General features: G+C 37.9%; 1 protein-coding gene across 3 annotated transcripts; it reads right to left on the bottom strand.

Annotated features, from left to right (window-relative positions):
- Positions 1-33143: 33143 nt before the first annotated feature.
- On the bottom strand, positions 33144-56765 carry SLC35B3 (solute carrier family 35 member B3). 3 transcript variants are annotated; one of them, XM_063160906.1, is made up of 10 exons: positions 56725-56765; positions 53097-53375; positions 51725-51846; positions 49754-49908; positions 48205-48312; positions 46070-46167; positions 43291-43383; positions 42773-42884; positions 39807-39876; positions 33144-38814 (listed from the first exon to the last, which is right to left on the bottom strand). In XM_063160906.1, exons 2-10 carry the CDS (start codon positions 53295-53297, stop codon positions 38664-38666), a joined length of 1110 nt encoding a protein of 369 aa, XP_063016976.1. In that variant the 5' UTR covers positions 53298-53375; positions 56725-56765; the 3' UTR covers positions 33144-38663. The 3 variants fall into 3 exon arrangements, with proteins under 3 accessions (XP_063016976.1, XP_063016967.1, XP_063016987.1); XM_063160897.1 differs by lacking the exon at positions 56725-56765 and adding an exon at positions 56587-56683; XM_063160917.1 differs by lacking the exon at positions 56725-56765 and adding an exon at positions 56167-56337.
- Positions 56766-72089: the final 15324 nt, after the last annotated feature.

Below are 72089 nucleotides of genomic sequence, written 5' to 3'. Positions count from 1 at the left end.
CTCTTCCTCACAGCCACCACCGTGCTCTGCCTCTCACAAACAGGTATGGGGACATGGTCAGGCTCTCTGATGAAGGGAGCTTCATTGCATCACCTCCTCATAGCTTTCACCATCACAGCCACGCAGGCCTTTTGTTATACTTTTCCTTGTGAACCTGAGTAAAAATTTGTGAGTGTGGCTGTGAGGAAAGGAATGGACTAACTGTCCCTTTATTGCAGTCTTAGTTTATGCAAATTTCTGAGGTTTTTTTCCCCCTCTCACATTTCTTTCCAAAGCCCATGAGATAGAAGGACCATTGTTAAAGGACTATAGTGATTTTTTTAATATGCACTTTGTTTTGTTTAACAAAATAAGGAGGCAGCGTCCTACCTGGCGTGATCCAGCCTCTTCAGTCACACAGATGCAGATCTAATGAAATCCAGAGCAGCAAAGGCCTTCGCTTTGTCTAATTAGTTATTGCTGGGTGATGCTGCTGGTAAGTATTAATCTACACTGCCTATGAAAGGAATAAAATCCATTTTGTGTCTGTATAAATGCATTCACCAGGTACTGTTTGACCTCAGGAGACAGTCACTCCATGTCCTTCCGTACTTCTTTTTCTTCTCAGTTCTTTTAAGGCATTCATAAATTAAAATTAAGAAAACCAAACAGTGCTTCTTCAGAGGCTTAAGTTTTAAAACAGAACAAAAGAGAAAAAAAACCTGGAAAAGAAAATATTGTTATTTTTGCAAAGAAAACTCAAAGTCAGCAGCCATTCCAGAAGGTTTATGGAAAAACACAACAATTCTAGACTGTGGGTCCAGAAGTAGTTTAACTCCCATTGAAAGGGTGTGGGACAAATTCTCCCCTTGGTATGAAGACAAAGAGGTTTAAGAAATGTATGCGAGTCAAGGAACACAGAAAATCAAAGTAATACAAAAAGAGAAAAAGGGCTGCTTGGTGTAATTCACTTTTGTCAAGTATAACCCTGACAAAAGGGGCAGCTTTTCAAGTGATGTAAACCACTGTCACTCTGCTGACCTCAGTAAACTTGCTCTGTCAGGGGATATGACCCTCTTGGTAGTTCTCAAGGCACAACAATAATAACTAAAAATGTAGAAAATTACCTATAGTTATTCACATTTTTAATATTGTGCTTCATAAATCCAAAATCCATGGAACTCTATAGGAGATTTTAATTTAATCTATCAGTTTTGGATTGCCATGTTCAAACTAAGCATGAGTCTACAGTCATGTTACAAACCCTAAAAAACCGGTGTTTGCAATGGAATTCCTGTCAGATCCTTAACCATAGTGGTGCTAGGGAGTCACTATAATATTGTAAATAAGGTGAATGGGTTCTTCTTATCTCATTTCACAGCTGAGCAGTGTATTGCCAGATAAATCAAATCAGGGTAAACGGTTTCATCTAATAAACTGGGTCAACATATAATGTATTTTTCAGGTTTGCACTTTCATTGATTCTCATTTGATTTAAGAAGAGATATTTCAGTTTGTGTTTACAACATTTTAAAGTATCTCTTTTGCCCCTTCTCTAGAGAACAAGCAAACAAGAGAGACACTATGCAAGCTGGTAGCATCACAACAATGTAAAGTTTTCTGTTTTCTGTAAGTTCTGCTTTCCATTTTTATGCATCTGGGAGAGAGTGGGGGTAGGGAATGAGGGAGTTACTATCTCATATCTGCATTTTCTCAATAATGTTTTAGTGATGTTTGCTAATGTATCATTCATTAACCATCAGCCACTATAAAAAACATAATCTATCTCACAAAGTGGACATTATTATCGCATTAAATCATTTCACAATATACCTGAACGGTTCCACATGAGGGGCCTGGCCTGACTGAGCTCAAATGCCTTGGGGGCAAACTCTTCAGTAGTAATGAGATACGAGGTCTGTCTGTGATGAATATGATATTACTCGTGTCAGTGGCTGTGGACTGCACCCAGAATATTTCTTCTTACAGGGTTCTTTTTTTTTTTCCCTATTGCAAAGGAACTCAGGCAAAGCACTATTAACCCAGTAAATGAAGCTCTAAAGATCACAGAGTGTGCCCATTAGTCGACAAGATTGTGACTAATCCAATTTTTCTTGCAGGGAGCAATTCTAATGCTTCTGTAACATCTGGGGATGGAAGGGCCTGCATTACTGATGAAGCTGGATATTTTTTCTTCTACCTTTTTCTTCATAGAAGAACAATTATTGCACTTACTTATTTCACTGCTTCTCCCCCCTCCCCCACATTTTCCCTCTGACTACTTCTGCCCTGATGACCTCTTTGAAGATGGTTAAAATAATATTCCAGGCTGACAGAAGAACCAGAAAGGGTGACTATGAATGAGGCTAAAAAAGATACTTCGTGTGTTTATTGGATTGTGGACAGAAAATGTGCTTGTTCAACGAAGAAAAAAAAGAATTAGGTTCCCTCAAAACAAGAAGAAAAAGGACCTAGAACACCGTTATCATTCACCACTAATGGCACACTATCTTAAATTTCAGAACTGAAAGAAAATGTCATCTGGCTTTTACTTACTCTGGTGAAAGCATTGACTATTTCTCTTTGTGTGACAGCGTTAAACATCAGGAACAGTAAAATCCTGCTTTTCTGATTTATTTATTGCCAGTTATGGAATTTCATTCTAATATGCAGTGCCACTGAGAACAGGCTGGGGCAATTTTGTTTAGATATAACTTCAAAAAATGTTTTACAATAATAAAAAAAAATCAAATTCTGATGGCTAACATATATAGATTTTAGAGGTTGATTTTTCTGTGTTCAGAAATCTTCACCTGATCAAAGATGGAAAATATGCTAAATACTAAAAGAAGCCTGTTCTTATGGGCAGGATGGAAGAGGAAGGATGGATTAAGGCCAGTTTGCTGTAGCTTCATTTGCAGATTTGCAACATAGGGAAGAAGTTCAGGGATAGAAAATAAGTCAGGGAATTCTGCACCTAACTGTTTTAGATCTTTGATTGAAGAAACTTATTGTTCTGTGATTGTAAAGATCAGCTGCAAGCATGTGAGTTTTAGTAGTGGTTATATTCAGTGTTTCAGGCTGAATACCTCTTGTGTATTTCCTCTGTAAAACTATTTTGTTGGGTTCCACACGAGAATTAAAGTTTGTCCAACATAGATCTCCACTTCTCTCATCAGCTGTTATTCCATTTTTATTATTTTATTACAGTGTCTCACACTGTGGCTGTATCTCTGCAGGAAATATTGTCTCTTCAACATATTACAGGTAGTCCAGACTCTGGAAGAAGAAATACATTTTTCACAAAAAATTTCTTCTTCTAACTGAAACCAGAATCCAGAATTGTACATGAACAAGAGAGAAAGATAAAAGGTTTCAGACTATGGCTTTTCTTCTCTTTTCTAGGCTCACAGGGTGTGATGAGGACTCTGTCAACTGTCAGTAACAATTCTGCTGTGGCTCACAGCATGAAATATCTGGAGAATATCACCAAATGATTTGAGCAAGAGTCCTTGAAGAGCCAGTGCTAATGAACATGAGGAGATTCATAAAGGAAGAGAGAGACTAAGCTCAGCATTTGCTAATATTTTTAATAGTGTAAATGTAGCAAATAGAAAAAGGTAGAAGATTTGAAGGTATGCTAACTACCTAGATGTCTGGGACATTAAATAGAATGACATGTTAATTTAGAGAAATAGAGTAGAGTTAGAGATGCAAAGAATCACAGAAAAAGTCAAAGAATCAGATGTGGGAGTATTTCGTATATAGAACAGTGAAGACAAAGGAAAGGTTCAAAGCATGAAATATCTTTGATGCTATCAGTCCAGCTGAAATACTAAAACCTGGCAATGCAGACAGTGGCTTTCATCAAGAGGAAATGGAGAGAAAAGCAACACAAAAAGGAAATGCTATTACTGTCTTTAGGAAGCTGTAGTTTAGTTTCACAGAGAAAAATGATGTTTAATTTGAGGAACTATTTATCATTCAACAAGAAAGCAAACCATGAAGTCTGCAGTGTTTTGTTATGCAGTTAAGTAAGAGTGCAGGAAAATAAGCATTTTGTTACAAATCCCCCTGTCAGGGCTTAGCCTAAGTAAATTACATATATTTTGAACTTTTCTTTAATTACCTGACTAGCCTGGAAAATCTGTTTCTCTGGTTTGAGATTACAGAGGAGGTTTAAGGTAGGTACTACTGACATGCATACATTATGTATAACCAATTCTGGTAGCTGAAGTTAGAGTGAAGCCCTCCAAGTCCACTCCAAGCCAGCAACAAAACTGCTCTTGGACCCACTGAGCCAAGATTTCACAGGCAGATTCATTTTGGCACTTGCCAATGTGTCCATCTAATTCTGTTGCTCTTGGGTGTTCTCTGAAACAACCAAAACAGAACCCACCCAGTGATGTGACAGGATGATACGCAGAATGAGGATACTGCCACGCCACTTTCCAGAACAGATTAGCCAGGAACTTGGCCAAATGTGTCTTACATGCCTTTCCTGACAGATGCATGCATGTTGTACTGAAAAGGAGTCTGCAAGACAGGGAACACTTGTGTTTGTGACTGAAGTGATTAAGTAGGCAGGTGTTTCTTGGATTAGGCCTTTAAAGCAGATCTTGCCTAATGGCCGTAACTGTTATGGATGTAACTCATGAATCAAATGGAATTAGTTGATGTATGATAATGTTACAACACTGGCAGAAGAGAGGTACTTATTTTGCCTTTGAAGCGATAACAAACACCATAAATTTTAATGTCAACTTTAGCTATTACTATCCCAGCAATTTAATTTTATTTAAATTGTTTAATCTTTTTTTTTTTTTTTTTTTGGTTGGTTATTTGTCAAAAGCTACCCTTGACTTTCTTTGGAATAGCTGAGTACTGCTGTTGACTTCAATGGTATCAGGTTTTCACTCACAGCTTCCAGCATGGTTTGAACTGACATGCAAATCCAAATTCAGCTATGAGATTACAGAAATAGGATTTTTTCAGCCTACAGATTGCTAAACTGCCCAAAGCATGCTGCTTTCTTACGTACATGTCTATAAAAACATTTTGAGAACCTTTGTTGTGCCTGGGTAATTCCAGCAGTGATAGAATCAGAGAACAGTCTCTGCAGACAGTGTTTATTACAATATATGTAATTGAAAATCAAAGCCATACATGCTGTTTTGGTGGTGGGTCATCAAAACTTGACCAATGGTACAATTTAATAATTCTGAAGTTTATTTTTTCCACTGGCATTTATGATCACACTTTATCATTGATACCTGGTACACTTTTGCTGTATCAAAACCTATTGAGTTTTCTTTCTTAAATTCCAAGAGAACTGTTGCAACTCACTTTAATATTGACTCCAAAGCATAATTTTACATTTTTCATGTCCAAGTCTTGAAATACTTTCTTGATAGTTAAATTGGGAGTAGCTGCAGCCACTGCAGGGTCCTGAACAGAACCTAAGGGTCACTGCACTACTAACTATGCTTAGACATTAAACTAGTAGTTATTGAATTGTACTGGTAACAATATTATTACTGCAGAACGTTTTCTAAAAACTCACAAGTATTTGGGGATAAACTGTGCCCCAGCTATTGAGGTACAAGAGTATTCCTAAAGATGGTTCTTAGGCAAACTTGGTAGCACAGAGCTGGGAATAAAAGCTGGGCTGCACTAAGGCGCCTCCGTCAGCCACCATGTGTCTCAAAAACATTTTTCAGGTGACCCTGTCAGGGTACCCATCCTAAATAAGAATAATAAGAATAAGAAATTTTCAGGCTTTTGGAATTGGCCTGGTAACAGTATAGCTACACTTATTTCTACAGGTAAGTGGATGTCTGGAATTGCTGTGCTTTAGCCTCAGCAGCATAAAGTAATCTATTTCAGAAACTACAGTTAAGAATAAGCACAAAACTAGGATATTTGCCACCTGACTTTAGTGGGAATCTTTTTCTTCTTCCCCTGAAAAAAAAAGACACTCTGTATTTTGTTACCTAATATTGAAGAAGGTTCTTCTCTTCTGTTCAAGGCATTGGAAGTTGGAACAGGAGTCATAGGACAGCAGGTGGAAGGGAATATTTAGGATCAGTGTTACCCAGAGTTACAGGCAAACAGCTTTTCAGATGTTATGGCCATCAGTGTAAAGCAACCCACTTAAAAATGACCAGAAAGGAATGATCACAACAAGTATGTAAGAGGAAAGCAGTCAAACTTATGGGATGCAGTTCTGCTAAACTAATGGGAGTGATAGTGGAACCCTGGAAAAAGTTAAAGATAGAATCTAAAATGTTAGGCTTTGTGCTTTCCCAGATCAACTGCACCTGCGTAAGCAGTATGATAAATTATATAATTGTTAGATGTGATGATTGTTTAGTAATTAAATGTAATTATTATATAACCATAAGAAGAATAGTGAGAAACTATGTTGGAAATTCAGAGAGGGGCTAAATTTATGTATACAATAGAACAATATAAGTTTAATTATTAAACATGAAAGTTATGTAACGATAGAGTATAAAACATGATCATTTCGGATGTGTGGTCGGAGTCAGATTTGGGTTGAATATACCCCGATTCCCAGAGCTCTTAATAAAAAGCACCGCATATAATCCCTCCGTGATTATGTGTTTCTGAACGCTAACAGGAGCTTCATCCCTTTGTTCAGGAATAACCACAGTTCTCTCAGTGTTATCTCAAAAAATGATTGAGTGAAGTTTGTGCCTGATTCTGACAGGGCTAATGGGAAAAGAGGCAAGCAACATATTTTTAAATGATAGTGCAGTAAACGGAAGTGGATCTGCTCATGTAGTAATACTCTATTAATTAAGATCATCAGGAGGCATGAGGAAGGAGAGGTAGAAGAGACGGAAATGTTTAAAAAAATTATTCAAGGTATTATTTATGAGCTCTATTTCTAGGAGGGCTGCTAGTGTGGTACCTCTCTCAAAAATAAATGATGGAGACCTGGTGCTGCATAATGGAACAATTTACAAATAGAAATGAAATAAATGTTTATAATTTTGACCTCAGCGACTCCAGTAAGATCAGTCCTTTGCTGGTTTAATATTGTTTCACAGTTTGTGCTGTTAAATCAAAAGGTTATCTATAATACATCTGGCACTATTAATGCAAAGGATCAGGGGTATTCAACAGACATTTATTCATTATTAATATAGATAATAAAGGATCATTTATGAGGTTACAGATGAGATTTTTATCATCAAAAGCTTAAAAAGGGAAATGTATTTTTGCTCTAGGACAGAGATGAAAAGAGTCAGTAATGGGAAATGTAAAAGTCAACATGAAACTGTCAAATTCATTCTTTTCCTGAAGACAGCTAGGACTTGATGGCAATGAATGAAAAACAAAATAAAATTAAATGTTTTTGCTGTAAAACTGCTTTATTGACAGGGAGGGTCTTTCAGTTTGCTCTGTTTTTATCCTTTAGCAAGACAGTTGTGATGCTTTTCCCTCATACAGCTGAGCTTTCGAATGCTTTTTAAGAAGACCTAGAGTGAGAAAACATATCTGTGTCTCAAGAACTTCTAGAAGCTGTTTGAAATTGAACTTGACAGAGTGAAGTCACAGCTCTAAGGCTCCTTCATTTTTAGGTATGGACATCCCACTCATATGTTTTGTGTTGTAGGTGTGTAAATCTGTGCCTTAAGGTGGTACAATTGCTGTTAGTGGCAGAAGGATATTCATATGTGAAACAGGAGTAACAACTAGAGAAAAATATTAAATTTTTTGCTGTCTTGTAGTTGCTGGTATTAAGGATGTAGAACAACCCCCCAGTACTACTGAGGTGGCATATGAAGTGACAGAACTTGATCCATTGAGCCAGTGGACATTTCTTAATATCACAGGACTCATAACATTAGTGGAGACTGCCCCCTGCATTCCCAAGGCTGTAGTTGCCTAGTGAAGTATTGCCCGTATGAATGGTGAATGCAGGGATATTCAGAGTTAAGGCTAAAATTCTCTCCTCGTTTCACCTATCAGGCTTATCTAGGGCAGTTGCTTGAATCAGCTTCTAGGGTTCTCAGAACATTCAATTATCTTGTTTCCCATATGATCTGCAATACCCAAGGGTGGATTTGGAATCTGATGAAGTTGTTTCTGATCTGAGGATATGGATTGACCAGTCTGCTTGATATGACCTCAAATCCTCACTAGGAACAGTGGTAGTAGTAAAATAGAAATAGTTGCATTGGAAAATTAATTTCATTACTTAGATACTTTGTGTCATCTAGAGTTTGGGTACAATTCTGAAAATCCTCATTTGCAATCCCCTTTTTCCTTGTTTGCTTAGGCATTTTTCATCCCAGAAAAAAAAAGTCTGCATTCACCTTACTATTTGTGAGATCTAACAGAAATTGTGTAGCCTTTTCTCAATCTTGGCAGGCATTATAGAAATTAACAAATAAGAGTTATGTGACCCAAAGTGTTTTGTTTGTTTGTTTTTAAATTTCTGCCTTTTTGCTCACAATTTCGTTGAAAAAATGTTTGAAGGATGTGGAAAACCAGCCCTTTTTGAAGCTTGATGCAATAGAGAAAAAACAGAATCATTATCTGGATGTGAAAACTGGATCCACTTTGCCCTTCCTCCAAACAAAATAAGGTTTGAATGTTTTACATTTGAAACTGTGAATAACACTTGAATATAAAATAAATATTTTATAAGCAAACAAATTAATTTTCCCTGAAGGTGAAGAAGGGAGAATAATTCCTGGATGAGCTGGAGAACTCAGATTCTTCATCACTTGTCAGAATTTGTTGCAATATGATGTATCACAGGGGGTCAATGAGAAATGGAGCAGAGCACAATGGGAATTTCCTTGTCAAACTTACTTTCTTTTAGTTGGCATTCCAGCCTCTAACTCAAACATGATGACAGGTAAGCCCTGACTAATCCAGCAGAGCCTTACAAGTTACCTCCCCAGCTTCATTTCAGCCTTCTATAGATATTACAGTTACCACAATGAGCTAGCAGGATTTAATTTGCACAGGTCTCACTCAGTTGCTCTCCTGGAAAGTCCACTGAACTGAGTTATTCATCTGAGTTACTGGAAAAGCAGCTGTAGGGTGACCACTCTTCAGGCTCTGATGTGGGATTTTTAATCCTTCCACAACTTGTAAGATCTTGTAAGATTGGTCTTCCTTGAATATATGACACAAAACAAAAATGTTTGTAAACAAACATTTGGCCACAAGACATCCTGGCATTGCTGATGAGTTTTAAATTTTGATTATCCATCAGTTTATATAGAAAATGGAGCATTTTGAATAAGTCAATTTAGACAGTTAATCGAGTTTTATAAGTTCCTTCTCCTTTCTCACCTCAAGTCTCTAACAGGAATAGATTAATGTATTACAGAAAGTCATTGTTAGTCCCAGGTGCAGCACATTCTGCCAGCTACTTAACTAATTAAAGAAAACACCTTAGCAACATCTGTAGTCACTCCTGGATGCTGATGGAGACCTGTGAACATGCACAATGACCTTCAAGCTGCAGGAGCCATGAGAGGGCATCAGAAAGACAAAGAAGCAAAACAGCTGGCAAATTTGAGAACAATGTGGGCTAATGTTTTAGCTGGGCAGTGCCCTGTATTTCAGTCACAAAACATTAAATCCTACATGATATGCCATCCTATCTGGCAGTACAGATGCCAAGGTCTTTTCTATCAAAGGAGCTTCTTAAAATTAATGAGAAGCAATCAGAAAGACTTTTTATGTGTAGAAAGTGAGGAGAAAGTGATTGATACATCAGGCAAATGCATACCTGCCCAAGTCATTAACATTAGGGAGGGAGAAAGGATACCATGGTTCACAGAGAAAATGCAGTTTATAGAAATATCTCTGAAAGCATTCAGCTAATTAAAGGCCTGACACAGGAAAGTATTACCCACATGAGTAGTCAAAATGGTAATCAAACCACCACTGTAAGGACAACTCATGAGTAAAGGTTTGCTGTCAAGACCTGAATGAAGCAAATGCGTGAAAAGCCTGCACTGATGATTAAATCCTGTGCTTGTTAGAATGTAATAATTTCAGTGACAGGGAAGAGATTTGATTAGTGTGCTTGGACAGGAAGGCATTATTATGGAGGAGTGATTTATAGTATAGAGAGACACAAAATTTGCAGATATTTTTGTACATATTCAAACACAATCCAAGGGTATTCTTTTTTACAAAGTAAGGTCTTGTGCAATTGAAAGCATTCTTTGATTTTACTGAAGTGGATAGAAATTTCTACAGGTTTCTAGTAAAAAAAATCTTTCTAGTTTGTAAATGTTGGCTTGGTGGTTTGATCTATTTATTTTCCATATTAAATAAAGTTCATAAGGACTTTGCTCTTGAATAATTGAGACTCTGTGTGGATAGGTGGCATATGATCTGTGCCAGAGTGAACTTCTTGTGCTGTGGTTTATGAGGAATAGTAGTACCTGATAATTGAGTGTAAATTTCATGAAAAAGTCAAATGTAGTCCACTTAAGCCTCTGGAAATCTTTCTGCTGCTGTGGTGGACTTTTCTCCAAGTCAGCAGATCTACTAGATCTTCAGACAGTATTTTCTTCTACATTTAAATGAAAATTAATAAGGATTTACTCTGTTATGTATCTTCCAATACAACAGCTATTGGGATATTAAAGGAATAGGAACAAATTCAAAGCAAAGGAAAGAGGGTTCTTCATAGCAATCCTTTCTGTACTATGAAAGCTTGAGGTTCACGTGGAGTCCAGGACTGGCCAGGCTCATTGAGGAGAAATCTTGTGATGATTTCATAAACAGAAACTACCTCTGACTCCAGAAGTCCCAGAGTTGCAAATTTTCAGAAAACTGAAGTATATTTTCAAGGCTAGTGTTGTTTCATACTTACTTTATTCTTGTACTTTTCCTTATGCATCTACTATTTATCGCCTTCAGAAAAAAGGTATTGGATTAGATGATCTTTTGATCTGACTTAATATAGCTGTTCTTTTGGTCTTTTCTCCTTTTCTAGTGTGTTGAGATAATTTTTTTTCTTCTCCCCTGGAGCTCTTGGCTAAAGAATGCCCAGCCCTCTGGGAGCAGTGCACGTGCACCTTGCTCATTGCATGGGGCTGCTTAATGCAGTCAGGCTCTTCAGAGACTTCAGCTGTCAAAATCTTTCCAATTCTTGACAGCAGACTTCACAGAGGGTTTATAGAGATTTGAGATTTGATCAAATTTGTGCTAAAGGCATATATCTAGTATGTTCTTCCCACTTTCCAACTTTTGCACTAGAGCATAAAATGTGGGGCATATAATCAATGAATAACTGCAAGATTCTTTTATTAGAACCAGAAAAATCACATTTTCTCTCAAAAATATTCAGCCCTTTTTGCTGTAAAACTATTTGTGAGACAGATTCTTGCCCTGAAAAATTATTTCATTACAATTACTTAATTAATTAAATGAAAAAAGGTGATGCGCAAATGAAAAATATGGTCTCATACTGTAAGGCGTTGGACAGATTTAATATCATATGTCACATATACCTATACTTTGAGTTATGCTGGTTCCTAAACCATACAAGTTAGTCTGGACTTCCAGGGCTCAGTCTGTAGAACAGTGCAGTTTAAATCCCATTTAGTTTAGTTAACAAGATGCAGAACTGGGTGAAGAAGTTACAGACTGAAAACAAAATAAAATAAGGAGAACAGGCTTATAAGCTTGTGCTGTTCATGACCATCCAATACCTTGAATCATGTTCAGCTTCAGATTCATCAGGTAGGGTTACAGAGAGGTACTCCCCTGTTATTTCTACATAATAATTTCTGGGAGGCTGGGTTGAGGGAAGAAGAAGAGGATTCATGAACCCTCTGAAGCCATTTTTGGGGACTACATGCTTGTGAGAGATTGGTCACTTTTCAGGCTAACCCAGAGCCAGCAAACACAAACCAATTTTGCCATGCAGAATCCCTGATCTGGCCAGCCAGCCCACAATACACAGATTCACAGCCCCCCAGCCTGCTGACCAGGCAACAGGAGGATGTGATGCAGGTATGATGGCCACACTACATGACACGGTGCCATAGAAGGCCAGGCCTTTTCACAGCTGCTGATTGTGAAACTTCTGACCGCTCGGAGGAGTCCTGTAGTCTAGGGTTAAGTCTCTGTCTCTTGGAGGGGGATTCTGAGTTTCTAGCATGTAAGAAGGCTAGTAATAAATTTCTCCTAGTCCTTCTCTTTGTAGTGGCAGCCTGGTTTTGGTGGGAACTATTCCTTAATGGGTGTTAATGTTGAGTAGGTTCCATTATGATTATGATTTTATGTGAGGCCAGAAATGCAAGTAAACTAGTGACTACATGATGGTAGTAATATTTTCTGGGTAGTTAAGAAGAAGACAAATAAAATATCCAGATCTGATATAATTTATTCAAATGGTTTTCGTGGAAAAATATCTCTTGATGTGCAGCTGCTGTGGCCTAATCTAACCTGTTTCTTGTCAAATGCTGTTAAAACAAACAATGGTTCAATCAGCTTCATGTAGCCAAATACGTGGCAGAACCCAGTGAAGTTATAAACTCTTTATAACAGAAAAGAAAATCAGCTGAGTTGAGAAAAAAAAATGTTTGTTTGTTTTTTGATTTTTTATTCTGATAACAGATAAAACAAGAACTTGTTTTGTAAAATACTGTAGTGCCCTACTGAGGTATATGCAAAATTAAGAGAAAACCAGTCATTCAGTTAGTTCAGTTCTCTTTTCATTCTAACTCAGGATCTCAGTTTCCAATTTCAAAGGAACTCATTTTGGTCCACAAACCAAATAGAATTTGGACAGTATATCACTGGAATAAGACTTTGTGACAAAGAGGTATTCAAAGCTCAGTGAAGTGAGAAGTATATTAAAACTGGTATATCCAACATATCCATGTGCATTCCTGAGATATATATCTATATATTTTTTTATTACTAATACTAATAAAGGCAGGGCACGGGTGCAGCAGGCCTTAGTTTCTGTCTTTGGGGACTTTCATCTTTAATATAGTCTCTTAAAAATACATGCATTGCTACATTTTTCATTACCCTTAATTTTTTCATCAATCACGTTAATTTATACAGGGGGCACTTAATAATAGCTAATTAACACTTATGACTTTTTAAATTAAAAGACCTTTGGAGAGATTGCTGCTGATTGCGAAAAGGTTTTTGTTCCTCCCATTAAAAAGAGAAAGAAAGAAAGACTGAAGATCTGGCTTGGGTGTATGAGGGGAACTTCTCTCTTGCTTCATTGATCATACAACAAATGAAAACAGCAAAGGCCTGTGCAAAGGCAATACTGCTATTAGCCTACACTCCTGAAAGGTGCCTTTATTTTAACTGATTATTAAGCAGCATATATATTATTCAGAGTGACCTTTAAATAGCTGAAAATTAAATTATAATTTACTGGGGAGATAGCTAAACCCATGTAGCTATTATTACAAAAAATCCCCATGATGTCATGTAATGTCTGGAAAATATATTTTTATTATTACCAAATGAAGTGAAGAGAGAAAAAGCATTGAATTTTGACAGTAGATTATTGCAATCTCATGGATTGCAATAATATTTTTAATAACTCCCCTGTTATTACAGTGAGAAATAGACTGTGTTTAGTTTTTGACTGCAATCACTTTTGGATATACCAGGGAGCTGTTGGGATTCACACCACTTTCCTTCTCTAATAATGACAGTATGATTCGTTCCTTTTAATAAACAAATGTGTCCCTCAAAATTGAGCATATGTGCTGGACACTTCCAGTGTTCTCTAAATCTCAATGATCTAGCCAGTAAACTTTGTTTGAAAGCATCAAGTGAGGATTTTTTTTTCTTTTTTTTTTTTTTTTTGTGGTTGCTAGTGTCATTGTTATAATAACTATTACTATATTAACAGCAATATTTTATGATGATAACGATGATGATGATGAAGATGATGATGATGAAGATGATGATGATGATGATTATATCCCACCAATTGGTATCTCCATTCCCTGACAGACCCCACAAAATTACTCAGTGTTTGGAACACCTGTAAGATTCTATCTCAATCTGGTGAAGACAGGAGGGAGTCCAGTCTAGAAGGACAATATTCCATGCCTGAGGTAACCTCTGAGCGCCTCCCTTGCAATGGCCTCCCTCCAGCTGCCCAGGGTCCGAGGGAAGGCTGTCGAACACACACAGTGATTCCTCCCATATTCACCCTGGGTCATGATGCTTTTACTCTTTACAGGTGAGCATATCTGGCTACCAGTAGCAACTACTGTTTTATGAATATCTTTTCTAGGTAAGATGAAAGCAGGCTCTTGCAGTATAAAAAGACCAACATCATCCCTGTTTGAGAGTTTCGCTCCTTTTTTTAGGCACACAGCAAAAGGTGCCACCCTGGTGGCAGCAGCATTCTGTAGGCCACATCTCACAGTAAGGCCTATCAGTTTCATATAGTCTGCCTATCATGAACTCAAATCACATGGGGTGGTTTGCTGCTGCACCTCAGACCCAATAAAAATTGAAGCCAATTGAAATGATATCAGTTGCTCCTGGTAAGGCTTTCCCTCCATTATCCTTCACCATCTTTGTAGCTCTCCTTTGGACCCTCTCTAATACCCTTATATTCTTTTATATTGTGGCACCCAGAACTGCCCCCAGCACTGGAGGTGAGGCTGCCCCAGCCCAGAGCAGAGCAGGACAATCCCCTCCCTTGCCTGCCTGGCCATGCTGTGCCTGATGCCCCCCAGGCCAGGGCTGGCCCTCCTGGCTGCCAGAGCACTGCTGGCTGGTGTTCAGCTTGCCACTGACCAGGAGCCCCAGGTCCCTTTCCATGGGGCTGCTTTCCAGCCTCTCATTCCAGTCTGCCTGTATATCCAGGGTTGTTCTGCCCGAGGTGCAGAATCTGTCACCTTCCCTTGTGGAATTTCACACAGCTGGTGCTTGCCCAGTCCTCTGATTTGTCAAGGTGTCTTTGCAGGACCTCTCTGCATTGAGGAAGTTGACAGCTCCTCCAATCTTGTGCTATCTGCAAACTTAGTCAGTATTTCTTCAAGCCCCACATCCAAGTTGTTTATGAAGATATCAAAGAGCACAGGGCCGAGGATGGAGCCCTGCAGAACCCTACTAGGGACTGTGCTACACAAGGTGATGTCTCAGCTCTCTCACAGCTCCAAAGTGGAGGAAAGAGACAGACAAATGAACAGGGGTGCCAGTTCAGAACACTGAATGCCTGTTTTCCCTTTTCAATCAAGATTTTCTGCAGTAAAGCAGTACTGAGTCACCAAAAAGAAAAAAGATGGGAAAATTATTCTCAGATGCCAAGACAGTCTTAGAGCTGGGGAGCAGGAGTCAGCAGCAGTGTTATCAGAGGCAACATGTACCAGCCCAGCTGAGCGATGGGACTTGAAGTGTGATAGGGGCACTTGCTCACTTCTCATCCAAGTAAGGAGGCCAGCCTGTATCAGGAATCAAAGCAGTGCAACAGATGAAACTCCTGTGAGAAGATAGTAAGGCAGTGCAGCATGGCTCTGAAATTGCCTCACATCTCGATGAACTGGAGCAGGATTTACATATAAATGATGTCAAACAAACATATTCCCCGTAATGCTTTGCCAGTCACCACCTCAGCATTATTCATTTTGATATCACTCCACGCTGTGAACACATGCAAGAGCCAGATGAGCTTTACTGTGTTCTACAGGGTAGAAAAAAACAATTATATAAAAAATAAAACCAAAAAGCAAATAGTCATTATTATCTATTGGCAATTTACTTCATAATGGCCCACACAGTTACAACGAACATCCCTTATGTCAGAATTTCATGCCACAAGTGCCCTCATAGTTTAAAATAGAACTGCTCTGGTATGCTCTATTGAATTACCAAATAACTGAATGATAAAAATTAAAAAGGAATTTGAAAAACCTAAGCTTCAATTTACAATGAGTTGCAATTGAACACTGAAATTTTTAAATCTCTTAGGCTCTTTAATCCACATTTCCAGAAGGCTCCTGATTTTTTCTCTCCCTACAAACAGACAAATATTTTTGCATCATTATCAGTAACAGCACCAGTGATTCATACTTACTTTACTCTCTCAGAAAGCCTCAAATGTTCTGCAGATTGAAGTGTAGGAAATTCTGACCCTGCATATAACAACAGGCACTGGAAACATCATCTGTTACAGATCAGGAAGAAGGACGTGTGTTTAATCTCTTGATTTTCTGCAGAGAGAAAGGTTATAGCAATACTTAACACAACTTGGGACAACAAATATTCAAGGGAAGATGGAATTCATGGTTATTGGTAGTGTGTTCTCAGAGAATGGATTTTCTTTCCCATACTATCTTCATAAGTAAAGAGCAAAGATACTTTGCCAACTAATTCATCTCTCTACTTATCTGTTCAACAATTTAAAATTATCATCCATTGTTTTTTATATGACAGCAGTAGACATGGTGAAACCCCTGGTGGATTTCATTAAGTCTTTGGCAAATCTTCCCTTTCTGGTATTAAATCTCTTCTTTGTCTCTTTTTGGGAAGCGTATGGACATTTAAGGTTTACAGTGAGTAGACAGTTAAGATTCAGGGGCTTAAATTGCATGTTTGACTCAAAGTGGAGTTTCTCTGAAGGCTTGGCTGTTTTCCCTGGAGATTGAACATCTGTTTGATCTCTACTGGAAGACTAGGCAATGTGAGATCCCCTTAACTGAAGATGTCCCCAGCATTTATGTGCTGCTTCTGGGGCTTTGTGAACTGCCTTGTCCCCAGGAAGCACTGCTATCATGGCAGTGCATAAATCAGAACTGGAACTTTGATGTAAATGGAGCTGAATCCATTAATTGCTTTAAAAGTCTTTGTGATTTGCATTGTCCCAGAGGACATGCAGTTATAGTGATTCAAAGATCATACCAAGCTTTGATGTTGCCAGGGCTGGATTCATTATTGCCTGAAATTGTAAGAACAAAGCTTTACATGGACACTGGAAATTAGCTGGGAGCCAGTGCAAGGATGGGAACCATGGTACCTCCTTCTCCAGGCTTAATGAGCCTTGGGAGACCCCAGCACTTTCTGGGTACACAGGAGTTTAGTTTCTTTTCTGGATTGCTGTCAACATGGTTTGTGAAGAATCAGGTTGACAGCCTGTGCACAAATCTGCCTTATTGCGCACATGAGGCAGTCTCTCTGAACATCTTTTAGCTGAAAATCTCCTTTCACCTCTGTGCTTAGAGTCTCCAAAAGCTGTAAAGGTATCTTTGCTCACAGATAGATCCTTAAACTCCAGAGTTCAAGTCCCATTGTTCATAAATTGTACTCAGACTTCAGAGCCCAAAGTTGAATTATTTGTACAAAGTTTAGTTTAGCTCTGTGGACCAGAAAAACAAGTCTAGTACTTCCCCAGGATTCAGTTAATTCATTATACTGTATAGAAAGCTAACACACATATAAGAAAGAAATTTTAGTTTCTTTGTTACAAGAATTTTACTTCAGATTAATTTTTTAACCTGCACAGAAATAATTTTAAAATATACACATAGAATGGAAAAATGGGCAACAAAATAACAGTAATGAAATCAATAATAATAATAATTGTAATTAGCAATTCCTTTCAGTTTTCCAGACAGAGTAAGGAAGGGTTAAAACAGTTTGTACCAATTATTGACTACAAGATCTGCAAATGATTGCATAAAATTTCCAAAATATGCCTGCAAGCTTCTATTATTGATGTTGTGCCCCAGGACATGCACATATGGATTTAATTGTCTAAAGTGTTTTATTAATTAAATTGCTATGATTTACCTCTCCCATGTTAGCATTTACAGTTTATGAAACAGCTCGTAATTAGGAAATGACTATACTGATGTTGCTTGTTTACTTTGCAAGCAATACATAATAGTGCCACATTCCTCTTTTTAAACCCACCCTCCCAGGCTACCTTTTTTTCCAGCCCGATTAACAGGCAACGGCTGCTGGTGCGTTAAATTGCTTTTTGGATATGTTTAGGGGCGAAGATAACTGCCAGGGCTACTGCTGCTGTTGGAGTGCACAGCAGCATCCTTCTTCCTAGACTGGAAGCTTCATCCAGAGCCCAGTGAAGTTAAAGGACCTCTTACATTGGTGTGTTTTGGATCTGTCCCAATGAGCAAAAATTAGTGTTTTTTCCCCCTAAATACAGTATCATGTAGATTGTGGAACATCCTGAATACTCTAACCAGATACATGCTGCTTTATTCTCAGAGACAAGGTTTTGTGTTTTCTTTACTGGCTCTCACAAAGATTTTCTAAGATACTCATGAATAAATGCCCTGAAGTTGCACAATTGAATTTATCCAAATGAAAGAGAGGCTGTAAGTTTAATGTGGAAGAATATTTGCAAATGAAGAGATCAAAGGTGCATCGAAGGGTTACTTAGCTGATGAAATGGATAATCCATCTCTGTCTGAAAGTTAGTATCATTGAATTTATAATTAAATTCTATAGTCTCAAAATTTTGCACATTTGACCAGAATGGAAGAGAATAATCTCTTGAGTATAATTTGCTATAAAATGTCACTTGCTAGCATATATAAATATTCCCTCTCTTTTTCCATCCTCCAACTCTTCACTCTGGGGTACGATCTTACATAGGCATGGCCTCTTGTGCTTCCATAAATTCCAAAAGCCTTTACAATCCTTGCTGATGCCAAATAACTCAGTACTCTGCACTCACCTGCTTCCTGCTGAGTTCAGGGAGAGTAGGGATGGGCATAATGCAATTGATGGCATTAATTCAACTTAAATGTGTGCTGGCTCATTTGTCATGCAAGCTAAAAACCACATGCATCTTTGGTTGAAAGTTGCATCTTAAAAAGATATTTTGCAAAGAAAAGAAGATATGAGGGATGGGAAACGGGACTTGAGATGTTCATATGAAAACTGGTGTTTTCCTCTGAAAGTGAATTTAACCCTTCATATGAAACAAAATTCTTGCCCTGCTTAAAGTTTCATGTTATTAGTCTAGCAGTGCAGTAGATATCTGGAAGTGTCACATTTTGGATTCCCTTGCCAATGTAATATTTAATAGAAGCCTTTCACCAGACATCAGAATATAAGGTGATCTTTCAACTACTGTCATTGTTCTTAGCAGCCTTGGACTATTTTAGCAGTTCTGGTAAAACATGAGGTTCTCTTAGAAATTTTTGCTGCCCCAGTGGCTAATTGAGCCTTTGGTGTGCACTCAATTGTATTTCAAAGTGGTACATTAAATAAAGGGGCTTTTGTGAGAGATCATTAAATGGGATTTACTGACTCTGTTATCTACACTTTGGTTCAGTTTGATGAATTAGTGAGGTCATGTTCATCTTCAGTTGGGCTGATAAGTTAGTTTCTTCTGTCTTCTTTGCTATCTCAGGAATGGAAAATTTCTGTGATCAAGCAATGCAGTAGAAGAGAGTTGAAATCAGATAAATAGGGAGTTTTCAGGGGGAGCCTTATTTAGTGTCTCTCATTTAATGTCTCAAAATGTTCATCAAAGCCTATGCTGCTAAGTCCTATGAGGCTTGCTAGACAGGCAACATCTTTGAAAACAAGATGCTCATTGTAGGTGCAAAAACCCTGAGAATGCTGACCAAAATACCACTGTTCCCTCAGAGGCAGACTCCCATGTGACACAAATATTTCTTATTCCAGGCCAAGTTTTTCAAACATTAACAAATTAGTCTCATGCTGGTTTACTCTTGTAAGTACACTAGTACTCTTATTGGTACAATCACAATTATGGAAATAGCGATTTCATACAAGTCAGGATAGATTCTACTGCATAAAACCACAGGAAGAAAAATAAAAAGTCTAATCTTTTTCTGTCATTTCCAAAGTTGCAGTGGACTAAGAATACGGACATACCCTGGACTTATCTATCCTTAGGAAATGTGAAATGGTGGTTATTATTCTACACTTGCAGGACTACCCAAGCCACACTGATTCAGTGTTATCTATTCATGCCCTTATTCCTTTTTGATTGATGGAGAGTCACAGGAAGGTGATTTGGAGGAAGGTGATTTGGGTCTAGGTTATTGCTGTAGAGCCTGGGAAAACTCTCCTGTGTACTGAGCTGGGTACAGCCATGTTCTGTGTCAGCTCTTCATTCCATCTGAAAATCAGCTCTGCACATCTACCTGGTGATCCAGTTTTCCTACAGGTAAACAAGGCATGAATGAAAGCCAAAGAGTCCCATTGCATCTCACAGGAGTCCTTACCTGTAGCCACTGCTGCCTCTTGGAGAAATTCCTCTTTTTCTACCCACTGCTGAGAAAGCCTAGAAAGACATACTGGAAAGCTCAGCTTCCTGCTCTTGCAGTGGCAAAGTTTGCTTTCCCCACATCTGGGAAGCTTTGAGTAGACTGTTCCTAAACTATGTCACAGGCTGTTCTCTTTGTGAATGCTAATGCACAGAGTCACCTCCTTCACCATCACGTACATGCTTCAGGCATCCCACACCTTCACAAGGTGATTTCATTAGGATTCCAATTAAAAGCCTGCAAAGAAATATCTCTGTTGCTCTTTTCCCTGTAAATATTGTAACTCCGGTTTGCTGCTGGAATTTCAAAGCCTGTATCTGTGCAATTAAAGTACCAATTAACTGCTTTTCAGTTTTATTTTCTCATTCACTTCTGGGTAAACTCCCTTACTATAGCTAATAATAATAAAAAATGAACTAATCAGAAAAAGAAAAAAAAAAAAGAAGAAATGCATGAAATCCTCAAAGATATGATCTAACCTTTATGGGACTCAGAAAACCACTTAGTACCAGCACTTGTTATAATGTTTAGCTCCATGAGGGCAGCAGCGGTAAACCTACTACTGCAATGTTTTTGCCTCTTTAGAATATTAATTGATTGAATTTAAAATGGCAACATCAGTGTCAGCATGACATCTTGAAATCCCTGCCATGATTTTCAGCGTGTGTACAGAGCATTTCTGGCTGGAGCAGCATGTGGACAGCCTCTGGCTGGTGCAGAGCTCTGCTTGATCTCTCTGCTTGGCTGCTGGAAGCCCTAAAGTGTTTTCTTCCCCTTTTGGAACAATTCACCTTTGCTGTAATGGACAATGTAGCAAGCAACAAGCACTGGATATGGGTAATGCTGCTGTGCACTCCCGCACCCTGTTGAAGCTGTTTGCTTCTCAACTAAAAATGACAGATAAAAATTAATCTAGTATGTTTTAACAGAAGATGTTTTTAAAGGCATGCATACATATCTTGCCACCAAACAATTTTTTCAACAATGAAATGTAATTCCTAACTGAGGGATTGATACAAAGCCCAAGAAAATCAAGGAGAGTGATTTCTGCTCACTTTGGGCTATGGATGAAGCCCTTCAAGCAAATATTTTTTTCTCTCATCCATAGGTCATGTAGGTGACATGTAGAATCTCTGATCCAAAAAAGTGTTCCATAAATTGTGCTTTGTAAGAAATGAGAAGCAGAAGTTTTTCCCATGTCTTGTCACATCTAAAATATACCTGAAGCTGTGAAATACTGCATATTACTGCGGCCATAAATGTAAAAAGATCTCACCTGTTTATATGCAGGACATGTTCAGAAATGCTCATCCTGCACAGAAGGACCAAATTAGATAGCCAAAGCTGTGAGACCAGTCCTTGGATGACATCAGTTGTAGTCCTCTGGTGGCCTTAGGGCAGGATATGATCGCTGTGGATCCATCCCATGGCTTCCAGTGACCATCACCACATTAGCCCATATTTACAATGGTCTCTTTTCTAAGCCACAGATAAAGGTTATCATTTCAGGTGCCCAGAAACAGAAGTTAAATCTTTTTTTTTTTGAGCCTTTACTTGAAAATTTAGCCTCCTACATGCCTCTGCCAGGGAGCCATGAATAAATGCTACAGTAACAAGGAGGTTCCAGCACAAGTGGAAGCTACACTTGCCACCCAAGAAAAGATAAATCCATGTCATTTTCCTCTTCCGTTTTATCTCTTGTGACAATATTCAGTGGCCCCAAGTGACATATTTTATGACTGCCTTATTTTATTAAGCACTAAGCAAAACCTGTATTTCTCCAGAGCACTGAGGGCCCACCAGTGTGAATGTCATTAACATGCTAAAGAGTTCTGCTTCAAGAATAGTGTGACCTGTTTGTTTGTATGTTAATAGAGCTCATGTCTAGAAAGATTGGAAGGCAGTCCTCCACCAGGCATAGGTTGCTCTTGAGAACAATGGACAGGGCTCCTGTGAAATAACAACAGCAATGATAATAAAGTTGGTACTTTTTATCCCCCTTCTATAGCACCTTTCATTCAAACAACTCCAAGCATCCTGAAAATTAATTAGGCCTGACAGCAATTCTGGTACATTGCATTCCCAACAATCTGTTGTGGGATCTGAGACAATGTAGATGGGAAAAGAGTGAGATTTGCCCTATACTTCAAGGGAGGTCAATGGGAAAGCTGTGGATAGAAGTTGTAGTCCCAATTCATATTTCCCTGAAGTCAGACTATAAGGCAACTTCATCTATACAGTGCAAAGAACACAGGGAGTTTAAAAGATGGAGAAAGAAATTTCTCATAAATAAAGTATCCATATCAGTTATTAATTTTCAGTCTGGGTTCCTGAAATCAGCTTCTGTATAAACACATAAAACTGCCCTGCTCTTCAGTGACACTGAGCACGCACAGCTAGATCTCAGTTTAAGTCTAGGCACCTCAGTATGAATTTAAACTTCTTGTTGAAAGGATAAGGGATTCAAACTGGAGGCAATTCAGCATCACAGCTAATGGAATCTGGTTATTTTCTGGATGTACAACTGATCTGTCTGTGTTGTGCTTAAGGTGCAACATGTCTGTGATAGACTAATAGAACCATAGGTCTATAATAGATCTGTTTTACTCATAGGACCGGGTTATGCTGCAAAGACATTTGGCTGACAGACAGAACCACTGCTGAGAGGTCCAAGTCCTGTGTGGCTTCAGTGGCATCACCTGAGTGCAGGAGTGACAAAAGTCTGTGGAACTTTTCTTCATACTGACCCAGGAACCTGAATCCTTCTATAGGCACAAATTTGTCCCCATTTTGTGGTTACATTTCTCCTGTAGCTTATCCCCTGTATTTAAATGAATATATAAGTACACTCCTCTCAGCAATATTAAATACTTTTGAAATAAACTTAAAAGACTCACTATAGAGAATGGAAATGGTTATCTCTGCTTCTTACCCCAATTTCTTTGTCACATACATAGAATTAAGTGGAAGGATCAAATCAATTTCTCTTCCTCACTGGGTCCAGATTTAAAAATACACCTTCCCAGGAAAGCTGTGAATTGCACATTCCCAGCTCAGTACTTGCTCTAGACAGCTTTTTGTATCACACGAACAGTGTAAATGGGCTGACTGAAATTTAGTAGGGCAGCGCAGCAAAGTCCAAGTTTTGCTCTGTCCCCAGATTTGCATGTTTTGCAACTCAAGACATCCTTGATTTTCCTTGTTGGTCTTTCACAGGGACTGATAAACCAAACAAAGCAGGTGCTTCTGTTTAGCAGCAAAATTACATCTTTAATCAGAAGAAGATTATGTGGCTCAGCTCTGTATCTGTGCACTTGCTGTGTGCTTACAGTGGATGCAGAGCAGACCATGAAACCAGCAGCATCTTTGCCCTGAAGAGCATTTAATCTGAGGGACAAGGAGAAACAATCAGTCATACATATAATTACTTTGCCATAGGAATAAGGCAGTTTCATCTGGCCGATTACAAGGATATGTATTTAAATGAAGAATTCAGGGGAAAAAAGTAATTGCTTTACTGAAATAATGGCAGGTACCTGGGAAGAGATGCATAAAAAAGACTACAAATGATTCATTAGGCAGGAATCAGAAGAGACCTCAAATGCACACCAAGGATTTTCTCGCTGCATTCAGAATGAAGCCAAAAGTTGGCACTTTATAATTACAATTTTTTTATTTTTTTTTAATTCAGATGGAAAATGTCTAAAACTGCTACATAATCTGCACTTGTGGCTCTCATCCATGCCATGGTCTAGCCACATTGTGTAGAAATTCTTCCTGTTTTTCTTCAAGGATTTCCTATTTTATGCTAAGGATTAATGTTGTCTGTCACTCAACAATATAGCAAATGACCTAATTTACCCAGCAAGGTAAATATTAGACAATGACCAGAAATACCACTTGGTAAAGTAACAGTAGAGTCTAATAACAGGGGGTTTTATAAAAAAAAAAAATAAAAAAAGAACACCAGGTAATTTCCATTTGATTCCTTTTAAGGTTGGAATGGGTCGAGGTTTACTTGAATTCAAAGAGATAAAATCAACTAAATCATACTCTGTCTGTGGGAATTGAAATCCATGTTGTCTAACAATAAAGGGAACATTTTGAAAACCCAAGAGATGTGAAAGAAAAAAAGAAGCATAATGATTTAAAAGAAAAAGAAAAAAGATGAAAACAAGGAGAATGGAGGAGACCTAAAATAGGGAAACTGTGAGAGAACGCAACACGTTGGAGAGGGCCTTCTGTGAATGAAATTATTTGGGTGCATCTTCCATATATGTTCACATCTTACAGAGTTCATTCAGGCTAATTGAACCTAGAATGTTTTTAGAGGTTATTTTGCTAATTACTATATTCAGAGCTTCCCATCAACCATGCAAGGCTGTGCCACTTCAGGCCATTTGATATATCTCAACCTACTGGTAAAACTAGCAATAAAATTTACTTAACTGATAGAGTCATATCAAAACCAGCAATACACTGCTAATTGCAACAATCCAATTTAGAAGTGACAAACCAGCCAAGGGAAAGTTAAGCATCAGCACATGATAGCATTTTTGACCTTCTTCTGAAGAGCAACACAGCATTTTGGTAAAAGTATTAATGTGAGTTAGATTAGGGTTACAAGTTGCCCTGGGAATTGCCTGTCAGCTAGAAGTAGAAGAAATGATGTCTATTTTACTGAAGTCCAGAGATTTAAATTTTGTTGCAGGTTGTGTGAAACAGTTTCCCTAGGTAGTTTTTAACTTGAGAAACAAATATTTTTACATTTTTACATTATTTAAAAATGTAGTTATTTAAAAATGTAGCCAGGTTTCCATCTTGTTAAAGAGGGCAAAACCCCTCCAAAAGCTCCTGCATGAGCTCCAGTCTCAAAGGGTGACATAGCAGCATAGTATGTGGGGGTGGAAAAATAAAAGGAAAAAACAGAGAATGTTTAACATTCAGAATTTGTCCACAGCTGATAATTTATTGGAACTCATCTGTAACAAGGTCTGGCACTGATTTATAAGTTGATTTGAAAAATAAATAAAAGTGATAGAAACCTGCATTTGGTTTTAATGATAGACTGTTGCAGCATGAAAAGTAAGGATATGAAACATTGCAAGGAAATTAGATATTATGCCCTGAAGACAACTGCAGCTACCAGCCCATTAATTGCTAGATATTTATTATTAAAAATTTCTTTTCATGAGTGACTGCAGAATATTTGCACTCTTAAAGTTGTTGAGTTCTGACATGAATGAAGCATATGAAGCTCATTTTTTCTCCCCTCTCTGTGTGTCCGTGTGTTTGTGTTTGTGGAGCTGACGAGGTAGCTGACCCAAGAATGTGATGAATCTTTCCTGCACAAACCAAACACACAAGTGCTGCTTCTGAATTGAGACTGAATAGAATAATGAATACTGGGAAGTTTGCTGCTGTTCTGAATTTCAATAGCAAGGGGCTTGGCAGTGCTTGGAAAATAGTCTTTCTGAAAGTAGAGAGGGCCCAGCTCAGTTTCCAGTGAGACGAACAGCATCCCCCAAATCCTTGCTACTTAGATTGTCTGAGGCAAACCATGATGAGCCTGTACAGCATTTGGATCACGAGAGGCAGCTATTGACTCTCACCAGGAAGGAGTACATGCCTCATTGTTCCTCTTTTCCCTTCAAGGTTCTATAAACAGTTTCTCTGCATTTCTCCATCCTCATTTCACTTGGAAAACTCTCTGTAAGGTTTTATGCTCTACACAACAGGTCTTCTGAAAGCAGGGATGTGTTCAGCTCCTGATAAAAGGTATCTGGTACTTCATCCTTGGGATGTGAACACTTCTCTCTCTATAATGAAATATAACTTACATTCTACATTACTGTTCTTTCCTTGCTGATATTTCTGAATGGTTTCTAATGAAGATAAAATCAGGGAGGCCAAGACTTCCTCTTCAGAGCATGGATTTAAAAACAGAGGAACATTTCATGCAGTGCAGAAAAAGACAGGCAGCTATTAAAGAAGATTCACAGTTATAGGCAAATATATTAATAGTGGGGTTAGCTCTTGAAATGAGAATTTATAACATGCCTTAACCTAATCCCTCATTAAGATAATTTATTCCCACCCTCAAGGTCTCACATCACAGCTAGCACTAGGCAAATAATTAGTAACAAACAATTCATTTGATCAATTTCAACTCCTCTTTTAAAATGAATTGCTAGCCAGTGTGGTACAATTTTCTCAAATATATTTATAATTTAACATTATTTTTCATTTTTTTGTGACATATTTGTAGCCTGTTGTTTATCCAGGAAGAGTTGGGTATTTGACAGTAGCTAGTCAAGGCATTTTGAATTTTACTTGCTGAACACCCATGCTTTCAAGATTCAAATATTATTTCCCCTAAATTGAGTATAAGAACCTTTTAGTCCAAAACTCACAGATGACAATGGGAGCTCTTTGCTCTGAGGTCACATTGCCCAAGAGACTCACAGCTTCCTTTGTAGTAAGATGAGAGGGAGACCTGTTTTTGTCCTGCTGCTGAGAGAGCATCCTTGCATAGTGAAGGTTGCAAGCCTAGGTGCTAATTAAGGAAGCCTTAGGAAGTTACTGCACCAGAAGCATTTCCTGATGAAACTCTATCAAGCATCCAACACTTGCTGAAGTACTGACTCTGCTTCTTGCTCATCTGCCCTTCTGCCTGCTGTGGAGAAACCTGTGGGAGTCTAGTTAGTAAACGTGGCATCCAGAGGACTGAAAGGCTGTGAAATGAATTGGGGTCTCTGACACAGCCCTATCTGGGCCACCACAACAGCCCTGGAAGGTATTTTCAAACTACATTTTTTCATGTTATATCAGTCAGAATGAGAGCAGTTATCATGCTAATGAAATTAATAAAATAAATAATTAATAAGACAAAGGAAGAGCAATACAGAGGTTATGGTACAAAGGCACTGGGCTGGGATCCACAGGTCCACATTAGAGTCACTCTCTTTTCTTTTCCTCTGAAGTGGGGAGAAATATATTTTTTCACGTGTGGCTCACTGCCTGTTGGTTTGGTTTGCTTCCCATGACAAAGGTGACTCTGCACCACAGGGCTGTTTGCAAGGCAGAGCTGGGTATGTGTTACCCCAACACAAACAGCCACAGCTATGGGGTTCAAATAACCTCCCTAAGACAAGCACTGTAAATCCAGAAAATTCAATTGCAGTTCCACTTATGAAATTATGGGGAACAAAGCAGAGAATGTAACTAAAGCCCTCAGCCTCACCTCAGCCTGCAGAGACATGAAGCTGTAACTATTCAGCGACAGACAGGCATTTTAGATCTTCAAATTAAAGACTTTTAAAACAGCACTATACATTTTTCCTTCAGCGTTTAACCCTTTGCATGCCTCAATGCAAAGCAGGGAAAAGGTGTGGGCTGTTTGGGATAGGAGGGCAAAGTGATAAACTGGGCTGCTCTGGTTGGGGATAATTATAACCTTCCCACAAAATTTATATTCTGTACATTTACATTATCAAAATGTGAACTCAAATTTAATTTAGCTCAAGACTCCTTAGGATAAACTATTAAAATCCTGTTACATTAATGCCAATTAAGAAACTCTACTAAGTACTAGCACTTAATATTCCTAAGGAAGGTACCATTAAAATTTAAAAATCCTGAGCACTCATGCAGACCTTTACTCCAAAAAAAAAAAAAATGGCTAGAGCAAAATCAAAGGAAAACAAGTATGCATTTTGACATTTTTTTTCTCCCATTTACTTGCTGTTTTAGAGGACTTTCAGAGTGGCAAGAATTTAAAAGGACAAGTAAAACAAAACCCTGGTATTTCTCCAGATTGAGAATGCTCTCTGGAACCCCTGCTAAACAGCCATGCCAGCCTTATTCTGGAGGAGTAACAGAACTGTGAAGATCAGATTCCCAGGTGCTGATGCTCCAACTATAACGCTAGTAAAATATAAAGAATAAAATTGGAAAGAATATTTTGTGCTGATTCTATTTTGTCCTGTAAAACTGGTAAGATACAATATACCTTTAATAGAGGACCTACACAGAAGACCTAATTATTTTATTTCAGTTCTCTCCTAGCTACAAAACTGCCCAAGTAAATTATGTTCCACAATGTGGTGGGAAAGTGCCCATCTTGTCATCCTCTTATTTAAACCTCCTCTATGAACTTGTAACATTACAGTCTTCTCAAGGAAAGGGACTCCAGGAGTCAGGATGACTGGTGTGGTAACTGGATCACTGGATAAAGATCTATTCCAGCACTTAACTAAAAATGTAACATCTTGTCTTAGATCAAACAGTATTTCCAGTAAGACTGAATTGCTCTTTCTTAGCTTTTGTAGTTCCTACCTTTTCTACCACCAAAATATTCCTTACACTTTCCCTAAGGATGAAATTTGTCCTCAGCCCAAGCCAAATCATCCACACAATTACTCCAGTTTAGCTGTTGAGTTTGAAGGAGTTTAAATTGCTGAAACTCAGCCCCAGGGAGGAGGTCGTTGATCTCATTTTGTGGTAAACTGTATGTTTTTGCTTTTCTTCAAGAATTTCTTCTAGTCTCAATTTGTATACAGTTTCTTTAAAAACCATTAATTGTTGTCCATTCTGCAAAAACACACTAATTTCATGCATATTAAACATATGAGCTCATACAAGTGTGCTGTCCTCCATTGACAAGGCAAGGTCTCAAATATTTTTTTTCTTCAGGAAAGATGTTATTTTTTGGCAGAACAGAAGTAATTCCTCTGTTTCAACAGGAGATCCCAAAGATAGGAGATTCTGTTCTCTTCTGAAATGTAAGTAGCAGTTACAGTCTTCTTGCAGTGAAGTCACAATAGATTTGCAGTCCATGCAGCTCATAACTGTCAACAGGCTTCATGGTACACTGTGCAATGCACTACATTCAATAGGATTTGGACAAATTTGTAGTTAACACACTTCTTGCAAACTAAAAATACAGATTTTCACAGATAGCTGTGGAGAAACAGGGAGTTGTGTCTGAACAAAACTTTATTAATACATTGTTTAAAAAATAAGATGCAGTAGTGCCAGACACAGACTTCTGAGCAACAAATACAAGTAAATCACTTGGTTTGCTTTTGGATACTAGAATTCCAGAGGCAAAGAGATGAAATTAAATTAGACTCATAAGTGTCAGTTATTGCACTGTCAAAATAAATCTGCAATTGACTATATGGTAGTTAAGAGAGCCTGGATGTAGCTCACACTTTAACAGAAATGAAATTATACCTGATTGAAAAATGTTTTGGTTTTGTTTATTGGTAGGATAATATAACAGGTATAAATTCAGACTTAATATTAACTGGTTTGGCAGAGAGGGGAAATGTTCATCCCTACAGCAGTGGGCAACTCACAGGCTACTGGTACTGCTGTTTTGATAGCTGGATATTAAAAGACCACAAGCAGTGGGGCTTTGCTGTGATTTTTTCACCATTTTTTCTGCTAAAGAGTCTGCTAAAGTTATGAGGCTACACATGTATTTAAGGAGGTATTGGCTGCATCCCTGTGCTCATTCCCAGATATTCTCCAGCTCTTTGCAAAATGTAACTGAGTACAGGTCACAGACACATCAAAGCTGCTGCAAAGTATGGAAGAATGTGATTTTATACTGTCAGCTATTCCACAGTGACATCCCATGTGCTCAACACATATGAGATAATTTATGGGTTTTTCCAGTGATAAGTGTGCACACATGGGCAGCTCCTACTGCGTGGAATTTTTCTGAGTCTCACAATCTCACATCACAGAAATTTGTGGACACAAACTCTTTGCTGTCTATCATCCATTTTAAGGATGGATGATAGCAAAACATTTACATATTTTTAGGGATCTGGTCCTTATTTTTAATAATTCAAAAACTTTGCACAAAGAAATAGTCCATGTATCTTCTGCTCAAAAGGAGAATAAAATGAACATTCAATAAGGGCATAGTTGTCATGGTGAAAGGAATATAAAACAACAAAAAAAATCCTGCACAGTACAAAATTAGTAACTAGGATGCCAGGTTTTTAAATGTATTCTCCAGTTATGAGAAAATGAAAAGGGTGAGGGCAGAGGAGCAAATATGGAGATAAAGCCACAAGCAATTTAGTGTGGGTTGCACCTCTGACTAAAATAAAACAACATTCTCCCAAAGGCTCACATCCCCATGTAGCTACCTCAGCTCTTTTTCTGTTGCTGCCTTAAAACATCAAAGAGCAGAAAAATCAAGCTTTTTGCAAGAAATTACAGAGGTAATGGATGTACTGCCAGGCCTCCCTTCTATGGCAGTTTGGAAAGGATGATGCACTATGCACCATGTTATTTGCCGTTGTGATGAGTTTCAGACATGTACCATTACTTACTACATGATGTTGAAAAAATAATGCAGGTCACCAATTCTCTTGAAGAGTGATTGCAATAATTGAAATGAAGATGGACAAGAAGACATGCAATTTTTACTGTGAGTCTCAATAAATAAACTAAACAGAGGATAAAAGACTAATATTGAAAACTATTTATAAATAATCCCCTGCACCATAAAATTCCAATTAGGAAAAATAAAACAAATTAAAAAGAATCAATCTGAACTCCCTAAATTGTGCAAAACACAAGTATCTGAATTTTCTAAAAAAACACATTTTAACACTCTAAGTCATTAGCAGAAAGAGAACAGTTAAGCTGATCAAACAACTACAGCTCCAGAAGAAGAAATCTAGCATATTGAGGAAATTGCACACTAAATTATAAAAAGCTCCCTTTGGCCACTTGTGTACCTACCAAACATTGTTCAGTCATTTTCAGTTTTGCACAGATGTTCGCAGATTTGGAGGACCTGCACTGAAGATGACTGACAGAAGTCATCCTTTTTCCAACCACAAAGTCTCAGCATACCTACATCAAGCAAGATATACATTTAAGATTAATCTGCCTTCACTGTGGATTTCCATGGACAGGAAGAGAAGCTTTCCACAGAGAGAGGCAGTCTGATGCTCTTCAGTAGTGGTTGAATTTGATATTTTCAGAACAGTAAAGTAGTAAAGGCTCAATAGTATTTAAATTGTCTTCAATTCCTTTGAAAAATCCCTGTCCTGAGCCTTAGTTTGATTACTGAAAACTGCTTTGTATCTGTTGCATTCAATGTTATGCAATGTAAAAGTAGGATGGCCAAGAATTAATACTATTGCTCTCCAACACATCTTGATTTTCATTCCTTTCTTTATCCTACCCCAGTGCAGAGTGCAGAAATATAATCGGTAAAAGATATCACATTGCACCTTTCTGATACACAGCTACACCTGTTCTCTGCACAAATTTAGCTCTCAGTAGGAAGAAAGTTATCTCTCTTCACTAGTGACATTTTTACTGAGATGCCAAACTATGTATCATTTGTACACAGCCTATCCTTCAACTTCCTGGGAAAGAACCTGAATTCTCATCAAAGAATAGATTCTATTGAAGCTGTGTTTCCATGCAAAATTTACCGAGTCTAAGATGGTCGATTCAAGCAGCCCTTACCCATGTGCCTGGGGGTCCAAAAGCTTCAGGCAGTAAGTGGTCTCAGACCTGGCAAGCATGCAAGCATGATAGCTTAATCTCAGGCTGTCTTAAGCCCAGGAAAGAGGAAGTCTGCAAGCCAAGCTTGTACAGCCAGGCATGAGCTATTTATTAAGAATAAGGAGTCCAGGGAAATCAGGTGTGACTCAAAATAAGGATTAGCTACCTTTAAACCAGTTCTTATCTACAAAGTTACACAGAATTTGTTGTCTTTTATATATTTCCTAACAGTGAGAATACAGTCTTCATTTGAAGAGGCCAAGCATTCACTCAGTTATGTGTTTATAAGCTGCACTGCACAGGACAGTGTAAATTAGGTATACAGTACTACCAGCTGTCAGCTTGAACTGCTTATTAAGGGCAACTTTTAGTGTATTTCTCACTAAAAAGATTTTCCAGTACCAAAATTTGAATAGTACATAAAATGAATAATCCTAACTTAAGGCTAAATCAACAAAAGATTAAAGGCATGTTAAAGCCTAAAGAGCTTAAATTCTGCTTGTTGTTGCCTGAAGCCTATACAAACTCTTCTTTATGCATTAAAGCCTTCCAGGGGCCTCAAATCATACAGAACATAGAATAGTTTGGTTTAGAAGAGACCTCTAAAGGTCACTTGGTCTAACCTTCTGCAATGAGCAGGAACACCTTCAATTAGATCAGGTGGCTCAGACTTCTGTCCAACAGAACCCTGAACGTTTCCAGGGATGGGACATCTACCACCTCTCTGGGCAACTGTTCCACTGGTTTGCCACTCTCATTGTAAACAGTTTCTTCCTTATACCCAATCTATATCTACCCTATTTTAGTTTAAAACCAGTACCCCAGCACAACAGTCCCCACTAAACAATTTGTGCATGTTCCTTGCAGACCCTGTTATGCACTGGACTTTTGCACAGATCTGCTCCCATGAACGCCTGTTACTACAGAGCTGTATTTAAGTGGAGTTCATACTCAGGTTCTGAACAAGTGAGAGGGCATCTACCACAGCTGTCCATGTTCATGCAGAATGCTGACAAGGAGGCAGCAGGCAGCGTAGCAGCACTTCCAGTGTACCTGTGAATCAGGTGCTGCACTAGAGCAGCAGAGAGCTTTGCAAGCTCTAAATTTAGATAATAAAAAGCAACTTTGAACTCCTTCTATATTGACAGTATCAATTTCATCTACAAGTGTCTTGCATTTGCTGTCACATACTCTTGTTTTGCACTGAGCAGCAGTTACCAAAGGAAGGTGTCTCTCTCCCCACGGGATTCTGCTCTGGAGGTACTCCCTGTGCAGCCAGAACCACACCATCAGGCGTTTCCAGAATGGTGCTGCCAGCTCTAGCAGTTACTGTAGCCAACTCAGAGATACTAATTTTAATCATATTTATTAAAAATTTGTAAACATGAGAAAAAGTGGAAGATAGACAAAGACAGCAAGGTTAAAGATCACAGAGTGACTGAGGTTGGAAGGTGCCTTTGCCCCTGCTCAAAGCAAAGCCACCCACAGCCAGCTGCCCAAGACCATACCCAATTTTTGAATATATCCAATAATGGAACTTCTCAACTTCTCTGGGCAATCCATGCCAGTGCTCAATCACCTTTACAGCAAGAAAGTATTTCCTCTATTCAGAGGGAACTCCCTGTGTTTCAGTGTGTGCCCACTGCCTCAGGGCTGTCATTCCTGGCTCCCCCATCTTTGTGTCCTCCCTTCAGTGTTTGTACACATTGATGGAATTCCCCCCAGCCTTCTCTTCTCCAGGATGAAAAATCCCAGGCCTCTCAGCCTTTCCTCACAGGTGAGATGGCTGAGTCCACCTTCTTGTCACTTTGCTGGACTCTCTCCTGTAGCCCCATTTCCCTCTCGAGCTGGTGAGCCCAGACCTGGTCACAGCACTAGAGATGTAATCAAAATTACAATGTAAAACTCCACACTTAAAACCTAAGTAATAAAAAAAAAAAAAAAAAAAAAAGAAAGCATAAAACTGAGAAATCTAACAAAGAAAACATCTAAAAAGTAGAGACAAGCAATACATTACTAACACATCTCAAAAAACTAGTGTAACAACACAATCCAGGTGTAGAGAAGTGTTAAGTCAGCATTGTATTCTAAGCTGACTATTTGTGCATGAATATTCTTTCTTGCAATAGTCTTTGCTTCTCTACAAGAAAATGGCAAAGTGATACAGACCCCACAATGCATCATTATGCTTAATTCCTCATGTGATGACAATTTCTCATAGTTTTCCCATGGCAGCAGCTTTTGACTAGTAGCAAAGTGAACCAGTCACCTTAAAGTGAAGGATATTATGCTTCTCCTAAATCTACTACTGTGTCCAGCTTGCTTCCACAGAGGTGCTCACAGAAAACAACAAATCAATGAAAAATGACAATGCAAAAAACTTCAAATAAAATGCAGAAAAAGCTATTTTATGGCTGCCTTATTTTCCCTTTAAATTGTACTTGTACAGAACAAGGAAAAGAAACAATTTAACATCTCTAGTGCTGGGGGTAAAAGAAAACTGACCTTACATTGGTACCATTTCATTTAAAGTACAGATGGGCTCTGCTGGACTTGGGGCACACTGGACTTAGGGTATTAACATCTATTCCTTGCTCATCAGACTTACCAAGGCAACTTTGGGCAAGATACCATTTATGCTACATCTCTGAAATGGTGATAGGGCTTTCCTGCCTCATAGGCAAGACTGAAATTAATCTCTAAAAGCTGAAACATCAGGAGTTTTATATTAAATATTAAAATTAATGTAAAGACTTTTAAACAGGTAAAATGTAAAAGAAAACCCCCTCCACTAAAAAATTCTGAACTATTAACTAAACCATATAAAAATCCCTCCAGAAAAAAAGTATTAATCCATTTAATTACTTCCTTAACTTGTGAAGTTTACTTATTATTTCCTGCCCTCCAGAGTATACATGCAATTTTATACCTCTTTTCAGAACAGTAAACAACTCAAAAAGTTTCCATGATTGAACAAGCAGCAGTCAAACATGAGAGAGGGGCTTGTTTGTGCCTGGGAGCATGGGAGGCAGAAATAAAAGAAACAATTAAGACATACCAGGTTAGTGAGGAAGGCACTTATTAAAGGGGAAAAAAGAGCACTTGAAATAATTTACTTCCTCTTCCTTTAGTTCTCACAGGCAGGCAAAGGAGAAGAGAGATTTTTCTTGCAAGATGGAATGAGGTCAAGGAGTTAACTCATATGTGCACTCATCAAGACCTTTCCAAAAATAATGAGAAGTATGAAAGATTTTTTTCATGGAGAATAAAGGATTTAAAGTAATCACTCAGATGGTAAATGATAAATGATATCAAACAGAAAATCTGGAATGTGACCAACCTACAACAGTGTGATGTAAGCCCTTAAATACAGGAATACAAACCTGAAACAATCCACAGTGCATAAACAGAACATGTTAAAAAAGGATTTCACATGCAAAAGCAAGAAATACAAGTAAGAAAGTCAAGTAGGAATGATATAAAGCCCAAGCTTTAGCTTAAAAAGTTTGGTAAGTTCAAAGTACAGGAGAGGTAAAACAAGATGAAGACAAACAATTTAATGCAAGATCAGGAAACACTCTAGGTTTGGAGGGCAGGGCATTAGTTCTTCCACACTTGTATTCCCACACAGGTACCTGTGTAATCAGCAGCTCTGCTGATACTGAAGTACTGAAACACTGAAGAAATCCACTGCTCAGTCAATTACCTCATTACTGAAGTGTGCCAGAAAAATGCAAAAATGTAATATGAAAGCAACTGCAAATGCATGTTGATTTAGAAAAAGAGCCCCCTCAGCTATCCAAAGGAGGCAGAAGCAGGTATCACAGAAGTAGATTCCTGACATCAGAGGAGATGCTGGTCAAACTTAAATTTTACTCAGAATTTCAATGTTGTTATAACTAATTCCTACATCATAGATTTTTTTTATAGAGAGGAAAAGGTTCTGTAGCACAAGAATAAAAAGCAACTAATTCACATTATATTTAGATATCAAATTTTCTGGTGAGATAATTGATTGGGTTTTTCCTATAGTTTCACCATGCCTACTGCAGAGCCCAGGAAACAATAAGTATAAAATGCAACAGTTACTATGACCAGCTTTCAACACTGGGAAAGGTTAACCAATACCCCAATATAAGCGCTCTTACACAAAAAATAAATAACTTACAGGTACTTTGTGGACAAGCCCTTATTCATATTTCATAGACAACACAAAACCAACATACATACACAGTACAGAAGACTCAACCCCAAAATTTTGTAGTAAGAACACTTGCAGGTTTGTAAGGTTTTCTAGCTTGCATGCACTGTGAAGCTTATTAAAAAAACCCACAAACAGTAATTCACTGAAATGAAGGTTTTCTTAAAGAAGGCATCAAACTGCACAGACCATGATGTGTGGCACATTAGAAACTACTCCCACTTGTGTGTGCATTTTCTTTAACACACATATTGTTGATTGGCAAGTACTAGACTCATACCTATGAAAATAAAGGGCTAACTCTTAAATCTATGCTATTAACAGTAAACCTACAATATCCATTTGTATATAAAAATAATTTTGAAGTACACCGGTAAAACAAAACACACACTTCTACAGTTAAGATAACAATAAAAAAATAAATCAAAACTTCCCCTAACAATAGCTCATAAACTCAGCCCTGTGTACAATAGAAAATAAATTAAAAGGTGAATTATTGTGATTACTATTCTCTTCAAAGAGAGCCAATAGAGACAAAACTGGATTATATTAGCTGTCCAGAAACATACACACTACATTTGAATTCTAGTCAGAAACTTTGTGACTTCTCATCTATTTAAACAAAACAGATGCCAAATGAATTATATTTACTATGACTTTCTGCATATATTGTAGCTTTCACATAATTTGTTTTTCTAAAGGTTAATAAAGTTTAGCAACAGGCAGAGTTTATGGCTGGCAGAATGAGGACTGTAAAATTATCTTAACCTCACTGGAAAGACCAACTTCATTTAGTGAAAAGAATGCAAAGGAATGTAAGAGTTGATAAATATTACAGGGAAAGAAGTGTATCAATCCCCTTGACTTGGTCAAATGCACTCTTACACCAAATTTGAAATTGGAATGCTTTATTATACCTTACCATAAAACCTGGGCTGCAACATGAAAATGGACAGCCATGGCAGGCCATCTGTCTCCCTCAAGGTGTATCTGTTCATCAAATTCTCACCTCTCTACCTCATCCAGGGCACAATCATGCAGCAGCTGGGAATTTAAACCCAAAACTCTTCCATGCAATAAATTCTCCTGATTTGGCAACAGTGGGTTTGTATGTGTTGAGAAGCTTTGCTGACACCCCAGAGAAGTGTCAGCACTGGAACAGTGCAGTTATGTCAGCAAAGCTCTTCTCTTGTTCATCCATTTGTGCTCAGCTGGCTGTTACTCCATGCTCTATTCCATAACATATTTAACATGGCAGATGCAAGCTACCAAATAAATAAGAAAAATTTAAGGCACATTTTGTGTCTGTGCTTTGATTACAAGCTCCTTTGAACAGCAATTCTTCTTAAGTGTCTGAAAAACATTTTGTATATCTCTAATACTTTCATCAACTAGTATTTTTGACAGAAGGCCATCCTGTGAGATTTTTTAATTCTCAGTATGTTCTTTCTGACTATGTATTTCTATTATCTAATTAATTTGTGTCTAAGTTGAAAGAAACACACACCAAGATGCATCTAAGGGACACAATAACAAAAAACCCATGACCATGTAAGAACAATGATTTGTAAGGTGATTAGTATTTTTAAAGTGCTGTTGTTAAATATATAAAATGAAAGAGATGGCAAGTGATTCAAAAGAAAGTTGACTATAAAAGAAAGAGAGATAAAGGGACTTAGTCTTCCTAAATTCATGATGAAAAAGACAGACTGTTAGCACATTGTCTCCTCCTGTCACTGAAGAAAGAAAACTGTAATCTGTATCCTAATCCTCTTAACTTCATCAGAAGACCACACGGACTGACATAATACATATTCCAATCACATTAGCTGATGCTGTTATTATTTACCCCAATACTGAAATTGAAGAATTTTGATTTGATGATATAAATTTAAGAACTTCCATGTCTCTTTATACCACTATCAGAGAGAAGGCCACAGGCCACTAAAAATGATGTATTTGACCACAGATTAAGCAAATAACAGTTTCTAACACCAATGTTTCCATCTCACCCCATTCAAGCTTAAAAGCCCATTTCCTCCTAGCATGAGCATGAGTGTTGACTGCACAAACTCAATCTCAGTTTTGTGATACTACAAAAAGAGGAACACTAGGATTTCAATAGAATTTCAATTATTAAAATAAATATCAAGTTCTGTGATGATCTAAAAAATAACTTAAACAAACCCCAACATTTTTATTTAAAATATAAAAGAGTGAAAACATACTGTATTCTAAACCTTCCACCTTTGAATTCACGATTTGGTCAACCAGTTGGTGATTAGTACAGTATTACATTTAAATTACCCCACCTAGACAATTAACAAAGAACCACTAATTTCAGATCAGTCACATGGTCAATATTATTAAAATGCCCAAACCAGTCTTCTACTGTGTCTCACTTGAGTGCAGCTTCTCAGCAGTTTGCCAGGAGCTGCTGTCCTTCATTGCTGATAAAACCATCTGGCAATGGCCTACAACACCGTTTGTGATGAATTCAAGTGCTCTGAAGAAAGGGCTCATGAAAGTGTGCACTTATAGCAATCTGCAAGCAGACAATATGCCTTCAGCTCCTTTGGTGTAAATAACATTCCCTTTGGAAAGTGAATCAGTTGAAGACTGTATAATGAAATAGTAAGTCAAAGTCTAGACAAGGCATGAACCACTGTCTATACAGTTTGTGACAACGTCCTTGATTTTCTTTCTTCCACACTTTTTTTCCAAAGACCAAGCAGTGAAGGCAGTTTGATTTTGTCCATATTCTTACTGTAAACATTAAGAAATATACCAAGGACAACCAGTAAGCCTGACCACACGTACCTAAAGGGGAGGCAGAGGAGAGGGAAAAAGTTACCATTAGCACTTCATCTTTAGCAATTACATACCAATATTTGTGGATCAAACAAATCTCACATTAAGAAGAGAAGAGTTAAGTAAAAATCCCCCAAAAATCAGTGGGCTCTGAGATAGAATTTCCCTGAATATTTATTATTACTATCCTTCCACCTTTCTTTATTCCTGTCCTGGCTGGAGAGCTTATTGAAATGCATTTATAAATTAAATAATAACTAAATAGTATCTGTTCTTTCTCATATGAATAAAATAATCCTGAGGGGTTTTAGTGTGTTTTTCCTTCCTATGATTATGAGAGCTATACTGGTCCAAAACATTTTCTCACTCAGCGCATTATATCCAGTCTTCCCAATGTAGGCACATTTTTTTTCAGCTCTCCATTCTTTTAAGCCTCAATATTTTTAGCTGTAGTAAATTCCATTTGGGATTTGCATGCAAGCTTTTTTCTTAAAGCAATTTGTATATAGGAATATAATAGAATTTTATATTCTTTCAAACCTGAAGCAATTAAAATCAAAGTAGCAACTTCGCTGCATTTACTCAAACATTTGGCACTATAATACATCAAGATAATGCAGTTATTTAAAAGGGCTAGCTAATAATTCCAATCTGAGATTATAAAAGCCGGACCAACACCATAATGGAGAAAATCCCTTCCTTTACACAAGTTTTCCAACACAGAGAACGTACCAAAACAATTTATAATGCATCATAAGCACTAGATATTATGATTAATTTTCTTTGTTGTCTTCCAGACCTTTAGAAAAATGAAAACTCTTTTCTCTAGCATGACTAAAATTAACAAGCCAGTCAATATTTACAATAGATTGCCAACATTTGTAAAAGATATAAAAAGATATTAACCCCCAAATATGATTAGTAAGTGTTGTTTTATTTCCATGATGAACATAATTTTTTATAAAATACTTTGTAAACCACTAAAAACTGTAAGTACTTACTGTAACGTGAATGGCTTTGCAAAGAACAAAAAAGAAAGCACAATGGACATTGCTTTTCTTCCTGTTGTTACTACAGAGGAAAACAAGTATTAACCTCTTTAAGAATTCAGTTACAACAAAGGAACATAACAAAAGGTTAGCAGATAGCCTCATAAAATAATTGTGTCACTAAAATGATGATCACGCCCTTGGTGCAAACACAGACTGCAATGCAATGCAAAACAGCACTGGAACCATGTGATTTTTGGAAACAAGTACACTGTGTCAGTAGTGCCATCTCAAGTCACACTACTCACAGCAAGGAAATTTCCAGAACAAGACTTGCTATTTAATAACTTCATGCTAATCAATCCACAGTCTCTGAGAGCAACATGCAAATAACTGATATAAACTCATCTGTTAAAGCTTGGATGTAGACCAAAGGTCAAATATCTTGCTGTTTACACCTCATGTTATTACAACTCCGTGGTGTTTTGGGCTCTATTTTTGAGTGGAATGGGATTATCCTCTCATCATTCTTTTGAAGTTACTGAAAATTTCCGTAACAGTAGAATTACAAATTTGCGTAGAAGCTTAAGAGACCAAGAATGTCTGACTTCAGTGACTGCATTAGGAAGTTTCCCTCAAAACCACTAAGAGACATTCTTCTACACCTGATCCATTCACTAAAAAGAATCAAGTAGTAAGAAGAGTGGAGAACACAATCCTGTTTCCAAAATAGAGATAAACTCTTTGTTGCTCTGAAATTAACTATAGCTCCAACAATTTTTTGAACAATTTCAATGCTACCTGCAATGAACAAGGATAAAGCATTACTAGCGAACTGTGTACCAGGAAACCTATGTAGTTTATCACTGAAGCAAAATCAATAAATGAGTAAAAGTTGTAGAAAATGTTTAAAAACAAAGTAAGAAAGCACACAAGTTTAGCTATGGAAGCTAAGGGGCTGAGAAGGTGTTATTTTATATAATGGCATAGGGTTCTCACTTGAGAAAGACCCTCGCACAGGCCGCAATAGGTGGGCACCTAAAGAATATTATTACTTTAATATCAGAAAATATTTTGCTTACCATGAAGTTCCTTTAACTATATCATACTGCAAAGTCCTATTTGTGTAACTGCATCCAAATTAGTCTTACTGCAACACACTGGCAAAGGGAACCAATGACTACTGATGCCTTTCCACAGTGCTTTGGCTAGAAAAGCAAGTTTCATTCTTCCCAACTCTACCCCACAAACAAATATTCACTTAAGAGTGTTTTATAGTAGAAGAAACAGCCTTCAGTACTGCTACATCTGCCCCAACTTCAACTTTTTAGTAATAATTTTCTTTTTACATTTTAAGAAATTTATGCACATCAAATAAAATGATTTTCTATTACATGAAAAATTAAAGAAGAATGAAAAAGAAAATTGAGTTTTAATTAGAAAACAGTTTACAAATGAATAATTTAAAAAATGGTTAAATTACTTCAGTTTTTCTAATTGCAATTATTTCTGTTCTTTCAAATCAGTTATTAATTAAAATATTTATGTAACCATTTCCTTCTAAATTAAGTGCCTTTTCTTCTTTTTCCCAATTAAGTCTGATAATTTCTCATTCTGCTAATAGAAATACAATTTTCATTAAACTCTTTCACCCCACTCCCCTCAAGAAGGGGGAGGGTGGATGGGGGAGCTGGGAGGGACAGTAATGAATGTGGTGTTCTTCCAAGGAACAATAAACATTTTCATATTGCTACAGGCAAGACAGAAAGGGCTCAAGTGGTAGAATTGTCAAGGTCAGGCATAAGAAAAGTGGGGAAAGGTTTACTATTCTACAGCATTTTAAACTTTTTTTTAGTACAGTCAGACTTTTTTTTTAAGAGGTATTTTAATACATGAAACAACCCTCTCCTCTGGGTCAATTTCTAGTCAAGAGAGCTACTGAACTTGGTTAAAAGCAAATACAAAACAGATTTGCTGCATAGGAAATAACTGATAGGAAATAAGAGCATGTAACCCTCAGGTCAGAGAACAATGATGAATTTTCCCTTCCACTACTGTGAATGAAGTAGAGCATCACCTGACAGAAACCAGGGTGCCTTTTAGGAGAAGAAGAAAGGCCAGTAGCTACATGACATCTTGCTACACCTTCCCCCCACCAGGCCCTTGGGACTAATGTTTGTAGTTTCACATGCTTAGAAACAATGTTATTGCGTACTATGCCATTCTAGAACATCCTTACTTTTCCTTTAGTATTTTAATTGATACATGTCTTTTCCTTTCTGTATTTTCCTATGAAAGCAGGCTGAGAGACTTGGGATTGCTCAGCCTGGAGAAGAGAAGGCTCTGGGAAGACCCTATAGCACCTCACAGTACCTAAAGGGGGCCTGCATGAGAGCTGGAAAGGGACTCTTCACAAGGGCATGTGGTGACAGGACAAGGGGGAGTGCCTTTAAACTGAAAGAGGGCTGCTTTAGATCAGATATCAGGAAGAAACTCTTTACTGGCAGAGTGATAAGACACAGATGGTCCAGAGAAGCTGTGTCTGCCTTATTCCTGGAAGTACTAAAGGCCAAGCTGGATGGTGCTTTTGAGCAAACTGGTCTAGTGGAAAGTGTCCCTGTCCATAGCAGGGGAGTTGGAACTAGATGATCATTGAAGTTCCTTCCAACCCAAATGATTCTGTGATTCAATTTCAACTTCTCCACTTAGAACAGTGTTTGCTTCTGCACTAAAACAGCACAGACTATATGCACAAGTTTACTTAACAGGCTCTTCACGGTTGAAACTGTGGCACAAAAAGAATCAGGAAGATCTCAAACACATTCTACCATGTGAAGATCCATGCTACACAAATCAGTCAGCACAAAGAACAGAAAAAAAGCCAGACTAAGAACTACTCTCAAAAGCTCTGTCCTAAATAATAGAATAAGATTACTTTGTTTTTATACAAAGGCAGTAAAAATATAATTTGTTCATACCTGTTACAGCGATAAGGGCACCAAAGATTTTAATCAAAGCTAGAACAAAGGATATGCCAAAATACCCAGTCAGGGAGAAAAGGAATGCATAACCATAAGTCTGAACTGGATGCTGCAACAATAAAAAAAGCCGGTTAGGAAAATGTAAAACAAACCCTGAGGTATTGCAAAATGACACAAAACTACAGGCTTTAATCAACTGCTTGAGCAATAATAAGCTGTTCAACAATGCATTCATGCAAAAATCCTTATTTAATTTTAGTTAAATAATGGAAAAATAATAATGAAATTATAAGCTCATAAGTCTGGTCCTGTGATTTTGTTGCTTTTTAAAATATTACCCTATCTAACACATCAAAGACTGGAAAAACTTGCTTACTGTATGAATTATACAAGTTAACCTGTTTACATGATGAAAATAGAACTTTAGAGAGAGAAGTGGTGAGATTTTCTGAATCATGCAGAGCAAGGTTTTCCAGTGAGGTTCTTCATAGAAAAAGGGAAATCTTTACACTTACCTTTGAGCAAAATGTTACTGCAGGGCTTAATCCACTAGTGCATGTTAATCCAAATAAAATATACACAAAACCTATTGAATAGGAATACAAAACCTAGAATAGTGTAAGAGAAAATAATTACTAGGTGATACTTTACAAAAGGACAAAATTAAATGCTTTCAGATGCTTGGTGCTATTAATATGCTCAGCAACTCAGAGCTGAATTTGAAGGGTTTGATGATATTTTTACTAGCATTTATATAATAGTTGATGTACAGTGAAAAGTCAACATTAAGTGTTAGACACATTCTTCCTACCCACAACAACATAAAAAGTTTGGAAAGCTAGCCAGTTAATAATGTCCTGAGGTCAGTGTCAAATGTGGTAAATCCTTCAGGTTCAGGATTTCACAGCCTAAATAAAACTTCCCACAACTATGCAATTTAATAGTCTGAAGAACACGTTAAACTTATTTCATTTTCTGCTACTTATCCAGCACAGTAAACACCTGCATTACATTAAATGTGCAAAGGGTAGCACAGAACCACCAGAAGTGTCACGTAAGTTTCATCTGTGTCACTTCACTTGACATGCATGGCACATATGCATGGTTATAACATGCAGGATTTTGAAATATGACCAGTTTTGGCCTAGTTGAGTGCTCAGAACACTCAGGAAACAGGTAAGCACCCTGACTCAATTAACAGGTGCACTGAGCAACAAAACAATCTTCATCTAGCCTTTCCCACACTAAGCCGGAAGTAGAAACTGGAACTGTCCATCCAACTGTCCATCCATCCATCCATCCTCCCATGCAGCAGGAGGCATTCAGCTGTTTGGGCAACATTTAGTAGTCTTTTCTTGTCAACAGAACTCTTCTACACAATGCTGGCTAGAACATGCTGATCTACTATGCTTTCAAAACTCAGCGTCTTGTTATATCTCAGTTAGTGAGAAAAAACTATTACAAATTGTTAGCAACTCCATGACACGACAGACCACTTATCACTGCTCTATAATAAAAAAGGATGCATACATGTATAAAGAGCAGACCTGCTTTAAAACTTAAAAATCAATGATCTGATCCTCAGAGCTTTTACTTTACACTGTTTATACACACAGATGTAAGTCCCAGGTTCTTCACTTGCCTCTGCATCCAGCTTGCCTCCCTAAGTACCCAAAGACTTGACAGCCAGGAATAAGCACCACATTGCTATTTCCTTGTTAGGCAGTGTAATATATGTCACTTCTATAAAATAACATGTAAGGCAAAAATCAGGTAAAACCTTCCAGAACAGTGATTACTATTTCAGCCACAAAACATCTTTTCTGTTTTCACAATTGCTTAAATCCAGGGCAATTTCCAAATTTGACAGAGTAAGAGAGACCCTGTGGATGACAGGTTCCTTTATTGTACAATTTTATTTCCAGATCGCTGTCCATTAAACGTGATCCCCAATTCCATTCAATCTTTACCCAGAGTCTCAAGTATACTAAATTATTTCCAGAATTCTGCTTGCACTTCTGCACTGAATTCTCTGAACAAAATCCTGAAGTAGAATGTCCAAATCATGAACAAAACCTTTAGGTCCTAAACCATTACACTCATTCCCTACAAGTAGTATGAGTATACAATATGAAGACCAACATTGTCAGACTAATGCAGAATAAAAAGCAAAGTCCTGGAGACAGCAGGAGTTTTGTAGGTAAGGCAGCAACGACTGTCAAATGCAAAGTGGGCAAGAAAAAAGCTACAGATTGCACTTTGGTTTTGGATTTTGGAAATGACAGCCAAAGAAGGCTGCATCAGGTCACATAGCCAAATCTCTGTTCCCAGCAGACCTCAACAGTGACACTAAGAAAAAGTACAAGAATAAAAACAGGAATATAGTGGTACTTTTAGGTATACAATCTTCCACTTTCCAGAAACCTGTATGTAGCTCAAACTTCTCAAGCCATCCTAAATCACTTCTAGCTTTAAATGAAGATACTTTCTAACTTTTTCTCCATTTCTGAAGCTATTCTCATGAAAAATTAGATTTTTCTTTTTAAATATCAAATACATGCCAAATATAGAAAACAAATTTCAGTATCTTTTTACTTGTAGCATATTCATATCATGCCTTTTATAGTAAAAGATTTACTTATATTTACTCAACTTCAGAGAAAAATATGCAAAATTCAAACAAGTCTTGTCTAAAAAGAAAAATAACTTCAGACCATATGAATAGATAATCAGCATTCCAAGTAAGTATATTAAAAAAATGGAGCAAGACATTGTCAAAATTGTATTTCACTGAATCAGGAATAAAAAAATTCACCCAGAGTTTAACAGATTTCAAAAGATTTTTAAAAACCTGCCTCCCAGGTGCTAGCACACTCTAGAATATAAAGTATATCAAGTAAAGTAAAGCAGCATGCTCCACATAACACGTGCTCAACTACAGCAGAGGAACAGTGTGTATTTCTCAGAGATGAAGTGTCTGATCATACAAAAAACACTACATTGATCTCAGGCCTGCAGGGTAGACAAAGGAATTGTTGATAGAAATGAGTGTTTCTGTAGCTATATTGTGTTTGTATTTGAAGTTGCACTCAGAAAGCAGCACCCTTGAAAGATTGAAAATGAAACAGAAAAATCAGCAGAACTGCTCAGACAAACAGAAAACCCCAAGAACAGTACACCAAGAGCTTTTCCCTCCAGAAGCAAGAGAAAAGCACATTAAGTCCCATGCTTTGTCAATGGAGGCCTTGCCTATGATAAAACATGTTCTTTTAAAATTGCAAATGTGGTATTTACCATTTCTGAATTAGAACCATTGTGCAACTTCATAGCTTTTTCCTGTACATTTCCTATAACTGCATCTGCGCAGAGGGCAAGGGATATTAGGATCACACCTATTAAAACAAACAAACAAACAAAAAACACTCTTCAGAATATTCATTGCAGAATGGTGGCAAAAAGAAATAGAGAAGGAATAGAGAAATAATAACCAGCCCTTCCCTATAGAAGTCAGCAAAAATATTTCATGACACCAGCACAAGGAAGTTCCCACCTCCACTCTCCCTCCACCAATTAACCCCTGAGCACTGTGTGTCTCTAAGCTTGATGGGAACATCTGGACATTGCTATAAAGAAGCCAGCTGTAGCTTTTGTAGTAACAAGAGTGACAGAGTATCATCTGCAGTTAGTTAACGAAGATATATAACCAGAGAAAATGAAAATACTCTTTTTCAGTAGTTAATCCCACTTTTTTTTTTTTCCCTGACAAAGGCAAATAGAAATGTTAGATGTGATGGTAAAAAAAATGCAAGAGGATTGGAAAGTAGAGATCTTTAATTACTGAAACACTAATTTAAAAGAAAAACTACTGTTCAGGTACAAACTCCATGGTTTTAGGTTACCATTTATGCTGACAAGGAAGTCACTATATAGTCACTACTGTAATGAGCTTTCCAATAACAAAAAACCTGATAACTCTAGTCATTTCCCAACCTACAAACTTTCATGACTGTTGTATTTAATGATGAACACAGGTTGAAATATCACTTTTCCTAAGTATACAACATTACAGAAGATACTAATCATCAAAATGCAAATCAAAACTCGCTCTAGTCTTGGTTCCTTAAAAGATCATGTTAAGGAAGAAACTAGAAGACTAGAAACAAGCAGCGTTTTATTTTCTTAATACTATGTTCTTACAGTCAGAGGTGGAAGATTTTCACATTTTTAAGGCCCATGAAGTTTAAGGTGGTATTTTCTTGGAAAGAACTTTAAACCAATGTTTTTAGTTCGGGAATCATTTCCTTTCCAAGGCCAGACTTTCCAGGTCTCTTCATTCAAGATTATCGGGCACTGGACAAGGTATAACTCAATGGAAAAGACACGATAACATGAATAATACTGGTAATGCTAAAAATACAGGTATCTCATCTGCATGGATTCAGCTCTGGTCCAAAGATATAAAAACGGCTCCAGTTCAGCATTTCCACTCTGTAAAGTGAGGGATGAATGTCCCTCCATGGGCATTCTCCATCATGATTCATGTTCTGGCTGTGCTTAATAGCCCAGGCACACCACTGGACAAATGCATGGATTAGCACTGGACTGAGATTAAAAGGTTACCTGGAACCTGAAGCACCAGTGCACATGGAGAGGAGAAATGTGGGGAACAAGAAAAATGTTAATCTTATGCCCATTACACATTTTGGAGTGTGAGGAGAATTGTTCCAGTCATTGTGGCAGTGCTGAGCAGAAGCAGCAGCAGCAAAGTCATGGATAAGACCAACCGTGTTTTATTGGATGTGAAGCATGAGTAAAAACAATTGGAAAAACTGGACTCAAATTAGTTCTGAAAGAAATCTGCATAGAAACAGTTCCATACAAATCACTGGAATGAACTCAGGAATTCAGTTACCCTTTGTCATTTGACAAGAAATTCAATTAAGTTTTTCATTCCAAGCAGTTTAAAATCCTTGCTTTGCTTCTGACTTAGATAGTATTAAAAGGTTAAAATGTGAGAACTCCACCTAAAAACTACAGCAAATCTGACTGTGATCATCTGTTAATATAAAGTAAATGGTTCTGAAATGGAAATATACTTAAAAATTTAACTAGAAAAGACAACTTATCTTTTTAAGTTTTAAAATGTTCCAACCAAATTTATCATATTCATTTTAATATATGTGTACTGGGGTAAGTCTTTCTTAAGAATATATGAGACATTTCAACCAAGAGGGTGTAGTTCCTGGAAATTTTAGGAACATAGGAATTTAAACTTCTTCTGCCACAGAGTTCTGCTAGAGCAAAGCTATAATGAAGCTGCATTTTCAGTAAGATACCTGAAGGCACTCCAGCAAGAACTCAGAACCTCAATGGAATGCTTACTGTAGGAAAAAAAAAGCGTTTTTTTAAACTCTAAATTGTGTTTTTACCTGTCAAGTTGAAGTTTGGTGCAACTGTGCTGTCAGCTAAAGTAAACCATATTAATCCAAGGCTCATACACAAGGCAGCAGACACATCTACAATATTGTAACGTTTTCCTACAAAATACAATCAGCAAGAATGCACTGTTAGCACTCAGAATTTCATGTTTATCCTGTTTAACAGACTAGAAGACTAAGGAAACATTGTTCCAATGGCATTCTTCTATTTAAACAGAAGACTCAATGCTCTGGTCTTTAACAACCAGACTTAGTTTCTTCTACAACAGAAATTCCTACCACAGGGGACTGATTCTCGTGATCAGCTTTGGTTTGAGTTACAGCACTGACACAAAGCACATCCTTCCTGACAAAGCATTCCCCTAGCAACTTCAGGACAGCTTAGATGTTTCTTAATACTTTTCCCTCACACAAAACATTTCAGCTGCCTTTACTGATCAGAAAGAAGTCAATTCCAAACACTGACAGACAACTTTGGTACTCTGAGAACTCTACATTGTCTTATAGTTTGGGAGAAACGGGTTGTGGAGGGGAATGGAAAAAGAAAGTAAGGGCATGAAAAAGCAGGAGTTAGTATATCTTGTTTAAAATAATGTATTCTTTGCTCAGAAGCTGAACTTTGAACATAAGCTTCCAAGGGAAGTTTGTTGAACTGAATTTCTGAAACAATATTAAAAAGAAAAAGCTTCTGAGACTACAACACAATAAAAAGTCTCATAAAGCTTTAGGGAAATACCAGTCACTTTGCATTAAAATGATAAAATTACTCCTAATAAAAGGTAAATACTGTGTAGGCATGTACATATGTAAAGTTGAAAACTCTTCTGAAAATTCAGTTGTTTTTCAACCAGAAGACCAGAATTGTCTACAGAAACAGAAATACAGCATTCTAGATTTTGTTCCATTATACTTGTCCATGTGGAGTGTTACTGACTAAACTTTTGTGTATTGAACACAAACTTTATTATTATAATATGCTTAACCCTTCTAATCCAGAAACACTGAAGTATATTTATTCACATAACTACAAACGTTTTCTGTTTTTCTCCATATTCCATTTTCTCTTATCGGAATATGCACTATGACTTTAGAACTAGCCAAGGACATGCAAAATCAGGTGTATTTCTCATTAAACATTTAATCAAAATTTAGGAATTAATCTTTTCAAACAAGAGTAGAAAGTTTCTTCACAACTCATGGTTGGATTCTTTTTTCCATTTCAAGTTTTTCATTTCAATATTGAAATTGTTTCATTTATGAAGTGATTCAGTTTAGAAAACAAACTTACACTTCTTAAAAATTAAGAAAGCTTGTGTAAAAATCAAGTTTTGCAAGTGACCAGTAGAATGTTTTTCCCCATATTTTCTGTTGATCTAAATACATTTGTACATTTTCCCAGAAGATGCTTCAGAAATTCTCATTTTTCCTCCCATAAGAAAAATTCTACCAGCAGAATTTAAAAAGTTTAGGATTCCACCTATGACTGAATCCCAAAGAAAGAATTTTTTGAAAAATCATCTAATACCAAGATAACACTTACCTTGTATAAAAACCCCACCTATCATAACTGGAATCAGTTTACAGCACTTGAAGATGACTTGAGTAGGGTAATTCAGATATCCTAAAGAGGTATTTGACAAACCCATAGTTCCCACTGTCAAAAATGCTATTATCATGTAGGTTTTGCCAGGAATTCTACAAAACATAAACATACAGATCTTGGCATTACAGACTCATCTAGAGGAGATTTAGCTTGAAAATTTCAGTTAAAGAAATACTTTTGCAATACAACCTCAACATCTTCCTCACTGAATTTCATTTAATAGAAATTTAAAAATGCACAAAAATCTCTGATTTCATATTTAATGTCTTTCAATTACTGCAAATAAAAAGCGAATACAAGACAATAAAAACTTCATGGCTCATGAAGTATTCAAGAAGTAATTCTTTAACCTGCTTCTGAGAAGGTATGTTATTTACACTAGAATCAAGACAAAGGTTTCAAAGGAAATGTGGAAAATTGGTATACTGAAATAACCTGGATCTTTGTTCTCTCACAGGTCACTGTGACAACTTCTTTGGTGAAGTTTTCATGTGAACTGGGACAATTTTAAAATGAAGAAAGTTGAAAAAAGTATTATTTTTTAATGAAACTCAATGAAACTAAGAGAGCAGTGATTCAGACACCATGAGCAGAGGGGCTTGTTGAACATTTTCAATATTTTGTTCACAATCTGATGAAATTACCACCTGACAACAGATGATCCAACAGTTACTTTTGTGCTCACTTTGTGATTTTTTTACAGTTACTGCTGTGCATATGTTCAGCTATTTTTCATGCACACTCAGAACCACGCTAAGAACATAAGGAGCCGTCATGCTGCAATCCTGTCTTCTCTGTAACTCATTATGTGATGTACATATACTCTAAGGCATGCAAGAAAAATTAAAAATTTAAAAAATATAGATTTCTGCATGTCTACAAGAAGATGCCTGGGTTATAGAAAATAAAATGTAAAATCTATTTCAGATCTACCCAACTGGTAATAAAACCCCATAAATACAAGTAATCCAAAAGGTAACTGTGCAATATTATCTGATGCATCTCAAGAAGTCAGGTAACTTGAAATACAAGCTGTCAGTGTTTGAAGTAAAAGGAATAATTTATCAAAGTTATGTTGTTTCGCTAAAAAAGAATTTTATAATCTAAAACTAGTATATGCAAAATCATCCAAGGCTGAATGCAGGTAAGGAAAACTAGTTATGTTCAACTACAATATAAGGCACCTTTAAAATTCATGTACACCATGACAGCCTGTATTCAAGTTTCCAGAGTGCCTCAATAAACACTTTGCAGAGACTATAGCTGGGTAGGGGGCTGCAGAATGGCTACACTGAGTCAGAAAAGATCCCATTTCCAGTGGGATTCAGAAATCAAAAATTTCCTTGGTCCACTGCAGTGAAAACACAGAACAGTTTTGAGGCAGAGTGGTATGAGTGCTGTCTTAAATGAAAAACACAACACTTCAGCACATCCTTTGAAGCAAACCCACTCAGCCACACAGTAAGCAGAGAGCTGACCTCTGACATTCTCCAAGATGCACAGCACGTAAGAGGGATCTCTTGGTGAGGAGGTGCCAATATTTGAGGAAAACATATTCACTGACAGATGGCTTCAAGTGCTGTGAAGTGCATTGGCTCTGTTCTAGATGTGATAATCCCAAGCAACACATATGTGACTCAGTCTCTATCAGCCACATTAAGGACACAATATGTTCTGCAAGTGGGACAGTGACAGCAGAGTCCACAGAACTACTTACAGGCCCGAAATCCAAGTGGGTGCTTCTAAAATATTCTCTAACATCATCCAGCAAATTCACTTCCTTTTATCTACAGAACTGCTAGCAATGTCTCACAGTACTCACATTCAAAAAACAGAAGTTAAATTTATGCTAAGTATCAAATACTTCTAATTTCACAGACAGTGTAAAATGCTTGGAAAAACACATACCTTCTTCTTTTGTCCTGAATCAACTGCAATTCTATTAGTCCAAAAATGGAATAAAATCCAAATTGCACTAAAGTGAGGTACCAACCAAAAGGTTTAAAACCTTCCACTGAAAATATCAATTCCTATAAAAACAAAAACCCACCACAGTCATGTACATACACCAAAATATTAAATGGACAAAGAAGAGTTAACAGACCTTTTCCCTTGATGTGCATGCAAATCTAGCCTTTGCAGTTGCTGGTTATTAACTAGATTTATCTGCCATATGTAACTTGTGAAAATATTGAAAAAGACCATTTAGGTTCTCCAAAATGAAAGGAGAAAATTTACTGTTGTTGTAAATACAATAAAATTAATGGATCAATTCATTAGGGGAATACATTTGATGCATTACTAATTATCTCATATTACAGACGGCTTCCTGCCTGCCTCTTTTGCTGCTCTTCCGTTCATTTACTTCAGCAGACCATTTTTATTCAGATTTTATAAATATCTCTAGATAAATTTAATACAAATTTTCTATAACAAACATGCTTACTGTTAATTTTCAGCTCTTAGAAATGCACACCCAATACTGTGAGTGTCAACATTAAACAGCACATGTGAGTTCATAAAAATCTATAGGCTGTAGGAATATTTCAAACCAGAGCAATTTGTTCTGGAAAAATACATACACATCATAAAGACTTATGTAGGTGAATCAGTTATAGAAACAAAAGGCTACCTAATATCTGCCTTTTGGGGATTCTGCTTTTAATTACTGATCATGTTCTCCTAAATCTTTTGAAGTAACCTTATGTTCACAAACTCCTCAGCTGCTTTTGAAAACTGCATTAGAAACATGATTTTTAATGATCAAGTTTTTTAATCACTGCTTTATTCAGAATACTCCATGAATTTAAAAATAATTTTAAAAAGGGTACAGAAATGTAGCTGCTCAAGATAAGAGAGAAAAGATTAGCAGAATGGTGAATGTTTAACTAAAATGGCATAAACATTATCTTTCTGCTTAAAAAATTACTACAGTACATGTTTCAGCTCCTGACAGCAGAGAGAAAAATGACTGTAACTGTACAGTACTCATGGAACTTAGGGAGATCTAAAGGTTTCAGCATCAATGAAGACTTTGATGCATCTCGCACACAGAAGTAAAAGATCAAGTTATGAAAGTCCAAGTGATCTAAACTAAGTTGCCATAATGGCAACTTAGATTATATATTACTTTCTGCTCTTGAACACTGAAAGGCCGACTTTGTAATAAATATCCAATTTAAAACATCTATGCATATTAAAATACATACTATATTATTATGCTATTGAAAAAGACAAGGGGTAGGAGGAATTGGCCTAAGAGAAAGTTCATAATATTTACCTGTAAATATCCATAGATTAGATAAAACATAAAAACTCCAGAAACACAGATAAAAAATTGAGTAGGTTTGCTAAATTTGCTGAGATTCATGCCAAGAACTACAACATCATCTACTGATTTGATATGTGGAGACATAGCTTGAGATTTGGAGGGTACACTGATGGAAATGTATTTTCTTGATGAAGTGAATTTCAGATCCATGGTTCCTGGCTCGCTGCATTCGGGGCTATTGTTGTCTTCTGCCTGCTTTTCTCCTTCTGTCTGTTTTCTGTCTGAAAGCTGAAAGAAACGCTCAAGTCAGATGGGACACAACATACAGCCTTCAACAACAACAGTAAATGAATGGGACATTTACAGGGGAAATACAAAGGTTTCAGAGTTTTGTTGAATTGTTTTTACTCACAAGTTTTACTTATCTTTTCTGATGTCCAAAGTTAACATCGGTTAACTTTGTTAACACCAGAGGCAAACAACACTTTATGAAAGCAGTTTTGCTTCATTCCTACACTCGACATAGCAAACAAACCAACCAACCAACCCCAAAACATCAGCAACAGAAAACCAGCTTGAGTTTCCCAACATCTCTAAGTGGTCCTCTCATGTACTAACAGGAGTGACTGCTTGGGAAGAAGTGATCTCCATGACCAGCAGTGAAAGAACTGGAATGGAAGCACTGTGGTTCTGCCTACCTTCCTTCATCTCCTCAGCAAAACACACCAGACTAGCTCACAACATGGGAAGCTTTGCTAAAAACTACAGATTTGAGCCTAGGACCAGCTACAAGCATGGAAACCAAAGAAGTTACCTCCTCATCCTCACATTTATTCACTATTTCTTGCACAGTTTTTCAGAAAAGTACATGGAGATTGAAACAAGCAGATTGAGATGCCAGTCTCAAAAATCAGATTGTTTATCTGATGTGGTCTATGATATGGCAATCTCTTTAATATTTACACATGTAATAGAAAACAAAACCAGATGATTGAAGCCTACAAAAGGAATGCAGCAGCTTAGCAGACTGAGATGCAAATAATTCTGTTTTCCAGCTCAGCAGACAGTAAATATTTGATGGGTTTTTTAAAGATGAAAGACACTGGTCAGCCAATTGTCCCAAGATTTTTAAGTGCAGGACAGCATCAAGTTCCGTGAGCAGTCAGTAATTACATTGTGCTTGTCCCAACTGTTTAGTAATTTGTTTTTCCCAGCTGAAGAATAATTCTCCTCATTACACATACATAAAAAAATGCTTTCCCCCTTGTTTTCAAATTTAAAATGTCCTAGTACATTAACACTAGATCATGCAAACACTGTAGTCTGCAAAAACACTGGTAAACAGAATATATGATACAATACTAGAAATTTTAAGGTTGGCTGAGAAATTAAGTATTAGTATGAAGCGTGCAAGGTGCTTATGTTTTCTTTTTCATATGAGCTACTATCAGGTTGGAACAAGACTCCTACTAGAGTTCTGAAAGAACATCTTGGGGAGTATAACAGGTGTTCAGGGACCATAATAATTATTTGTGCCTAAATTCATAGCTCTTCACTTCAAGATCAGAAGTGAGAGGTAGAAAGTTTACCCTGCGGATTTTAACTAATTCCAACATGAAGTGACCATAAAACAAAAGATAAAAAGTTTTAGACTAATTTTAGTAAAACCAGAAAAGAACTAATGTCAGATAATGAGGCATGAGTGAGCCTTCACAAACAATATAACAGAGTTCTGATCACCCTCAGAGAAAGATTGAAAGAACAATGGCAAACAAGGGTTATCAGGATGGAGGAGCATCTTAGGAACTGAAAAAAGATGAAAGCATAACTGGTCTAGCCTAACAAAACCCCAATGAAAATGAAATAGACCTGCTTTCCATACAAGTATGGAGTATCACTAAGGAGAAAAAACAGTTTTAAGGACAGAAGAATGAGAACAAGTGGGTATGAAGTGATCATGAACAAATTTACACTTTCCAGACTATCCAAAATCTGGGGTTAGCCAGCTTTTGCTCAGGAACTGGCTGGACATTGATCTACCTGTGGGGGGAGTGATCATCTTTACATCACCAGCTTTGGTTTGCTTCTCTTTTCCCATATTTTTCCCCACTTCTTAAAAAATATTTATTGCAATCCATAATTTTTTTCTACTCTTCCTTTGCTCTCACCCCATCCCTCTGGGGGTAGTGAGGAAAGTCAGCAAGTGGCTGTGTAATGCTGAGCTGCCTCCCAGCATTAAACCACACAATTAACACAAACTTCGATTTTCAACTATTTCTATTAAAAATATTTCCTCAGGAACACCAGCAGATTTTACAGTCTCTCCACTTAATTTTTGCAGATTACTGAGTCTGTCATGAAAGTGGTAAACTGTGGAAAGTGGAAACTGATCACTCCAGACACACCCACAACCATCCATAAAACTACGATACATGGTAATTGTTTTTCTCTACATCCTTCAAAGAAAATTATTTAACAGCTGAAGAAACTGTAAATGTGTGTATGCATTTGAAAGTCTCCACCAAGTAATTTCATTAGTAACAGCAACAGAATTCTTCTGAAATTCACACTGACTTCTCAAACTGCTATTTTTCTAAGCATGAAAACTGTAATTCCTACTCCTCTCATCAAAATTCCTCAATCACTTAATTAATATCTTGAACATACAGCAAAAATCTGTTTTATGAAGAGCTAAGAGCTGTCCTGATTTGTGTAAAATACCAATTTCCCTCTCTTCTTTCTCCTCCCTTGTGTAAAAGTGTAAACAACAGATTCTTTAGATCAAAGACTTCCTGCTTCTTCCCCTTCAAAAAAAAAATTCCCTTGCAGATCAGTAATTTAACCTAGCACAGAAAATAGTGATTATTACACGAAGGAGAAACAAATGAACAAGTGAGCAGAAAAGCAAAATTTCCAGAAAGTTAACAACTTGTACTAAGCATGGAAAAAAACATCATGAAGGAGCTCGAGCCTTGGCTGGCCGAGGTTTTTTAACACTGAAGAACATCTGGTAAACCCATCATCTTGGCAGAAACCAGCGTCTTAGTCCGCTCAGAAGAACTGCTCGCCTGAGACACACCAGGCGAGCTCCACGTTGGCTTTGGCCGTGACCCTCCGGAGACCGTGCCAGGAATGCCTGACGGCAGCACCGCAGCTGGCACCGCAGCAGGGATGCCCCAGGTGACAGGAAAACCAAATTCCATCTGCGGGAAACCTGAGCAGACACTTCGCTTGGCGCTACCGCGTCCTGCTCCGGAGGCAAACAGGGAAGGGAACAGGGTCCAGCAGGAGCCCTGAGCCTTCCCTCCCTCCTGCCCGCTCTCCTGCGCAGGTGTGCCCTTCCCGAGCGCCTGGCAGCTGTCCCGGCCGGGCTGGCACAGCCTCTCCAGCCGCCACGGGCCGCCATTCCCCGTCCTTGCCCCGGGAAAGGGAACCCGAACCCTCCCGGCGCTCAGTGCCAGCTCCCCCCGCTCCACATCCCGCCCCCGGCGGCCCTCACCATCGGGCCCATGGCCCCCCGATGCCGGGCGACGCTTCGCAGGAAGCGACCCCGCCTCCTTCCCGCTCGCCCCCCGTGCCTGAGGGAGGAGAGAGGGAGGGAGGGAGGGAAGGAGCAGGGAGCGGCCCCGCCCCGTACCTGTCCGGCGGGCGAGGAGGAGCACGGCGGCTCCGGCCGGCCGCCCCCGCCAGCGCGTCCCGCCCGCCCGCCGGGATCGCCGCCGCCGCGGGCCCGCGCCGCCGGAAGTGGCGGCCGCCCGGCGCCAGGGGTCGGCGCGAGCAGCGAGCGCATCGACACAGCGCCGCCCGCTCGGCGCTCCGCTACCTGGCCTGGGGCGGGCGGGGACGGCGCCCTCGAGCCCGCCCGCATTAGGGACCGCCCACCGCGCCTGAGGGGTGGGGCCGGGCTGGGGCTCCGCTGTGCGTTCCCGGCTTTTATGAAAAAAAAACCAAAACCAGTTCCCGGGTCTCGGTTCCCGTGTTCCTGGCTGCCAGAGAGGGCTTCCCCACGTGTCTCTGGGGGAGATCAGAGAATCACAGAATTGTCAGGGTTGGAAGGGACCTCTTGCGATCCAGTCCAACCCCCTTGCCAAGGCAGGGTGACCTAGAGCGGGTGACACGGGAACAAATCCAGGAAGGTTTGGAATGTCTCCAGAGAGGGAGACTCCTCAACCTCCCTGGGCAGCCTGTTCCAGTGCTCTGCCACCCTCAATGCAGAGACGTTCTTCCTCGTGTTGAGGTGGAACTTCTGTTTCAGTTTATGGCCACTGCTCCTCGTCCTCTCTCCGGGCGCCACTGAAAAGAGTCTGGCATCACCCTCTTGGCACCTGCCTCTGAGATATTTGTGCGCATTAATGAGATCCCCTCTCAGTTTTCTTTTCTCCAGACTAAACAAGCCCAGCTCCCTCAGTCTCTCCTCATAAGAGATGCTCCAGACCCCAAATCATTGTGTCCTTCCACTGATTCCTTTCCAGGAGCTGCTGATCTCTCCTGTACTGAGTAGCCCAGAACTGGGCACAGCGCTCCAGATGAGGCCTCACCAGGGCCGAGCAGAGAGGGGGAGTCGCCTCCTTCCCCCTGCTGCTCACGCTCACACAGCGGTGCCCCCCAGGGTACCGCTGGTGCTGCTGGCCGGGCAATAACCCCGCTGTGCCCTGCCCTGCCCTGCCCTGCCCCGCCTGAGAGCAGCCGGGACGTGGGGAAGGAGCCCGGGGTGGCAGCAGCACCGGGAGGGGCTGAGGAGCTCCTGCCCTGCAGCTGCCAGCAGGAGGGACACGGACACGTGTGGGTGGGGGTGTCCCCTCGCCTCCCAGGTGCGCTGCGGTCAGGCATTGCTGTGGGTCCGCAGCGACGGGGGCTGCCTCAGTACTCTGGAAAAGCCTCCCGGAGCAGGAGATTGTATTTCACGACACGGCGACATCAAGATTGTTTGGAGTCATGAAAAAGTTTTTGGTTTTTTTTTTTCCGAAGTTTGGTTGATGCTCTGCTGTTCTGATGTGGGCAATGAATCACCCACGCAAAGCTGCTGCTTTCATGAAAAAAAAAAGAAGAAAAAAAGGAATAAAAAGCGTTTAGAGAGAGGTATTCTTGTGATCATTCCACATGAGGCTGCACGAAGGAAATAATAAAAGTATTTAATAATGACAAGTGGAAAGGTAAATGAGAGCAATAACAGCAGAATGCATAGAGCCTAATGGCCAAAGGAATCAGGTGAAGAACTTAGGAGAAAGGTAGCTAAAGGCATTTTGGGCAAAATGTGCAAATTTGGTGTAGCTTGAAAATACATAAAATCCAGTTATTATTCATATCAGTCCATGAAATGGAAGTGCTGTGTTTTCTGTAATTATGTGCAGAGGTATTTAAGATTGTACATAATCACTGCAGGAAAAGAGAGATATATTTAGGAAATTCAAGCTTTTATGTTTATTGTGTTTTAAAAGTTTTTTTACCTTTTCCAATGTTACAGTAGGAAATCAGCGTGTATTATAGATAGTAATAGCATCTATTACTATCTATAGATAGTAATAACAGTGCTCCAACATTTAACAACGTATTTTTTAAGGGACAAACAGCAAAAAGAAAATGTGCAATGGTTACTTAAAAACAAATAAACAAACAAAAATTTGAACCCCCTAAAACCTTTTAGCAACTAGCTATTTCTGAAAAACGAGATTAGTAGTTATTGAGAAAAACACTTGCAGACACCCTGTGAAGTTCCAGGGCTTCTTGGTTCAAGTTTCCTCTACCTGATTGAGGGATTTCACATTTAGCAAACAATTGTGCTTTTTTGCAACAATATGGATGGTGCTTTTCACCATCTCCATGACAAAAGTAACTTCCCCAATAACTCAAGTAAATATATTCAAGCTTGCATGTGATCAGCAGGGATTTTCTAGTTCGTGTCAATAAATTCTCTAGATATGGCGGCTGTAATAAACTTTACTGTTACAGATGTAAGTGGAGTGGTTACACAGGAAGTTCCACCTGAACACCAGGAAGAAGTTATTTTCTTTGTGCGTGGCTGAGCACTGGAACAGATGGCCCAGAGAGGCTGTGGATTCTCCTTCACTGGAGATATTCAGGGTTCTCCTTCACTGGAGATATTCAAAATTCATTTGGACACAATCCTGAGTAGTGTGCTCGAGGGCACCCTGCTTGAACAGAGTGGTTGGACTGGATAACCTCCAGTGGTCCTTTCTAACCTTCCCTATTCTGTGTTTCTCTGAGTGGGCCTTACTGACTCAGTGGAGGCAGGCAGATAGCAGAAAAATCAAACTGCACCTCTGAGTTGGATTGACTAAATAACCTGTAGCTGGGTGGAAGGAAACTGAGTATGTGAGGCTTCTTGATTAGGAAGAGTATTGAGGAGAAACACACTGGCAGATGTGATCTGATATTCCCTCATATCTGAGACTTGTTGATACCCGATTGTATTATTTGGTTTTTAATTCAGAAATGTAGAAATTTGGCTGCTTGATTTTGGGACGTCTCCTTCCTGTTGCTAAAGAGCATATATTTTGCTGTTCGCAATGTATTTTTCTATTTCTGTATCTGGATTCCATCATTCCAACTGGAAAGTGGCAGGTATGCTGGAGAATGTTCTCTTTAAATAAAGCAGAAGAGTAAACGATGAGTGGGATGTTTATTATTGATCTCACAGATGCTTTTGCAGCCTGCAATATGAACACGTATGGATTACTGGTAAAGCTGGAAAGCAAATTACATTTTCTTTTATCGTTTGTAAAAATGAAGTTAGGGCTTATGAAAGGCACTGGATTCAGGCTCTGGGGACCTAACTTCTCTGTTTATCCAGGAAATAGATGTTGTACATCACAAGCAGAGGCAGTGGAAGTATTAAAGATCCCAAAGTTCTCACACACCCTGTCTGTACTTCTCCGTCTTGACCTACTCAAGGTACCAATAGGCAAGTATAGTCTGTGCACAAACTTACTCCTATTTTTTTTTCTCCTGGAAGTTACACAATACTGTTGGCTGCCGCTTTATTAACAAAAGCTTTTGTTCACTACAGTCTAATTTAGAAATGTTAGCTCCATAATAGGCTTTGTTACCTTTGTTGTCTAGTCTAGGTTGTTTTCATCCCCATTCAATATGAGCAATTCTAATTTTTCTGCAGTGAAATGGTACCCCCTGTACCCACTTCCCATAAACCAGATTGGGAATTAATCAGAACAAAGGTGTTTGGCACTTCTTATTTGTGAAGAGAACACAAATATGAAATATTTATAATAGGTACACATCTTGCATTTTGTCAATGGGCTTTGGACAATAATATCTTTGTGGCATAATGTGTGTTGCTATTAAGAATTTAAAGGACTAAAAAATATTTCCTATGTGTGGCAAAATTACCAAATACGAGTATGCCTCCCCATGAAACATGTGCAGGTATATCATGAGTGACACAAATATCCATGAACATTTTCACTAGGGTTATAAATCAAATGAAGCTAATGAAGTAGAACAATGAGGGGCATTTCCTATATTTCAGCATGAAAGGCAAATTAACACCACTTTCAAATGCTTGAACCCACCTCTCAGAGATGTGTGTTATTTGGGTAAATATTTTTAGAATCTTCTATGTTGACTAAATCAGAGCATAAGTCAATGAGGATGCAGTTGTGAGTCTTGATACAGCTAAGGCTGATACCATTTATTGCTTTCTCATCCTTATCAAAAGTGGTGGGTGATTACATGCAAAGTGACCAATTTTTCTGTGAATTTTGTTTTAGGGTTTATACTTGAGATGAGTATTACACAAAAGTAAGTATTTTGGTTAGATGGAAATGTGTTTGGCTGTCATAACTGGTCCTCTGCTGACTTAGTGGGAGTTAGGTAAACCTAGAAGTTTGACTGGCAGAAAAAAGAGCAGCTGTTTACCTCTGTAGCATGGGGAAAAGGGGGAAAACAGTAATTTTCCTCTCCTGTTAGACATAATGATATTTCTGGTAATTTAATACATTAAAATTTTTCTGCCAGCCTTGTACAGGTTTTGATCTCTGTTACTCTGAGATGCAGTAGAATATGATCAAAACAAATAAGACACACACACAAGAAAGACTTGATGGGCTTTTTGCTTGGAATATTTTTAAAACTAGAAATAAGTGCCCATCAAAACTGAGGATGGCTAGCTAAGTATCACAATAGCAATGCAATTAAAAATCCATATGTTTTAATATATATGTTATCAAAATGTGTATGTTGTTTAGGCTTCTGTAATAAATGTTTTCTGAATACTTTCCTATAATTTTCTCTACTTAAATTCCAGCTGCAATGATTTTTCTTAGCCTAATTTTAAAAACCGTTTCTAATGTATTCCTTGTGCTACTGCATTTTACTGCCTCAGAACCTAAATTGTGGCTTTAACAGTAACAAAAAGCTCTATGATTATAGAATACAGAGCTTGGAATGTGTGATACATCACTTCATATTCAAGGGAAAGCTATTGTATCTAGAATTATAAAGTTAAATTAAAGTTCTGCCTTCTGACATTACAAAGTACTGTAATACTGATTTTTAAATTTTTAAATTGCACTTAAAACATGGAACGTAGGGCCAGACAGATAATCTATCACGTGTTGATAACAGTCTAGATACAACTTCATTATTTCTGTCTCGTCACTGGTGCATATAAATGCTAGTACTTAGAAATGCATACATTAACTAATTTGCTCAGAGAGAGTGGGTGTCCAGATGTATATTCTACAACTTATTTGCAATAACAGTGTAGGAAATTTTGCAGTCATAACTGGTTGATATCAGAAAAATCGTGCTTAAATCGTTTTGTACATTGTGATTGGAGGTGATTGAAGCAACTTTAACTGCTCTGTGGAGGTCACAAGCAGCCTTCTTTGAAATAACTTCTTTTTATTCATACACAGTTGTGAATGGGCTTGTGACTTGGTATTGACAGCATTACACTGATGACAGTCCAGATCATGGGAGTAAAAGTGGTCTCACTTGTGCCTGCAGGTCTTGTGTTATGCTGGCAGAGTATGTGATAGTGAGGCAGGTCAATTGACAGAGGGTTTGCTGTAAAAAAAATTCTCACTGTCCTATTGCATTGTTTTTGAAATAATTTTGGACCTTCAAGACTATTCTATAATAATAGAGTGTATTGTGGCTGTGCAAGGCTTGAATTCAAGCCCTGCTTCTGAGAAGGAAAGGTGTGATGGGTGTTTTTTCTTATGTGGAAGGTTTGCTGAGTAAGGATGAAGCTGTTTATATGTCCTGGGGATATGCGATGTGTGTTTTGATAAAGGTTGAGGGATAGCTGGGTGTGAGTAGTAACCTAGAAACAAGTATTAGGTCAGATCAAAGGTTTGTTTAGTCATTCTCTGTGATGGAGTCTAGGGAGCTGAGGATAGGTCAAGTAATCCCTCTCTTAGCACAGGCCCAACTTGGGCTAGTAACTTTTGTGGAGGTTGTGTGTAGATTGTTTAACGGCCTCTAGTAGACATTTCCTCCTACACTTGGTCTATTGCTTTGAAGTCATTCAAGTTTTTGGCCTCTGTAATGTTCATTTAGGCAGCTGAAATGGATTATCAGTCTGGATCAGTCTAGGACTGAACAGTACAGTGGAGGTAATGGAATTGATAAGTGAAGTTACCACAGAATGGTTTGGGTTGGAAGAGACTTTAAAGATAACCTAGTTCCAATCACTCTGTCATGTCAGCGACACCCTTCCATTCACTGGGTTGGTGAAAGCCCCATCCAGTTTGGCCTTGAATGCTTCCAGGGATGGGTATCCATAACTTCTCTGGGCAATGTGATCCACTACCTCATCATAATCACACGGAAAAATTTCTGCCTTAAATCTGATGTAAACCTACCCTCCTTCAGTTTAGAGCCATTCCCCTTTGTCCTGTCACTACAAGCCTTGTAAAAACTCCCTCTTCAGCTCTCCTGCAAGGCCTCCTTTAGGTACTGGAAGGCTGCTCTAAGGCCTCTCCTTAGTTCTTCTCTTCTCCAGGCTGGACAACCCCAACTCTGTCAGCCTGTCTTCATAGGAGAGATGCTCATGATATTCTTTGGACTTGCTCCAACACATCCATGTCCTGCTTATGTTGTGGACTCCAGAGCCTGGACACAGAACTCCAGGTGGGGTTATACAATACTGGAGTAGAGGTGCGGAATCACCTCCCTTGACCTGCTGGTCACACGTCTTTTGGTGTAGCTCAGGTTATGATTGACTTTCTGGCCAACTTGCTGAGGGTGTGCTCAATTCCCACTGTCCATGTCACGGATGAAAATATTAAATAGGGACAGTCTCAACATTGACCCTTGAGGAGAGCCCCTTGTCACTGGTCTCCACTTGGACATTGAGCCATTGATTGCAGTTGTTTGAGTGTAACCATTCTTTATCCATCAAATCAGTTTCTCTCCGTTTTAGAGACAATGGCATAGTGTGGCACAACATAAATGCTTTGCACAAACCCAGGCAATGGCTTCAATTGCTTTTCCCTCATTCACCACCATTGTAATTCCATTATAGAAGCCCACCAGATTTGTAAGGCATAATTTGCCTTTTTTGAAGCCATATTGTATGTCACAAATCACCTCCTTATTTTCCACATGGCTCAGCATAGTTTCCAGGAGGATCTACTCCATGATCTTGCTGGGCACAGAGGTGAGACTGACAGGCCTGCACATCCCCAGGTTTTCCTTTTTTCCTCCTTTTTTTCTCTCTCTTTTTTTTTTTTTTTTCTGTGTTTCTCTTTCTCTGTCATTATACTCATGCATTATATTACCATATAATATATTTCCAGGTACATAAACTTGGAAGTTGGTGTTTGGCAAGCAGGCTATGTTCCTGGAAAACAAAGCCAACAGGTTTTTTTGGTTTCAAGTGGATACTGGAAAGGAAAGATTGATATTTCTCAGAAGAAGAAAAGAACAATATGGGAGTATGTTTTATACTTCTGATTGGTCACTTTAGGGAGAGAGTAAGTTTGGACAGGCTTGGCTGGAGAATGACACTTTTAGATAAGCATAAACATATTTTATATTGAATAGATATTAATTTGAAACAAAACTCTTGAATTTCTGAAGCTCATTCTTCATTACATCTTAATTGCTCTTAAAAGAGGATTGCAGTAATTTTTATACTACATTGGTTTCTTCTTCTGTATTAGTTTATAAGTTAATAATTGATGTCAAAGAAGTCTGTGTATTTGCTAATGTGATAAAAAATAAAATCAGCTGGGAATTAGTCACAATTGAAGTTAAAAGCAATATACTCTATTTATTACTAAAGATGTGGTGTAATAAATAATGGATTTTATACGCATTCTCAAATTTTCTGAAGGCAAGATTGTGAAAAACCTCTGTAGCATAGTGTAATCTGAAGTAACTAAAGTGTTATGCATGGGAAGGTATTGAAATGAATTTTCACATCACTCATTTTGTACTCATGTGTGTTTTAGTGATATTTTGTAGTGTCTTAGTAGTACCTTTCTAAACTAAAGCAGCATTTCTCTGAAGTAATTTTGTCAGTGCTTTATTGGCATCAGAACTGATATGCTACAAGATATGATGTTATGCTCACTTTTAAATGGACTCCAGTGTCTAAGGTAAAAAGGGAATGCAGATCTCCCTCTTGTGTTAAGTCTTCCGGGTGTTTTACAAGCTGTTTGGGAATTTGTCCTCTGTGTACTGAACCATTTTAGTGATAAATTCTGTTAAGGTATCCTTATCTCTACTCTGCAGTTACCTGAGAATGGATCCATAAGACACACTGTAGTGAAGAATGACCAGTGAAACTGTGTGCAATTGAGCCTATTTCTCCCTGCCCCAAATCAACATAAAATTATGTCTTCCATGTTTGAAATCACTAGAGATTTCTAGAGGAGTCACAGAGCTGATGACAAAGATGTTGTCTTCTTGTCATTGGATATATTCTCTTTTGAACTGACATGTGCCAGGTACAGTTTCCTCTGGTGTAAAATTCAAGTGATCAAAGTCAGACATTTCTGTAAGTGCCAACTTCACCCTTTGGCTTATTCTTTGCTAAAAGGTTCCATGTTGGGTTGGTTTGTATAATTTAGTGTCACCAGGAATGTTTTCTGTTACAGATGTCCAGGAAGGCCTCTAAATATTTTATTTACATCATATTTTATTTTAGAGCAATGCTTTAAAAAATTGTTACATAATAAGTATCTTGTTTGTCCATTCTTGAATTGTTTTTATTGTATGATAACATCTAGATTCTTTCAGCAGACAGAGCTGGAATTGTAGCCAAGTTTGCATAAATTTACAGCAAATAAGCCTCTCTAAACAGGGGAGATTATAATGTGGAATAACTTAGGAAAAAAGTAGAAATATATACTAATTCATATGATGCACATTCCCTTTGGTGTAGTGCACCCTTTGCACGGTCACAGTTTTTTGTGTGTCTCCTGCTGTGCGTGAAGAGAATGCAAGGATAGCTGGAACTCCTTTGTCTTCTCAAAGCTTGAGGTTTTCCTGCATTGTTGGTGTTTTGTTGGCTTCTTTTTATTAGGATTGAGTATATTGGTAAATTTTCTCTTTGCTTTCTAAAGCATTGGCTTTTCAAAATAGGGTAAGTTATGATGTATCCAGTCTATCTAAAATGTTTGAATGGAATAATATTTTGTGGCATAATAAATGCAACTGACAAAGATAAATTGATATCTGGAAAGTTGTGTACAATACTTTAAGACTTGTCCTGTGTCTTATGTGACTTCATGGCCTTCTTAAAAAATCCTCATGGATGCATCCAGCATCTAACTACACAGGGCTCATGCCCAAATCTGTTCTCAGCTCATTACACAAACAGTCATGAGAGGACAGTGTAAAAAGTGTTTAAATTCTAGATAATAGCAAGAAATTGAAAAAAAATTAGTAGAGTTCAAAATATTTTGGATGTAATTTTTTATTAAATTTTGAATTTTATTGAATTTTGAGTTCTGTTTTATAATTTTATTTGCATATTTTTATAGCCACTGAATTACTCCTGTAGGCATTAGGTAATTATAAAGCACTACATTTCTTTGGGTATTTATTGAGTTACCATAGGTACTTCATTTTTATTTCATTTTTGTTAACAATTCATGCACTAAATGGAAGGGAAAAGTTTACTGATTTTGCATGAAATTGCTAATTCCACAGTCTGTGAGTACCCATTACACCATGAAGCAAAGAATATATATATATTTTAATCTTCTACACAAAAAAAATACATTATATCTTTTTGGGAAAAGCACCACTATTTTTTTGCCTCTTTTCATTTCCTGGAAATAGTAATTGCAATAAAATGGCATACCATCTCCAAATATGCTGAAATGTCAGACTATTTACTGCCATAGTAGAGATGTAAAAATAAACTAGTTTTGCTTTACTGAGTAAACAACCAAAAATATGTTGATTATGAATATGTAAGTGTCATTTATATGTGGGGTGGCTGACTTTTTCCCATCTGTCAAATCTACACAGATTAAGAGTCTGATGTAAATGTCAATATGAATCCAAGTATGACAGCTCTATTTATTTCTAAACATGATGTACACTGTGGTGCCTGTTTCTGTAACCAAGTGTGCCTGAAAATTAAGTGTGTCATAAGCATTCATTTAAAGAAACAGCCTACAGTCTGCTAAAGATATCATATAAAGAAAAATACCCTTTTCAAGAAGGGAATTTGTTACTTGACTATTTTAATGTGAATTGTTTCTTCTTTGCAGCATGTCTACTATGTCTTTGGTAGCCAACCTGATTATCCCATATCATAAAAATTTAGTACCTTTCTACTGCAGTAGTTACTGGGTTATTGTTCATTTTGAAGGTATAATCAAGTCCATAAATTGCCAACTCTGCTGCTGAACTTAGGCCAATAATCTAAAGTCTTTTTTTTTTCCCTATGGTACACCTTACAAGCTTTTCTCCTTTGCTAAGCAGTTTAAACTGATATTTACAAATAAGAGAAACAGCATTATAACATGCATATTATTCTCAGTTTAATACAGTTATATTCTGATTGCTTGCATATGTTGAAGGTAGTGTATTTCTGCTTTTTTTTTTTTTCTTTTCCTGAAACCTACACAGCATTATTATTTGGGGTAATCTGGCCAATTCATCCAAAGCCTTCAGCATGTTCTTTATAGATCCAAATCACATTGCAACATGGCTAGGTTGCAGTGTTCTTGGGCTCCATTAATTATATTGTTTAGTGATACCTGGAGCAGTGGCATTATTAATGGTGTGTGAGAAAGATGAAAATTACTTGAGGCACAAAAACTAGTGGCAGAAATTCCTACTACAAGCAAGAATCAGCAGAGTTCATTGTAAAGGAGTAAAGATAGTGTTAAACAATTTTTTTAGGTAGAAACTAGTGGCCTTTAGTTCCTATGTACCCACTACATTTAATTTGAAGATTAATAAATTCTTTTAAAGAAACAGAAAATTAATTTTGTAGGTTCATTAACATAAAGCAGTGTTCTTTTAATGGTAATGGCTGTGGCAAATACTTTGACTGGTAAAAATTGGTTAGAAGTATTCTGTTTGTATGAGCAATAATCTCAATTGGCCATTCTGAAAACATGTTATACTACAGTTGTATTAGAAGAGAACCTGGTTGTATAGAAAATAATTTCATGGTCCTTCGCTTGTAAGATATTACACTTCAGCTATCTTAAAGGCAATTTCTTATGAGAAGTATCTAGAACTGTGCTAGTTTGCTCCTTATTAGTAGCTCTTTGATAGTTCACTCACCAGAACAATTTTCCCTAACCATGATCATTGCTCTTGGCTGAGATGTCAGGACATCTTTCAGTGACTCTTCCAAAACAAAAATGTGTATTTTTTTGTACTGAAGCGAAGTTCCTTTGCGTAATTTTCCATGGGATTCTTTAGTCTCTTAATGTTCAGTGTTTTCCATGCTGGAGTGTCCACCTGGGTCTTTAAGTTGCTCAACTGCAAAACTGAACTCAGCTCAGTTCAAAGGGAGTGTAGTGGTAGGCATGACCTTAAGGGGTGAACACTGATGTTTCATGACTCATGCCATCCATTTTTAACATTTTCTATTATGAAAGAATGGAAACCATTTTGTTTACTCATTTCCTGAAGTGAAAAGTCATCTGCATAGAAATGTGGCCTTTTAGTCTAACCATTTATGTGTAATACTTTAATCTAGTACAGTGTCTGATAATTTCTGAAGCTGATGTAAGGTATCACAATTAGTCTTTCAACACCATGCTGTTTTTATTCCAGCTCCTGTTTATAGGTGAGAAAACTGAAGAAGTGAGTGAAGCATTTATAACACAGTGGGCAGTAGTACTTGTACTGTTAGAGCTCATTAATTCCTTTCACAGCCCAGTGATCATTGTCCCAGAATGCTCCAGCTTTAAGGACGGTTTGACTTTACTTTGCATTTAAAATGTAGGCTGATTCTTATCATATTATTTTTTTAATTTGTTGCCAAAGACAGGCATATTTGTCTTTATTCTCAAAATTTTGCTAGCTCGATGCATTTATCACCTTTTATTTTTAATTTACTCATATAAGTATGTTTCTGTTCTGTGATTTATTTTATTTTAGAAATATTTGTGCATGTAGCATAGTCATGGGAAAAGTTTAATTCAACCTGACTTTAGTTGGATGACATTCAAGATTTAATCAGGATCAGTAAGGCTTCTCTGATTGTGAATGTGAATAGTACTATTGCATGAGTAAATTTTTCTCCTAATTGTTTCTGCCCATTTCATTACCAGAACACTAAGCCTGTGGATTAAGTAATGAATTTTAAGGAATTAAAATGCAACCAAACAACTAAACAAGCTATTCATGGAGATATCAATTTCTGTAATGTTTGTTGAGGGGTGAAGTGTCTGTTTCCCATCAATCTGGAAGAGTCTGAAACATTGATCTACATTTGTGGCCATGTGCTTGAACACTATTAGGCTCAGCAAATGTTGCCTGAATTTAATATTCTTTGGCAAAAATATTTTTCATTTCAAGCAATTGGATTATCAGTGTGAAGTTACTAAAAATGATGAGGTGTTTTCACCTACTACTGAACTGAAAGTCTGGTAGGAGGATGCATAGTTTTCCCTGCTGCACACAATACTTGGCAGTCTGTACCTGGACTTCGGCTAGATTTAATTTTGCTGTGCTTGAGCCTTGTTTGGTGCTTCCTGCTGCTCTGCAGACCTAGAAAAAGACTTTTTCATTCATCTGTTTTGTGGCAAAAATGATTGGTTTTGGTTTTTTTTAAGTGAAAGTGCGTTTTAATCTGCTCAGCAAGGCACATCTTGATTCCGTATTGTCCTGGGTAATGGATTTGGGTACATAACTTGTTGTTCTTCAGAGTTGAAAGTGACTAACCTAATTTCAGCTATGAATGTATTCTCCAGTATTTTTTGCTCACTTAGTTGCTTTGGATATTTGGCTGCTTGAACAGAAGGGAAAGGGAGATTAGGGATGCACTTTTCCATGCCCTGGAGAGATGTGCCTAGAGGCAGCTTTTGCATAGTTTCTGGTGATAAGTGAATATAATGCTGACAAACAGCAAGGTATTTTGCTGTATGTTTGTCATGAACATAAAAGAGTCCGGACAATCTTGATGGAGCAGAGAAGGGTAACTCAATGGTTATATTCCTAATGTAATTTGTTACATAAGCATGTCCAAAGCTTTCCAAACTCATTCAAGTTCTATTATTGTTGACCACTGAATAGAATTTGAGGAAGATAATGCATTCACAATGAGTGGAAAATACTTTTTTGTTTATTATTATTTTTATTTTTTATCCCTTTCTTATGTTAGTAAATCCTCTGCAAAAATACAAGCACTGTTTCACAAAAGCTTGTCTAAGAAATGGTATTTGCAGAAATATCAGTTGTAATCTTTGTTTTCTTCATGTCAGTTTGATAAAGGAAATGATAGTCTGCACTAGTCTTTACTCTAGGCTCTCTGAAATTTAAATACAACAGTAATTCTTAATAAACGACCTTTGTTAAACTAAAACTGTGTTCACATGCTGAGAGTCAGAAGTGCTGGGGGCTGGACTTGGGGGATTTGCCGGTGGAGAACAACCACCAGCAGTACCATCTCAGGATGGTGACTGAACATGAGCTATTCAGGGACATGGCTTACCCCACAAGTCCTGTGCCTTTCCTCTCAAGGCAGTGGCTGACTAGGAAACATACTCTTTTTGGTAAATTCTGTTGGCAGCAACAAGGAGAATTTGCATTCTTGCAAATTCTGATTTTGATTGCTAGATGAGCTGCAGTATGCAGGAATGGATGATAATTAAAATTTCCTCACAAAGTAAGAATTATTGGAAAACCATATTACATTTTGAAAAATTTGTTAAAATTGCATATTGATTTTGTAATTCTGTCTACTTCTAATAGTCAAAATAAAAATTTTGGAGACCTTCCCCAGAGGATGCTTTTCTAGTGCTTGTTTTATATAATAATGCTGCAACTAGATGGTCTTAGGTCTCAATGCACAGTTATATGTTCTGCTTTGAGGTAATGGTTAACAATTCTTTTATGAGGAAGGCAGCCTTAAGAATAGAAGGATATTTTAAACATGCAAAACATCAGGTGTGAACCCACCGTACATGTCCTTTATCTAGTCTTGTGGGTCGCTATATATATGCATGTCCATCCAAGATTCTTATACTAGACTTCATTGTCACATCTCATTGTGAGTTTTATATATGCAAGAGGTTTGGACTGAGTAGACATCATCTACTTCCAGCTCTGTCTATTTCCATAATGAGTGGCTCAAGGAAGATCTTTGTCTTGTGTAAGAAGAAGAAAAATCTTTCCATGCTCGTGCAGAGCAGAAATGTACTGTATGATTTTCACAGCCTTTCTTGACTAGCATGTTACTAAAGACAAAAGCAATTTTGTTAAACTTTGTATGGATTATTTCCTTCTTGGTGGAGTCCTCTCATATGATTGCCTCACTTCCAACAGTGCAAATTTCTGTAGCTTTTTATTTACTGGAAATGCCAGCATAGCTTCATAGGGAATTGACACCAAGGAAACCAGATTAAACTGTATGGTGTTATATAGACATATGTATAAATGTAACAGGGTATATAATTCTTTCATGCCTTTTTGAGTATTAATTGCCCCAGAAGACTGTCCCTGCTCTATTTCAAGGCTAGAAACAAAAAACATTTTAGAAATTAATGCCGTGTAGTTAGCCAGCATCAGGACCATAAGAACTTTGAAAGTATGAATAAATGTATTCCAATTACTGACTAATGCAGGTAATGGGTTTATGGTACTTAGAGGGCTGGATCTGTTCCCTGACAGCCTGCAGACATTAGGGGCCCCTCATGACCAGCCTGCAATGTAGGCATTATGGAGTGATTTTTACTTTACTGCCTTTTCCATCAGATCATCCCCTCTCTTTCACACACAAGGTTAATTCACTTCTTGATCACATTATTTCCTCGCTGCTCTTTGACAATATAAAAATTCTGAGTGGACAGCTCAATCCCTCTTCCATCTCAGATTTGATTGTTATGGTATTGCCTGGCGTCCCTCAGAGGCCTCCAGCAGCCTTTGCTGCACTTTATGACACTTAAATGGCTGGGCTACAATTTCTCCATCTATTCACGAAATGCTGTTAATAACTCATTTTCAAAGAGGCCCTTCTTTATGTCTTGGCATTAAAGGATTTTTTATTAGGTGCCAGGATAGGTGACACACAGCCCCAGTAACCAAAGAGTTAATTAATCTGTTGAAATTTATTGCCTTTTATACTGCACTCAGTGTGACAGTCCCTAAGAGAAACAGATACTATATTTACAACTGAGCTGAAATATTCAGTAATATAGTCTGCATACTGACCCACTCCATCAGTGTATGCCTTTTGCTGGAGTACCCATTAATCAACTAAGATGGATTTGTGTAATCTGTCTTCTTTCTTATTCTGAGATTCCAATAAATATTGAAATAATAATTTATTGATTACTCTGCAATATAAATGTGTAGTAAAGCCACCCAAGATATTTG

The sequence above is a fragment of the Melospiza melodia genome, chromosome 1 (assembly GCF_035770615.1).
Source record: "Melospiza melodia melodia isolate bMelMel2 chromosome 1, bMelMel2.pri, whole genome shotgun sequence".
NCBI lineage: Eukaryota > Metazoa > Chordata > Aves > Passeriformes > Passerellidae > Melospiza > Melospiza melodia.
This window is presented reverse-complemented; position numbering and strand designations above follow the sequence as displayed.

Excerpts from the sequence above, each read along its gene's own strand:
- SLC35B3 (XM_063160897.1), bottom strand. Across the intron at positions 48,313-49,753 it reads AGGTGGGGTTTTTATACAAG|GAAAACGTTACAATATTGTA; the intron begins GTAAGTGTTATC and ends TGTATTTTGTAG. Across the intron at positions 42,885-43,290 it reads CAGTAACATTTTGCTCAAAG|CATCCAGTTCAGACTTATGG; the intron begins GTAAGTGTAAAG and ends TTATTGTTGCAG.